The 72,089-nt window shown below is 35.9% G+C and overlaps 3 protein-coding genes across 6 annotated transcripts; 2 read left to right on the forward strand and 1 right to left on the reverse strand.

The window, feature by feature from the left end:
- Positions 1 to 15,463: 15,463 nt before the first annotated feature.
- LOC121254780 (transcription factor BHLH089) lies at positions 15,464 to 19,087 on the forward strand. 3 transcript variants are annotated; one of them, XM_041154929.1, is made up of 6 exons: positions 15,464 to 16,322; positions 16,877 to 17,074; positions 17,339 to 17,404; positions 17,612 to 17,680; positions 17,785 to 17,856; positions 18,504 to 19,087. In XM_041154929.1, exons 1-6 carry the CDS (start codon positions 16,017 to 16,019, stop codon positions 18,615 to 18,617), a joined length of 825 nt encoding a protein of 274 aa, XP_041010863.1. In that variant the 5' UTR covers positions 15,464 to 16,016; the 3' UTR covers positions 18,618 to 19,087. The 3 variants fall into 3 exon arrangements, with proteins under 3 accessions (XP_041010863.1, XP_041010862.1, XP_041010864.1); XM_041154928.1 differs by having other exon boundaries at positions 15,495 to 16,322; positions 18,574 to 19,087; XM_041154930.1 differs by lacking the exon at positions 18,504 to 19,087 and adding an exon at positions 18,335 to 18,479 and having other exon boundaries at positions 15,496 to 16,322.
- Positions 19,088 to 19,879: 792 nt separating this feature from the next.
- LOC121254779 (disease resistance protein RPV1-like) lies at positions 19,880 to 27,864 on the reverse strand. Of its 2 annotated transcripts, XR_005938714.1 has the most exons (6): positions 27,258 to 27,864; positions 24,949 to 26,053; positions 23,195 to 23,608; positions 21,428 to 23,044; positions 20,492 to 21,279; positions 19,880 to 20,255 (listed from the first exon to the last, which is right to left on the reverse strand). XR_005938714.1 is itself a non-coding variant. In XM_041154927.1 (5 exons), exons 1-5 carry the CDS (start codon positions 27,734 to 27,736, stop codon positions 20,635 to 20,637), a joined length of 4,260 nt encoding a protein of 1,419 aa, XP_041010861.1. In that variant the 5' UTR covers positions 27,737 to 27,864; the 3' UTR covers positions 20,308 to 20,634. The 2 variants fall into 2 exon arrangements, 1 of the variants encoding a protein (XP_041010861.1); XM_041154927.1 differs by lacking the exon at positions 19,880 to 20,255 and having other exon boundaries at positions 20,308 to 21,279.
- A 10,431-nt stretch (positions 27,865 to 38,295) lies between these two features.
- On the forward strand, positions 38,296 to 45,556 carry LOC121254781 (disease resistance protein RPV1-like). Its single transcript, XM_041154931.1, has 5 exons — positions 38,296 to 38,791; positions 41,268 to 42,375; positions 42,579 to 42,992; positions 43,140 to 44,756; positions 44,904 to 45,556. Exons 1-5 carry the CDS (start codon positions 38,316 to 38,318, stop codon positions 45,531 to 45,533), a joined length of 4,245 nt encoding a protein of 1,414 aa, XP_041010865.1. The 5' UTR covers positions 38,296 to 38,315; the 3' UTR covers positions 45,534 to 45,556.
- Positions 45,557 to 72,089: the final 26,533 nt, after the last annotated feature.

The following is a 72,089-nucleotide window of genomic DNA, read 5'->3' on the forward strand; positions in this document are numbered from 1 at the left end:
CGAAGGCATTGGGGCTTAATGAGCTCAATTTGGCTGGGCTTGTTGGCTGGTGGCCATTTACAAATTAATGTTGATGTTAGTGTTGATTTGGGCCATGACCCATATTAGGATTATATGAGTTGTTCTTATTTTAGTGTTTGGTTAAGATTGGCCTTGGGCCTATTAGTTAGTAAGAGCAGATGAGTATTTGTAGTGGTGTTGGATTCATTGTGAAAAATCATCCCGAACCTTAATGAGAATATTTTCCTATTTTGCTTTCTCTCTCTTTTCTTTTTCTCCTGGAGGCTAGATCAATCTCGAATGTGACATATTTTCTTGCATTTTTTCTTATATTTTCTAGTCATGCAAACACCCACCATCAAGCGTGTTACACTAGCTTATGATACGCAAGACAGGCTCTTTTGAAGAAAAGTAGCACAAGATGGACTCCCAAATATTCACTCTGATGTTGTCATTGATTTTCCTTCTGTACTAATAATAATTTATTTGTTTTGAGAGTATTCTATGCAAAATACTCTATACTCCTTATTTCTTACAAATTTCACACCCATGAGATGCGACCCCTTAAGCATAATGTGAGATGCGATTTTGTGGCAAACAATTTTACTTTATATTTTTGTGCAAAAAGTAGACTATTGTGACTGGTTCACATTTTACGGGAAAAAAACACTTTTTTTTGGGTGAGTTATTATGGACAAGTTTGCAACTATAGCAAACACGACCTATTGTGACAGGAAATTGACTTTTTGTGGCGACATGCTCTCGCAGCACAAAAGTAATTATGTTGTAGTGCCATCATCTTCTTCGGCTCTTTACCAAGAGGAGGAAAATTGTGTTAATGGGTTATGCTCGTGTCGTATCAAGTTATGTACATTATATTATATGAATCAACGCGAACACGACCTATTAAGTTAAACGGGTCAAACTTTCAAATCCTAATACGACCCATTAAAATAATTAGTTGACATGACATGACCCGTTTTGACTTGTTATTAATTACTTAGAACTGGGTCGACACAATCCGACCCGTTTTGACATGTTTCAACCCGGTTGATGTAAATAGGCTGAACTGATTCAAATAACATATTTGACCCAGTTAACATAATTTCATATTAAAATTAAAATCACAATGTCTCCAAAAAATATAAATCTAACTAACAATAAAAAATATCAATTTTTAGATTTCAAAATATAATAAAATAAATATTAAAAATCTAATATTACAGTTAGAGTTAGGTTATTTTAGTTTTTAAGTTTTAAAGAGGATATAACTGTAATTTTTAAAAAAAATCTTAACGGATCACTAACGGATTAAGCGGGTTGACCCATTAGTGATCCGTTTTTAAGTAATATCTTAACAGGTCAACCTGTTTTGATCCTAATCTGTTAACTTCAAACTTAAACTCGTTAATTTTGTATTGTGTTCGTATTGAGTTAATGAGATATGTTATATATTGACATCTCTATTTACCACCTTCCAAAAGCATGCACGCACAATTGAGTGCTAACTTCAACCCAACACTAGGAAAAAAAACTTGAGATACTATCCAAAATGATCATTTTGAGTTATTTATTAAACTAAGTAATAAAGGCATAGCTGTCTCATTTTTTTTTTTTTTTTTTTTTTTCAATCTTGATATCTAAACAAACCCTACTTTTTCGAGTTTGATGTGCGCATTCAGAAAAAGAGGTCAGATATGTGTGTTTTCAAAACAAGCAAAATATTAAATAAAGTAGAACAGAAATGCCAACTAATGAAACGAAAGGGTGAAAGTAGAGTAATCACATTAATAATATAGACATGGATGCATGACCCCATGCATTTGAAGTTTAAAACCGTCGACTGTACAAGCTGCTAAGGGTCACAATCTAGTGATCAATAACTTATCATATATGTTCCCTCATGTCTATGTCCTTTGAACAAGCTGGCAAAGCCTCTCTCTCTATATAAATTTCTGCCTTATCTTCCAAGTAAACAGTATTCACTGTTCTCAAAATTAAATAGCCTTTTAATATTGGCCCTGAGATCACCTTAAAGTTTGATGATTGGTACGACCGTACAAGAGCTCTCTCATATCTTCAAATTATTGGTTTTGAGGGTCCGTATATAGCAACTCCTCTGCCTTGCAGCTGGCTGCAGCTTGTCTCATTAATTCTTTTGCAGACATATTGCATACCAACAGGGTAAAGCCAGCATTAGCTTTTTCATTTAGAAAGTATGCAATAAATTAGCTAGGGAATTAGAATATTCCCTACAATCCCAAGATCAGTTAGGTACTTGTGAATTCTACAAATATTATATATATATATATATATATATATATATATGAATTGTAGAAAGTATTTGAGTTAAAAAATCACAAGAAATCTCAATTGATCTTTAACCCGAATCATTGTAGACGACGACCTTGTTTAATATATGCATGAACGAATTCTAGCTGATCAAAATTTAAACCAATAATAGATTTCATTGCTTGCTAGCTAGCTAGCTCGATCGCCATCCATGAAGAGGGACCCAAACACCTCAGCCAGATTGGACTGAGGAGCTGTATGCCTCTATACATGATGTATATTAGCATAAACACAACATTTAACACTGGGACCCGACATCTTACACATATAATTGTCAATCACTAGTACTGTACAATCCCAACCATGCATTCACGCCATATTATATATGTATATATATATATATTAAAATTAAAAATATGCATATTATATAGTTGTAAATACTAGCTAGCTAGCTATATATTGATTAATTAGGCGTTAAATTACCTCCCAATATTAACGAAGACTGCCAACCAAAAGTGGTATTCATTGCTTCACACCCAAAATACAAATTACAAATTGGTGAAACTGATCCGATCCATCGATCACGCAGGTAAATGCATGAAACTAAATATTGTTCGGTGTGGATTCTTGTAGGCCGTTACCATTTTAATAAGTAACTTTCCCACACGACATCGATCTGCATGCATTGTGATCATAACACGACCATGACCATGATCTTGATGTAACAGTGAAACTGCCACGCACGTCGATCGATACTGTGTTTCTGCACATGATGCATGCTTTTTTACCGCGAATGAAACCATAATATCTATGATATTCTATGTCGCATGCACTGCATTCGAAATGGACGTATCGATGGATGGTGTGAAATCATTATCATTTGTCCCAAAAGTTGTAAAGGTAGATTTTATTATTTATTTTATATCTTAATACTCTTCATCAAGTGTAGGCTAGACTCTCACTTAATGGATAATCCAACACATGGAATATTTGATTAAATGTGGACATAGAGTGTAGAGTCAAGTTTCGAACTCAAGATCTCTACTATATATGATATCATGTGAAATCATAAATTGTCTCAAAAATTTAAACTGATGAAAATATGTGAATTTTATTATTTATTTTATATTTTAACAGATGAAATTAATGGGATTGGATCATATATTTCCATTCATGACATGATCGTGATGGGTAGATTATAATTTGTAGATGTAAAAGTTTAGTTAAGACTAAATGACTAAGTTAATAAGTTTGTATATGATTAGGTGACTAAAATGATAGAGTTTATTCTATTATTAAGTTGGTAATTTTGGATGAATGTAAATTATTTATTGACTTTATCTATAACAATATTAAGTTTATTTAAGAAGTATTAGAGATTGTTTAGATAAGTCATAAGTTGGAAAATCGAGTCCCAGTGGTGGGTCTCTATTTTGCTTCTAAGTCCCAGGGGGACTCTATCGAGTAACCCATGCACGGTAATAGTCACTTAAGTGACTCTTAAGTGTTTTAGTCCCACACGAGTACATGCCCAGGACTTACCCGCGATATTATTTCCTTTTCACTTGCGGGAACTCAGCCAGATACACGGCACTCTCCATTCTCAAGGCCTAGCCATATCTCACTTCACACTTATCGGTTTCGTGCTTCTCGTGATTAAGATACAGAACAAATACTTCTAATCTACATTTCTTCATCACATTAAGGTTTCTATCTCAATCAAATCCTTCTCCTTCTCAAAGTCTAGGATTCGACGCATATTTATGGAGATTAGGTTGTTGATTTTAGTTATGTAAAGTTGGGTCTTGGATTTTGGTTGGGTTGAGAAGACATTTACAAATATGATTACATGGATCTATATTATGCATATATTGATGATACTTTTTGGTGGGTTATGAGATTATTCATGTCGATTTTAAACTAATGCCCACCAAGTGTTTGTTTTTATGTCTCAACCAAGTTACTTCATTCATTTTGTCATGATTTTACTTGCATTCATGCTCATACATCAGGTGCATTTAATCCATGAAAAATTGAGACACATGAGAGTTGTTCATCATGTCTTTCTTAGTGTTTTCATCTCAGCTGACATAAGTGGTATTTATTATCTTATGAGTCTTGTCAGATTAGTGACAAAATGGAGAGATTAAAATGTGTTGTTGAGGGGGAATTGAACGAGCTGAACGAGAGTTGAATGAGTAAGTGAAGTAAGTGTATTATTGAAAAAAAAAATGAGAGATTGAGGGGGAGTAGCATAATATTGAGGGGGAGAACTATATACTTGAGGGAGAGCAGCAAAATATTGAGGGGGAGAACTAAGTACTAAACATGGTAATTGATGATGATTAGAACACTATTTTAGTAGGTTTAGATTACGTCTAACCTTTGATTTTGTTGAGATTATTTTCAAAGAGTGTTCTATGTCATTTCTTCTCATTACTGTATTAAGATTTTCTTCACGGGATCTTGGTCTGTTGGTTGTTTTTTGTCTCAGGTACACTCTACATTCATTAAGTTGGTTTTGTCACCAATCCGCTAAAGGGAGAGATTGTAGATGCAAGACATTCCTCAAGTTGACTTTGTCACAAATCCGCCAAAGGGGGAGATTGTAGATGTAAAAGTTTGGGTAGGACTATGTGACTAAGTTGATAAATTTGTATAGGATTATGTGACTAAAATAATAGAGTTTATCCTATCATTAAGTTGATAATTTTGGATGAATGTAAATTATTTATTGACTTTATCTATAACAATATTAAGTTTATCTAAGAGGTATTAGAGATTGTTTAGATAAGTCATAAGTGAAAAAATCGAGTTCCAAGAAATCTGCACTTATCCAGAGAAGAGGCTGATCTGAAATCTGTTATTGCAATGAAGAGTTATCATGGGTGTCAACATGATTACGTCAAGAGACGTCTTCGCGATAGACTCGCCCCGTTAGCAGAGTCATTCTGAAACTAAAACTGCTTTCAGATTGTTTATATAAAGGATTCTACTGTATATAATCTGTAGAGATTTTGATTCAGATCCAGATATTTTCTAGAGCACTTCAAGTGCATATTTTAGTGAGAAAATTCCTTAGAGAATTTTTATATTGTTTCTTTCAAAGAGTGTGATCGTGCTCCATATTAAAGAATTGATTGGTCGAGTTTTAGCCACTGGAGTTCTTGGAGAAAAGTTAATGTTAGAAGATCGTCAAAGGTTCTGACTGCTACTACAGTAGAAGATAAATGAGTCATTTGTTTAGTCAAGTAAGAGTGTTAATTGACAAAAGTTTTGTAATTGAGCTTTACTTATAATTGATTTTCAAATAATAAAATTGATTTTTTTTGGGTTTGGCTGTCCAGTGGGATTTTACCTTTAAAGAGTTATTTAAAGGGTTTCCCTTCAATACCAATTTTAGTATTATGCAATTTATTTATTTTACGTTATTATTTAATTATTAAATTAATTGCATGCTTGAAGACTAACCAATTTGTTGAGTAAATTGGTAAATATTTTCGCTGCATTACAGGGGTATTTGGAAAATTTCATAATTAATCAACAGGAGTCGATTTTATGGGTGTACGTAATATACATATATATATATATATATATATATATATATATATATGATACGTACTTAAATGTTGATAACTGAAATGGCAAGGTGCGTGGGCATGCACGTATATATGACTTAATTTGCCTAATTCAAGTTTCTGATCATCCGTTTATGATTGTATCTAGAAAAAGGGTCTCTTTTTCTATCAAAAAAGAAAAGAAGAAGGGTCTCTTCCATTTCTCACCTGCACCAAACTTTAGATCAGGCGTTAATCTGTTTTGACCCCCTTTTCAAAATGGAGCATCAGCCAAAACTATTTGAAGTTAAGGTGCTATAATGAGATACTCTAACATTAATCCTTCCTATGTAGGATCTGCAGCGTGCGTACGTTCTACTTCTAAACACATGAGATTATTATATATTGGTGGTACTAGATTTTTACTTGGTAATCAACAGTGGTCGGATACCCCGAAGACGTTGGTGATATATATTGGAGTCGCGTAACCATAACTATGATCAGAAAAATAACGATAAATAGAACAAAATAAATGAGACGGACATTTATGTAATTTGACACTGTGACCTACTTCTGCACGTATATATTTTTTATTCGGATAAATCATCCATTATAAAAATATACAAAGTACAAAACTCTTATACCTTATATTCTCTATAGAGAAGAAAAATAAGTATTTGTGATGGCCGATTATTTGCGATAATAACGATTATTTGAGATAAAATATATTCATTTTGACAAAAAATAATAATTTTTGTTGTAAATAATTGGTTACAAATAAACAGTTTTCTTATAGTTAGTTATGTTACAAGATTAAAGAGAAAAAACAAGTGGTCAAATGGTGAATTGAGACTTGAGTAGCTAGCTGTTAGCTGGGTCGTTTTACAAAACTTAAAATACAAATTAAAATTTTGCAAATTGAGGTTAAAAATTAAATAAAAAAAGTCGTCATATATATATATATATATATATTGCTATATATATATATAGCACATAAGTGGTAAATGGTTGCATGTTACTATTACTTCATTATTCTTCCAAAAAGTAAAGCTTGCAACATTGATGAAGCTATCCATTAAAGTGATTATGAAATTCTCCCTTTTTCTATATAAAATAGATGAGTGTATATATATAGGCTAAAGTGGTTTTGTGTACCAATCCCAACTTTTTCAATATATGCTTAATTCATATAGAGTCCAACATCAAGTCACATCGCCACATAAATGATGATCATATTTTGAACTTGGAACAACTCTAAAGTTCTTCTAAATAAATAAGCTGATCATGGTGTCACCCTTTTTAATTGAGGCGTACACGACTCATATATTTAGATGACCTAATACAGATCATGCACGTGACCTTATATATATATATGTATATATATAAATATATATATATAATTTTGTGCAACATTTGTCTGATCGAATTCTCTGTTGGGATGTTGATTGAGATATATATATCCATGGAACATGCGTGCAGGCAATTATACGTATGAGCAAGCAATATCCAAGCGAGCGAAGATCAGCTGCAGTTTCCTGTACAAATCTTCAAGCACGTGAGATTAATTTGGGTCTCAATCATTGCTTGGTGCAAGGTAGAAACCGCGCGCTGTCCAGTCTGCAGTTTCCTGTGCTGAACTGCAGTTTCCTGTACTTGTTCAGCTAGCTAGCTAGCGGACGCTGCATACATTATGTGCATGGAATGGGAATCTTATTTTTCACAAAAAGAAGGTTGTCTGCCTATTCATGCAATGTACGTAGTACTGCATATTTTGCACGTGGGAGATCATGATCGATCGATCAACTCCGAGCTTTGTGATCATGCAATAAAATCAGTGCCATGGTTTTTTTCCTTGGAAGTATAAAAAGCCAAATGTGTGATGAGTGATGACTTTCTGTTATGATTCTCTGGGGAAAAGCTCATACCGTACGTGTAGTATTTGGTGTACGTGTAACACCCTTGATCGATCATATAATATGCGCATATATGGTAGTGAAACGAATATTTATTTCGTTAATGCATGGTTGATGTGATAAAGTATGATTACAATATCAATGACCATGTTGTTAAGGTCATTTTAGAGGTAAAATTTATTTGAGACAATATATTTGTATCGAATCATTCAAATTTATTTAGGTAAATCGGATTTAAATCATCAATGAGTTAATGATCTTAACCCGACCGAAATAATTAAATGTGTCATCAGGTTGGAGTATTATATTTCAAGTTTTGATTTTGGTGGTTCTTCACTTTTGTGGGGGTTATAGCAACCTAACAAAACCGTGTATGATGAGAAGTAATGTATCAAATAAATAGGTGTATATATAATAGGAAAATGTCACTACATGGGAAATCACTTTTACCGGCGATTCATTTTCGTTGGCAAAACCAATAAAATCGCTGCCATTGACCTTTCCCAAGCGATTTAAAACTCGCTGCATGTTCGCCGGTATTATTCCCCCGCTACTGATCAACCCCAATGGAAGCCAAAAATCACTACTAAAAAGGTTATCTTTTCCGGCGATTTTATTTCTCCGCAAATCTGAAATAAAACGCTGTAAATACCTGTTTCGTTTGTCTATTAAATCGCCGGGAAATATTTTTGCGGCGAATTATAGTCGTCGCTAAAAGTTAATTAATCACTGCTAATAATGAACTCTATTCCAACAACCAATTTAAATCGCTGGTAAAACTATTTGTGGCGACTATTAATCGTCGCAAATAATATAAAAAGCGACGGTAAAAAGTATTTACGGCGAATTTTACTCGTTGGAAAATATATTTCACAAAATAAAAAAAAAAAATCCACAAAATTATCCCTGATGAACTATACCCAAGTTATACTTTATATTAGAGACCCTTATATATAATATAATACACATCTAAATTATATTCACTATGAAATTTCTGGATGGCCACACAAAGCTCAAGCTAATTGCAATTTAATATTTATATCAAACAATAATGTGAACTACTAAATAAAAAAAAAAAAAACACCCAAACAAGCACTAACATCAAGCAACAACTTTGACTCAAAATCCAGGTGCTCAAGCCTTTCGACCAAATTGCCACCTGAACCTCTGCATTCCACCAGTCTCTTTGGACAATGGTCCACCAGACTTACCAAGTACCTCTTTGCCCACTAGTCAATAGAATCAGTTCTACATCTTCTAATACTAACATATGGCAATATAAACCTAGGATGAGTGATTATGCTCTCTCTCCAGGAATCGCTTTAAAATCTTGACAACATGTACTATCAAACTTTAAACGATTTGGCTGACAACTGATTCATTTTTATAGGTTATAAAGGGTGATCCCTCTTGTTAAACCAGTTCATTGCCAACGATAAACAATGAGCAAATTAAGCTACCAATATAAATGTAACACATAGTTCCGCTTCTCATGCATTTAATGCATGGAGCATGTCCTCAGAGTCTTTCATATCATTATAAATCTCTTTCCCTCTTTTTTTTATTAACTTAACTTACATATTTGATCACTAATCTTTCTCCAACTGTCCAAGTTGTCATTTTAATCTTTTTTGCATTAGCACTGGTTAATTTATTTTTTGATTCATGTAATGTTGAGTTACAAGATAAAAGAGAAAATAGAAAGCCAGAAGTGAAGAGGGAAGACTAACCTTTGATAATGCATTGCAGCCTAAGAGGACAAAGGGCATGGAGGCAAGAAAATCTGTTCAAAACCTTGCTGAAACAATTCATTCTCTACTAGGACTAAAAGCCCATTTTACCTCCAGCTGGGTCAAATCGGTTTGTGATATAATAAGACACTTGCCATCCGAAGGACCATCCAATGACTTGAAAGCAGAAAATTCTAAAACAAGTGTTTCTTTTGGCAACAAAGAAGATGATTTGGCCAGTGCAATCTCAAAAATCAAAAGTAAATCCTTTGTTTTCAAGTACGAAAATGTATCTGTGGGCACAGGAAAATTTCACTCTCTCAATTTCCTCCTTACGCTAATGCCAAAACTTTTCTTTTCCCATGAACAGATGAACTTGCAGCCTTAACTGTAAACATAAATCAATTAAATATTCAAAGAAGGTAGGTCCTCAATGATTTTCTAGACTTGAAAGGTTAGTCTTATTTGGCTGAAATTATTATTCTGTACATCTAAGTATGATATTTCGACTAACTTTTTGTGAAAGATCAGTATTCGCTTGCTTCAACTCATAAAATTTGAGTGGCCACCTTAGAAGGGTTCGATTCATTAGATAATAGGGGTCATCTTTAATGGGAAAAATCTATGTAAATTCTTTACTGAGACACACTAATATATGTTGTAGTAATATGCTCATCATACTTGCACTGCAGGGAACATTCATGTATTTTGTCGCATAAGACCCATCGCATTGGGGGAGAACTTTGGCAATTTTAAACCTATTGTAGCTATGGATTCAAGTTATGTTCTTCTAAGGCTTTCAGATAATAAGAGTAGATGTTACAGTTTTGACAAGGTTTTCCTACTAGGTTCATCACAGTTTCGATAAAGTGAGAAAGGGATACCATTAAAGTCAGTACCTTCTTAAGAACATTTTAAAAACAACAAAAGTAAGGATGTTCCCATTTTCCGGCAAAAGCAAGAACTTTCAACCTGTGAGCTGCCAAACACAAGCTACTAATTTAAGTTAAAGTCTAATGTACAGGCAACCAATTAACTAACTAACTAAGTACTGTATATTAAAAACATGCAAGCATTAAAAGCAGTTCATAGGAGCTTGTCCCAGATGCAAGGTATGCCATTCAGTTCAGCAGCAAACAACTTGCTGGAATGCTAGCCTAATCCGCGACCAATTTCACATGCTTATATTTGGAATCAAGTCTGAGCTTTGGAACTACTTAGTTTAAGCCTTAAAATCAAATTGAGACCTGAACAGCTAACATTACCGGACATTAACCAACATAGAGATTCACAACTGTATGTGTTTACAAAGTGTCTTACAAAAAAAATAAAAGCATGTAAATCTCTTAAACAAAAAATCAAAGCATTTTAAAAGTGATATTGAGCCTCAAATAAACAAAAAATAATTTGAATTGGTTGCATAGAAAATATTCTCAAGGAAAAAGAATCCATTTCTATAGTAACTTATTCATGGGATCCCAAGATAGGTATCCTTCAAATGTTTCAATCTTCAATTTGAACAAAGACCTTAGTAAAAGCTGCAAAAAAAAAAAAAAAAAAAAAAAAAAAAAAAAAAAAAAAAAAAAAAAAAAAAACAACAACAACAACAAAAAAAAAAATGATGAGAAAACAACGCATCCCTAAACGAGAACCCACAACTTTTTCAGAGACATTACATACAAAAATCTATGGGAAGAAAAAACAAAAGAAAAGAAGAATCGAAACTCACAAGAGAGTGGCAGATCAGTAGCAAACCGTGTAGGGGCCATAGTTTGCGAATAGAGCAAGGGAGAGACGGAGGGCCTCGGGCTGCTGGGCTAGGCGTAGAGGAGAAGGGGGCTCCGACGGAGGACTGGCGATGGCGTCTACGTGTGAATGGTGGCGAAGGGTGCCCCTAGCGGTGACGACATAGAGAAATCCGAGAGAGAGAGAGAGGTCGAGGCCAAATTCGGGGGAAAGGATATTCCCGCCGTGGGGGCTGGGAGAGAAGGAGGGGGTGGCCGTCGAGGTGAGGTGGTGGTGGCGTGGTGGGGTCGCTGGTGATGGACTGTGTGCGGCAGCGTGGGTTGAGGGAGAAGAGGGATTGGGGAGGCAGAGTGGGAGAGGGAAAGAAATTAGGGGAAAATATAAAACGGATGGTTTAAATTTAATTTCACTTTCCGGCGATTTGGATTTGCCGCTAATAACATTTAATTTACTTAGATATGCTCTTGCGGTGAAAATACAGTGAATATTTTCGCGGCAAATAGTATCTGTTGCTTGATTTCTCTAATCCATGGAAATGTTTGCCGCTTACTCAATTTGCGACGAAATTAAAATCGCTGCAAAAAGTAAAAGTAATTATTTCTCCACCAGCTCAAATTCGAGATGGAAAGCAAGCGGTGACTTAGAAATCGCCAGAAATAATGTTTATTAGTGGTATTTTTTGTTACGATGATATTAAAATCGTTGGGAAAGGCCTATTTTTATAAAAGGTTATTTCCAGCGTTTTTTATTCGCTGCAAACTAACGATTATGGTGATTTTTCCATTCGCCGCAATTAAAGTACTGCTACAGTTTCTAATATTATTTGTGGCGATTTTATCTCGCCGCAAAAGATCAAATAGTCGCCGCAAATGAGTGAACAGTAATTTCTCATCAGATTTTCGTCTACATGGCTTTGGATTTCAGCGGCAATAAGAAAATCGCCGCAAATAAGGGTTAATTGCAGCGATTTTTATTGTGGCGGTAATAAAATCGCTGGAAAAGAAGTTTTTTCTTGTAGTGTATTAGTTTGCCTATTCACTTTGACCACTTGTGTATTTAATTTTTTTTACTTAAAGATTAAAGAAGTGACTTTAATATATTGGTATATTTTTTATTTTTAAAAAAATATTTAAATATGTTAAAAATATGAAAAAAATAAAAAAATAAAAAGAAAAATTTTTGCTAGGCAACGCGCCCAATAGTCAAAGCGATTCATGTCGTATTGATAAGTACTTGAGTCAAATTAAACTCGATTCTAACCTTACCATTTCGTGTCGAGTTTGTGGATGGTGTGAAGATTTGTTATAAGCCCTGTTAAAATTCTTATTTTGAGGTATAAATATGGTATATTGTGCTGAAACAAAATATATATTTTTCTTATGTTTTATCTACTCGTTGAAATGAAGTTCAATGTACGGTATTATTTGCTTTTACTAGATGATTGAAATTATAAAATTTTATTGTGAAAATCCTTTGTGAAAGAGGGAAAAATGCTTCAAAGTTAGGAAGAAGTTTCTTTTTCGTCGAAGACAATTGAAGTTGAGTTTAATTGATGGTACATAGGTCTTTTGAGGCTCATATTGATTTTATAAATAATTTTATAAATAATAATGAAATATTTGTGAATGGTTTTGAAATAGTTTGAGTTAATATATTTTATTAGATTCTAGAAAAGGAGATAGAGATAAAAAAAGTTGAATAAAAATATTATAAAGTTAAAATATTGTTAGAATATAATTTTTTAATATTATTCTTGTTTTAAAATTTGAAAAAGTTGTATTATTTTTTATACTTTATTTAGAAATTTAAAAATGTTGTAATAATTAAGTAATGATTAAATAAAAAAGTTAAAAGTTAAAAATTAAAAAGTGCTTGTGTTTTTAAAGTATGATGTTCGAAAAAGAAATTATGAGAAATCTTGAGATGAGATATAATCATATCACTTTCCAAACAAGCAATCCAATCGAACGATCATCAACCGGAATCAAAATAAGAGCATTTCATGTGTTCAAGCTAAAAATGCAATACATTATAATTTTTCTTTATTTTGGTTAAGAGCATAATGCTCTTTAGTTGCATATTTCTGAACAAGGAATTGGCTAAAAAATAGTTTGCAAAACTGATGTGATCACTTGAAAATCAACCCAACTAAAATTTACACGATCTTTTTTAAAAAATAAATATTGGAAGGGTTCGGCGTATTGGGATATTTTGCACACTATAAACTCTACAAAATCAGGAATTCAATTTTAGAAAACAAAATGTTTGGTAGTGTAGAACGACTTTTGGAATGTATAGTGTATAAGTGTCACGCAATATTTTTAAAAAAGTGGATAAATACGAAATCTATATAAAAAAATTAATTTTTTTTATAATGAACCACAGTACTACTTTTTGAAAAGATTGTACAATACTTATACACTCCACAACTATCTAACATTACTCTAGGTAAAATGACCAAACCATTAAAAGATATGTTTGAAAAGAAAAACTATATGATATTGATTTCTTTTATATCTCATGTGAAATGATTGGCGTTGATCAAAGTAAAAAAGAAAAAAAAAAGAAAAAAAAAGCGAAAGTGCTTTTGTTTTTTCTTTCATAATAATTACTTTGATTCATTTAAAATATTAATGAAAGTGTTGGGAGGTCAAAAATTAGTTTGAGATTTGTATCACGTTTACATTAAAAGTATGAAAAATGTTAGGAAATAAGAAGAATAAATTAAGGAAATTTGTAGTCAAAACACGAGGAAAGATTAATAAAAGTAATAATAAGCGCACGACTTTTTTATAATTATTTTTATAACAAAAAAAACTTTAATCACAAAAAATTATAATAAAGTAAATTTATAAAATGACGTAATTTAATGTGATACATTAGATTGTGAAATTATATTTATTATAAAATAGTCATAATAGATTATATGAAGCCACATTAATTTATACATTTATTTTGTATAATTTATTTACATTTATATCATTTCTCTAATTAAGAAAAAGTATGAAATGTGGTGTGTAAAGATGATGAATATAAATTTTCTAAAATATTATATATATATATATATATCGCCATCACAACAATCATTAATAATGCCCAACACTAATGATAGGGTTATTACCATATTACTACTCACTTACTATTCTTTTTGTATTTGATTTTTTTAATTTTACTTAATGATTAAGGAAGTGACTATTAGAAAAATTATATATTTTTTTAATTTTTTCTTAATGATTAAGGATGTTAAAAAAATACTTAAAAAATGATAAAAAAATACAAAAAACTTGAAACACAAAATTTTCAACTGATCTCAGTTCATTTTATCTTATCTTTTTTTTCAAACAAAATTCAAATACAAAATTTTTAAACTAATCATTACAATTTTCTCAAACTAATTTTTATAATTTTTTCAAACTTTCCAATAAAAAATAAAAAACAATTCTAATTTTTTTCCAATAAAAATAATATTATAAAACTATATTCTTACAGTACTTTAACTTTATAATATTTTTATTTAACTTTTTTTCTCTCATTTCTCAAAACTCAAAAAATACTCAACTAAAACTATCTCACTATTATTCACAAAATTTTCATCTTATTTCAATTTCCAAACCACTACAATTCCTTAAAAATATATAAATAAAAAAATATATATGATTGAATTTTGTACAAAGATGTCAGGGTCGTTTCTAGAGCACTCTCATTGGATTAGCTAAAGTTAAAGTACATTTTTTATGAATGGAAGATGAATTTAACTTTTAGCTATTCCATTCACATAAATCTCTATATTGGAATAATCATTTTTTCATTATATGATAATAAAATAATAAAAGATGAATTTGACTTTAGCTATTCACATTAAATATCTAAATTGGATTATCCATTTATTTATGAGTAAATAATAATTTCAAAAATATTTTATTTTTTTAACTATGAAATTATTTATTTTATCATATTTTACTATTTATAATACTATATATTAATTAGTAATCATATTCTAATTAATTTATTCATTAAAAATAGAAACTATAGAGACATTGATAGAGACCTTAGGAGAGATAAACAAATAATATAAAATAGATTTGATAAATAAATAGTGTCTTTCAAATTTAGAAATTATTTTAAAAATTACTGTAAGTATAGATATTTTAATGTGGTATATTTTATGATTCAATAGCTAAATTTTCGTTAGATTTAATTTTAGCTAATCGAATGAGTGCTCTTAGAGTACGTTCTCCGTGACACCATTATTGTCGATGAAGGAGAATCTGGGATTGAGGAGGAGTTTATGTGGATCGGACGGTGGAGAAGTGAGGTGAAGATGCACGTGAGAAAGAGAGATGAAGAGCCGAGAGAGAGGGGTTGAAAGGCTGGGTGGAGAAGTGGGAGTTTAGTTAGTTTGAGAGTCCCGAGGTCTGCGTCTGTGAACAGTAAGAGGTGGTGGTCAGAGAAAAGAGAGACACTGTGCGCACCAGCCTCCACTCTCTAAGGAGATCGCACACTCACACACACAGCTTCTAGTCTTCAACATCACTCTCTCTTTCTCTCTCTGCCTCTTCCATTTCCAGCTTCAAATGCGCCCTCTCTTTTTCGGATTCTTTTTCGAATCTACAGCTTAGAAAGCCCCCCGCCCTTCTCTCGCCTTGTGTCCATGTCTGTGTGTTCGGCTTGCAACAAGTTGAACTGCTGGCTCGGAGTTACTACCGAGATTATTTAAGATTGTAAATGTCTTTTGATTCCGAATACGAATTCGGATCGGGCTTTGTTGTGCTTGTATAATGGATCCGCCGGCGCTGATGAACGAGGGGTCTTTTTCCAACGCCAATGCTGCGTCGTACAACCTTTTGGACGTCTGGCAGTTCCCGGTGAATGGCGGTGGGGGCGTTGGGGAATTCGTAGGTGGATTGGGGCTGAGGAGGGCCCGGTTCGGGGATCTTAATGGTTCCAATCGGGATGATCCCGGCAACGATCCAATGAATTTGGACCAGGGACCAAATCATGATGTTGGTGGCGGTGCGAGAAAGCGGCGTGACCAAGGGGACGATTCCGCTAAAGGTGTCTCCACCAGCAACGGCAATGGCGCGGTATTTGCTCAAGATTCTTTCTAATTTATATATTATCTTTTTGTCTTACCAAGTACATGGATAAATCTAGAATTGACTGAATGATATTGAATTTGACAATTTGAGTGAATCAACTTGTAATTTATGTTTGGAAAATGCTAGTTAAACTTATAAAAGTGAGCTATAAAAGAAAAGCGATCGATTGACTCTTTTATTTTAATTTTTAATTTTTAATTCTTTTTACTAAGAAAGTGAATATTAATGAATTAATATTATTTTTTCTATTTTTTAAAAATATTTAAAGATATATAAAAAATGATTAAAAAAAATACAAAAATATAAAAGTGTATTTGCACTTATCGGTCTGAATTCGTCGGTTGATTATCGGTCCTTGTAGCGATACCCTTTACTTCCTAACTTTGATCTCTTATAATTTGCGTATCTGTAATTCAATACCACATTGATTTCAGAGAGTGAAACTGAGCATTCGTGAATGTTTAGCTCAAATAATTTAATGAGCCCAGATATTAGTTGGGATGTTTGTGATTATGGGTTTTATGCACTGAGTTATGCAGTACGATTGCGACGGAAAGCGGCTCAGAACATCAGGAAGTCGGAATGAAAATCTTGATTCAAAAACTGAAGCAGAACCCAGTTCAGGCAAGCGTGTGGAGCAGAGTACTCAACCGCCGCCCGAGACGCCCAAGCAAGACTACATCCACGTTCGAGCAAGAAGGGGCCAAGCCACTGATAGCCACAGTCTAGCAGAAAGAGTAATTTCCCACTCCAGTGCTCTTGAAACCTTGTTATTTTACTTTGTTGAAGACACTTTAATGATGAAAATATTGAACGACCTGGCTTTAGATCAGGTTACGTATGACACAATCTTTTCTTTTTGTTTGGCAAATATGACACAATCTGTTCTTTATAATACGTATTCTACCGCAATCATGGTAGAGTAGTGGAAATTGAGTCTCAGTGGCTTGTACTGAAAGCAATTGAATGAGTTTTGCTGATTGGAGCCATTTGGTGGACAGGCTAGAAGAGAAAAAATAAGTGAAAGGATGAAAATTCTCCAGGATTTGGTCCCTGGTTGTAGCAAGGTATGATACACGGTGAACTTAATCTCGTTTCATTTAGTTTATTTATTTGTATGTGCAGAAATAAATAACCTAATCAGTGATGCAGTTGAATCTTTTTCCTGTATATTCTACCTAAGTTATTTTGGGATTTACTTTTATTACTTTAGTTCCCTTTTGACATTGTATTTTTTTAGAATTACTGTTTACGGGCTAGGCTTTTAAATTCAGGTTATTGGCAAAGCACTGGTCCTTGATGAGATAATAAATTACATCCAATCACTTCAACGTCAGGTTGAGGTATAAATCGTGTAACTGATTTAGATTGTTTTTCCATTCTTCTGTCTTTTCTATCACTTACTAAATCTGAAATTGAGCCTTATGAAATTTTATGGATTTTGCAGTTCTTGTCAATGAAGCTTGAAGCAGTTAATTCAAGAATGAACCCGGGTATTGAAGCGTTTCCGTCTAAAGACGTAAGTCATAACTTATTTTTTTTAATAAGCATTAGGACTTGCGTCTTTAGAGGGAAACACTAAAGATGTAAGTCCTAACTATATGTATAGAAACTGAAACTAGGTGGTCTTCTGTACAGTAGTTTTCTATTTGGACTCTAACATAGGTATTTCCTTGATCTCTTGCATATTTTTCTCTTTTATTGATTTTGATATTTTCGATTGTGCATTGTAGTTGCTCCTTTTCCTTTAGCCTCTGAATTACACCTAATTTAGCACAAAAAGAATAAAGTGTGTTCTTTAGATGAACCACGTACCAAACATATCTGCCTCAATGGACATTACAGATTTTCTGGTTTTGCAAATTCCTGGTGGAATGTCAGCCTGCTTTTTCAAGGAATTTTTTTTTTTAATTTTTTTTCTAGATTAACTGTAGTAGTGGGTTAATTGAGCGCAATGTATTTGTTTAATTGAGTATGAGTTTCATTGTTGATAATAGATTTAAGCATGGCAGAGGATGGATGGAGTTTAAGATAAAGGCTTGCCTTTAAGGTTAGGGGGAAAAAGAGGAAGGGAAAAAAATCCAAGAGACTGCTAGAATTATCATATTTTTCTAAGAAAGGAGTTTCTTATAACAAAATGATTTGGTGTTTTTGTTTGGTAAACAGACATTTGATACAGCTGGCATGACATTTGGCTCACAAGCCACAAGGGAATATGGCCGTGGTTCCTCACCAGATTGGTTGCACATGCAGGTTGGTGGTGGTTTTGAAAGAACATAATCTATGGAGTCAGACAACATACCCCAGTCCTCACGTCCCCCCAAAAAGTCTGTTAATCAGTAATATTGGTAATAAAAGCATAGAGGCAATGACAATGCTTGCTTCTCCATTGGTTGTCAAAGGATATACCCAATATAACCTCGATATGTGAAACGAACATTAAACAAGGGACACATCAAGCATGGAGCTATGGTTGCTGTCTATAAGACTGCTCTTACTACATGAACAACTCCCATCTGTTTGTGAGTTGAAATATGAGTTATTGTGCTTCATATATCTTATAGCAAGCTTGGTCGTTGTCTCTGTACTAATATACCCAAACATAACTTCCTAGAATGAGTATTATTCTTGTGAAAGAATGTCTTTCAGAATGTCTAAAGCACCTTGCTTGAACCTTGGTTTAAACTCATGTTTGTTAAGAAGATGAAGCATGTAATAAATTAAGCTAGTCTACTGCTATTCATTTTGGAGATCATGACTGTAGACAAAGGAATTTTCTCACTGCTGAACATAATCCTTTTTGGTTTTTTCCCAGATATATGACTTTGTGAGGTCTAATCACTTTTGATAGGGGTAGGATTGATATTTGGAAGTTGCATCTAGGCAGAGTCTCCCTTATGAAACCTATAATCTGTAACGTCCTTAGTATATTTGGGGTCAAGTTTAAGTAAAATGACCTTTTAAACTGCAAGTCTCCAACCCGATTTTCTTTTCGGATAGTCACTGCTGAAATCGGAAATGAAAATTAATTTTGGGTAGAGAAACAAATATATCACTGAGGTTGGCTAATCAAGCGAGGCAAGAACTACCCTTCAACAGACCAAGAAAGAAAGAAACAATCCATAACATAAGCTTCAATCCATTTTAAACAGAGTACAATAAGTACATGAACCATTTATAGTGAACAAATCAAGTAGCATGTAGTTTGCCAAAGAAAAAATCTGATTAGAATACATGTGACCTATTTTTTTTAATATATAGATATATATATATATATATATATATATAAATGAAGTTATCTATAGTTAAAGAGTGGGGCTACTATGCCTCCCCACTCTTACCGCTGGGCGTACTGTCCAGTGGTTTTATCTTTTTCTTTTTTTTTTTGATATTTTTTTAATATATTTAAATATTTTTTAAAAATAAAAAAATATACCAATGCACTTAAAATCACTTTTTTAATTACTAAGTAAAAAAATAAATAAATAAATAAATTTTGACCAGCGGTCAAATAAAGCGGTCAAAGTGGAGAGGCAAAGTAGTTTTATTCATAGTTAAAAATCTCCCCAAAATGTACCTGTCCACGCTAGAACTCCTGCCAATGCAGAAAAGAAGTGCCGGCCTGCTGCATGGCGTGCCATGAAGACAAACTTCCTTCTCTTAGAAGGAACTCGTGAAATCCTATCCTCAACGCCAATTTTGGAGTCTGGATCAAACCCATGAGTTTGTTCCATTGGGAAAAGAAAAGGAAAGCTGGTTTTATTAGTTATGGATGTGCAACCCAGTGTGAAGCGGCTTGACCTTGACCATTCTTGGGACTTTGAAAAATTGGAGAAAATGTGGTTCAGTCCTGTCCAGCAGACTCCATTTTCGATTGCAACTATGCCACAGAGGAGATGCTTCCAAAGACAGACGAACCTGGGGAATAGGAGAACAAATGAGAGGAATTTTAATGGTTTGCACTCTTGGATAGCAAATCAACTCCTTAATACTCTACTCTACCACTCAAATTATTCAAATGTCTTTTCTTTCGAGGAAACAACCACCCCACCCCTTTAACGCTATGCTTGGGAGCTTGGGGGAAAGGAGGATGGCATAGAATGGTTATGCATCAGATTAAATATATAAATCTGATGCATAAGCTTACTGCCTACCTTATTTTATGAGCAGTAATTTCTACGGTTTGTTTCTCCCTCCCTCCCTCTGTTTTTTTTCTAATTTATAACATTCTCATCAAACAATGCAGACGCTGGGAAAATGAAGACTACAAAGTAGCTGCAGCAGCTGCTGCTTCTTCTTAAAAACAAAAGCATCCTCGAACAAGCCGCGTAAAGCCAAACCAAAAGGGCTTTCTTTCTCTTTCTTCTTGTTCCTCAATCTCTTGCGCTTGGCTTTCCACTTCACGACCAGATTCAGAGACGTGATCTTCCTCTCCAAGAGAGCTGAAAAACTTTGCTAGCTTTTCTGAAATGGATAGTTGGCTTTCACGCAATGATTCCTCATCTCCTTCATAATCATCCTCACCTTCAAAAATCAAATAAATCCCACACTTTTTCATCTCAACCCCCTTGATGTATGGCGGGTCTTGCTGTGTCACTTGTATCTTATAACCATCCTTCAACTGAGTTACTAAAGGGCGATAATCGTGAAAACGACACAAGTAAAGATGATCTTCGTCCACCTTTGGGATTCCCTTTAACTCCAGCATTGTACTGAATATAGGTTGATTCAGTTTGGTAATATGTGCTCGTATACCTGCTATCAAAGGGAGTCGATCTCTTAACTCATCTTGTATTTGATTGTTGACAGAGACAACAACACCTATTATCACACCTTTGATCGCACGGTTCTTGCGTTCTGAAAATGTAACCACCTCTCCAGAAAACCAATCTGGAATTTTGCTTCCCGGCATACTCAGAGAGCGTAAATTCCTCAAACAAACCTGCAATAAGATTTCCCATTAGAAATAAAACCTTTGTTTTTTTTAAGAATTGCTTCAATTATTTGTAAAATGAAGGGGGATAATAAAAGGAGCAACATCTGCTAGAGACAACAATGGCTTGAGTGCACAAATACAGAGGAGAAAGAACCTTAGAAAGCCTTTTTCTTACTGCGGACGAGCATGTTCTGCAACCAGTCATGAACAACCTTCTCAAGGACTTCAAGCCTTCAAGGCCCGGAATATCCACCACCTTGTCACAGTTCGTAAGGTTCAGCTCCCACAAGCTTTCCAGGTTGGAAAGATCAGACACCGTTTCTAATGCTGTACAGTCTGCAACATTCACCGTCACCAAGCTCGAGGGAAGTGGAGGAAGAGACGTGAGCTCTTTGCAGTCGGGCAATAAAAGCTCTTTGAGTAGCGAGAGGCCCCTTAAGCTCGATGGAAGGCTGAAGAAATCATTGTGGCCTAGATTCAAATTCTGCAATGACGACAACTTTTCAAAATCATCAGGGATTCTACCACGTAGCTTCCAAGCGCGAGCATCTAGTTCTTGTAGTGAGCATAAATTGGAAAAAGAAGCCGGAAGTCTGACTGGATTAGGTTCCCCTTGTGCAGTTGCAGTTACAAGCTCCTCAGGAATTCTGTTTCTAGCTAACTCCTGACGAGGGTCCTTGCCCATTTCTAATCTCTTTAAACTTGAGAGCATCCCAAAGCTTTCAGGTAGTTCTGTCACAGCAGTTTCTGCCATCATCAAGGAGTGCAAAGACTTCAAATTTCCTATTGAAGCAGGAAGTTCATGGAGCTGGGTGCATTTAGTCAATCTTAATGAAACAAGATTTTCCAGCATCCCTATGGATACTGGCAATTCAGAAATGTTGGCATTGTATATGTTCAAAGTAGTAAGGGCCAACATGTTTCCCAGTGATTTTGGTAAAGATATAAGATCTTTGCAGTTACTCATCTCAAGCTTCCTTAGCATTTTCAAGGCACCTATCTGATCTGGCAAATTTTTTATTGATGTCTTATCCAATTGAAGTTCAACCATAGAAGCCAGTCCTTCAATTGAATCAGGCAATATACTCAGAAACCGACAGTTTCCAACTAATAAGTCCTTCAAATATGACAATGAACCAATGGAATCAGGCAGTTTATGGATTGCACAACCATTAAGGAGAAGTTCTGACAACGATATGAGATTGCCAACAGAATCTGGAATTGAAGTGACTGATTTACAACCCGTTAAACCTAGTTTCTCAAGGTTTAATAAATCTCCAACAGACTCGGGTATTTCTTCTACTGCAGAATGATTAAGTGAGAGTTCTTTCAGGGAAGAAAGCTTTCCAATGCAGTTGGGTAGTCTTCTTAAGAACCGACAACCTTTTAGACTAAGGTTTTCGAGTTTAGCAAGGCAAGAAATGGATTCAGGTAGCTCTGCTATAGCGGTGTCATCAGCGAGAAGTTCTTTTAGAGATCTCATGCTGCCTATGTCCATTGGTAATTGTTTCAATTTTGAACAATCAGAGAGGATGAAAGTCTCTAATTTTTTCAGTCCAGAGACTTCAGCAGGAAACTCAGTAAGGTTCGAACAATATCTTAGGTTTAAATGAAGTAATGTACTCACATTTCCTATTGATTCATGAATATTAGTTAGACTCTGGCAATGCTCAAGATCAAGCTTTTCCAATGTTTGATGGCCAGATAAATCAGGAATAGCAGCAAGATTATGGCAACCGTGGAAATTCATGACCATCAACTTCTCAGCAACCTGGCAAACAAGAAGTTTTTTTCAGTTATAAAAAACGAGACAAGCAGAAAGAATTGATATAAAATTTGCAAGCGTTACAAATCAATCTGGGCCATCAACATCCTGGTATTGTTTAATTGATAACCAATGCACCTGATAAGTGAAGCATACCTTATTACTATACGAGCCCCACACTTGTTCAATTTTGCTGTCTGAGAGGTCAAGGACAGCAAGTTCCCGTGGAGAAAAATCAGAAGGAATACTTTTGAAAGGACACCCTTTCCACTGTAGCCACTTCAGTTCTGCAGGAAGATATTTATACTTTCCTACCATTCTTGTATAATTGATTTGCAGAAGTCTTAGGTTAACCATAGATTCAAAGGACTTCGTGCGTAGTATTATCTCCCTCTCTCTTTCTGCTTTAGTTTCAAGAAACTTCTTATACCTTTCTTCCATGTATGTCAATGCAGAGGTGAAACTGGGCGACCTCTTAAAATTTTCCCAAGCAGTTCTGTCACCGCTTTTATCCTGCACAAGGGGCATGCTTTGAAAGTCTAGGACGATCCCTTCTATAGATCCTGTTCCCTATTATCAATAATATGGGAGATCCTTAAAAAAATGGAATGGAGCCAGTAAGACTAATGACAGATAATTAGCAATTAAAGCTTAGAGAAGACAATTGGATACACAGAGAATGGTACCTACATTTGGGAATTTAGGACATCAAAGAAGAATGGCGCTGAAAAATTTTCAATTGGGAACATATTCAGGAAATCTTTTTTAATTTTTGTTTAAAAATATCATGTTTTTCCCTAAAGACTTTAGTTCCACCAGCATATGAACGTAATTGCCGCTACTGATCGAATCGTTTCTTGCATATTTGCAAAAAAATTCTATACACAGAAAGAGTGCATGCAGCAACAAGATGGATCAGTTGAGTCTGTATCTATATACTGCTAGTTGAAAAGTTCTGCTAAAACTTGCTATCCAACAAAAGAGGAATTGGAAAAGCCATTAGAAGTTATATGTGTTGGGTTGCATGTGGACGCTGGTCTCTGAGCAGGAAATCAAGAAACAGAGAGTTTGCTTGACTTTGCTTGACATGGCGCTCGAGCGAAGCTCAACTAGTGAGTTCGCTCAAGTCTTGCGCAACAGTGGACTCGAGCGAGACACAAACCCTAATGTTCGCTCGAGCTGCGCTTGACACACAGCTCGAGCGAGACACAATCGTTTCTTGCATATTTGCAAAAAAAAAAAATCTATACACAGAAAGAGTGCATGCAGCAACAAGATGGATCAATTGAGTCTGTATCTATATCTGCTAGTTGAAAAGTTCTGCTAAAACTTGCCATCCGACAAAAAAGGAATTGGAAAAGCCATTAGAAGTTATATGTGTTGGGTTGCATGTGGACGCTGGTCTCTGAGCAGGAAATCAAGAAATAGAGAGTTCGCTTGACTTTGCTCGACATGACATTCGAGTGAAGCTCAACCAATGAGTTCGCTCGAGTCTTGCGCAACAGTGGGCTCGAGCGAGACACAAATCTTAATGTTCGCTCGAGTTGCACTTGACACACAGCTCAAGCAAAGGACGTATTTTTGCCAGAATTAGAATTTCCAATGCCGTTTATTATAAATATGTAATCTTTGACTTATGATGTATGATTTTCAGCATATTTTGAGAGTGAACAATTGTCAAGTGAGTGCCATATTTTGTGAGAGAACAAAAAGTCCTAGAGAGTATAAGTTGAGATTGAATGATTGTAATCTCCTCTGAATTAATAAAATTTCTGCAGCTCTGTGGACATAGATAAGTTGCCGAACCACGTAAATTGTGTATCGTGTGTGTTTGATCGTGTGCTTGCTTTTACTTTATTTGCCATCATTAGTATGTGTTTTGCACAACAATATGTTACTGTTAATCCTACCTTCTCATCCTTCAAGATAGTCATGATCTCATCACGATCCCACAGTCTGCTTCGCATGCCAGGATTCACAGGGCTATCCTCTAGAACAATTTGTTTTCCCATGTCTCTAACTTGATCATGCATCCACAAGGCGTTTTCCTGGGTGACCTTGATGAGTGATTTTGCTATGAGTTCTCTGACTGCTATCTCGGCCCCAAATCCGCAACCTTTTAACACGTCAATAACATCCTTTCTCTTCATTTTCATTTTAATGAATAAACATGCAATATCAAGGAATATGCACTTCTCTTGTGAATCTAGCCCATCAAAACTTATCTTCAAAACATCCTGAAGATGGCGGGGACGAATCTCTTTCAACTTTTGTAGAGCAACTTCCCATTCCTCTACTCTCCTCTTATCGAACAAGAACGAACCAAATACTTCCAAAGCTAATGGTAGACCCCCTGTAAGGGACACGATTTGCTTGGACAGACTTAAATATTTTTCTGTGGGTCTTTTTCTCCTTTGTGAATGGTAGCTAAAAAGCTCTAAGGCTTCAGAGTCTCTCAATTCTGTGACCTCGTAAAACTCATTCACAAGATGTTCAGGTAAAACTTCTCTGTCTCTTGTGGTTACCACGATTCTACTTCCTTCATGAAACCATTCTATTCTCCCAATTAATGCACCAAACTTACTTATCATGTCAACATCATCCAAAACAACAAGAACTCGCTTCTCTTGAAGTACTTCCTTGATTGCAGGGGTAGAATATACAGTTGACTTACCCGAAGAAAGGTCGCGGATAAGTTTGTTCTGTAGGGATACTAAATCAGCATCGTTCGCAGAGTTTTCTCTTACTTTGGAAATGAAACTGAGGCAGTCAAAGTGGGCAACAAGTTTGTTACAAAGAGCCTTGGCAAGGGTTGTCTTTCCAACCCCACCCATCCCATATAATACAAGAACTCGAATGCCTTTGGAATTTAAATCCAACCCACTCATCAATTTTTTAATCCGAGAATCAAGTCCAACTGTATATGCAGCAACATCCACTGGAGTAATGGCCAGTTCAGACAACACCCTCTGGACTAAAGATTCAATCAACTGCGCTTGCACCTCATCGCCGCCACTAAGAATAAACATGAGTAACAAGGATGTCAATTATAACACTTCAATAGTCACTCCTATGTGCATACTTTAATATCACGTCCAAATTCTTCCAACTCCATGGCTAGGAATGATGAACCAGAATTCTATATATACTAGCTCACCCGTAAAGAAAATTGTTAAGGTTCTGAATTAATCTATTTTTAATTTTTTAACTTAGGCCTCGTTACATAAGAGAGGAGATGAGATGAGAAATTTATGAATAATAGTTATATAATTTGTAAACGAAATAAAAAATTATAAAATTAAAAGGGAGTTAGAATATAATTTTTTAATATAATTTTTATTTTGAGATTTTAAAAAAATTGAATTTTTTTATTTAAAAGATGTTTGGACATTGAGATAAGATGCGATGAGATAAAATGATTTTAAAGAAACCAAACCAAGCCTAAGTATGGATGTTTGGGAATGAGATGAGATGAGATGAGAATTTTATAAATAATAGTAAGATAGTTTATGAATAATAGTGAAATAATTTGAATTAAATATTTATTAAATTTTGAAAAACAACGGCTAGTTGCTCGAGGGAGTGGGACCCACAAACCTCTTCCGAATTACATAAATCCGGGCAGGTATTGCTTAGGATCTGTCTTTTCCTATAAGGTAACCAGCCCTCAAGGAGAGAAACAAAAGGATGGTCCCAGCGTCCATTATTTACATTATTTTTTTAATTATTATATTTTCATGTTTTTAAGCCCAATGCACCTCACCAATTCGATCATCAGCCCAAAACCCAGCAAGTCTAAGCTGGATCGATGCATGTAAAGGTTTTGGTATTATTTATGAGCAAAGCTACGTACAACATCCAAATGTAACTGCATTGCAAAAGCCTAATTAATTTTGTTTTTAATTTTTTTTAAAATTATAATAATATCTTTATTAAAATAAAATTTCTCATTATTTATTTATCTGTTAACAGTTTCTTCATAATCACAGTAGAAGAAAAAACTAGAATTGTACTGAAGAAACCAAAATATTGAGAATATATTCATATAAAAGATTAATAAGAACAAAGTTGAACTTTTATCCATCATTTTAATCAAATGTTATTATTTCTTAAATTTCTTTGAATTTTATTTAATTTTGATTTAAAACTAATAATAATTTACTAAGAAATCTTTAGTAAAAATTGCAAATTAGTTATCTTGTCCCTAATTATATATCACCTGTCGTCGAAAACCCAACCAGAGATTCCACCAGCCTTTTTCATGGCTGTCCTCCACTTAGTAACCGTGGTCATTCCAAACCTCTCTTCATGGTGTCTAATATGTTGTTCGAACGGTCCACGCTGGTGCCGTACGTCCGACGGCGTGACTCGGTAGAACACGGGGAGAAGGCGCCTCCTACACTCGCATATCTTCGAAAGCTCCCCTAGGCGCTGAGAGGACGACGCGTAGTTCGGGGAGAAGATGGCGATGGAAGCAGCCGAGTCCTCGATGGCCTCGAGCAGAGACGGCGAGATCTCTTCCCCACCCTGCTGCCCGTGGTCTTGGAAGAAGACTCGGACGCGGTGTTTCTCGAGCGAGTCGCAGAGGTTGTAAGTAAAGCTAGGGCGGGGTTCTTCGCCTATGAAGCTCAGGAACACGTCACACCGGTGCCTAAAAGCGGGAGCCAATGAAACGGAAGTGGCGTGGTCGTCTTCCATCTCTTTTTGCAGTGCTCGATCTCCAGATGACCAGTTCTGTACAAAGGGATCATGAGGCTATGCAGAAATGTTTTAAGGCAGTACACAATAGTAGATATAATGGTGCCAAGGTTCGTCCTCCTGTCGGTATCCTTTATTCGCTTCTTTACTTCACCAATTCAGAAACTTTCTTTTGCTTGGTTCGGTTGTATAATTAGCATCTCCAAGGTACAATCGTGTAGTGTTTAAATATAATAAAATCTTTTCTAAAAAAGCAAATAAATAAAAAATTTAAATAAAAATAATAATTTTTTTAATAATAAACTACATTATTTTAAAAAAAATTATATAATGCTTACAATTTTCATAACTATATTTAATATTACTCTAAATAAATTAGAAATATCATCTTTCTTCCTTAAAATAAAAGTTAAATCAATGCCGAAAATTGGGGTGTACATTTAGATGATTGTTTAAGGGTTAAGAAAATTGAGTAACGATACAATACAACTTTTTTACAACTCATTTTGACTCAATCAATATATATATAATCATGTCACTATTAAAAACTTGAGTCATGATACATAACTATTTTCACAACTTTTTATACAATACTATTTTAAAATTGAAGTAGTTTTATAAAATGATATTATTTTTATAAGTTATTTTATATAAAGTAACATCATTCTATAAAAACGTATATAAGTTAAAATATGATTGCATAAAAAGTTATATGTAAATCATTTTCCTCGTAACATTTCTTTTTTCTCATCGGTCTCTATTTTAAATACATTCCTTTATGTCTTGAATCGTATTTGTAAAGTGATAACTTTATAATTTCTTACAATTATTTTACAACTTTATTTAAGTTTTTTCTTTTTTTCTTTTCTTCTTCTTCTTCCTTCTAAGCAAGCAAACTTCATGAAAATAAAAGATTATACATGCTAGGAGTGTGGTTCCCCAACAAATATCCCAATACAACAATCACAATGCAAAAATGGTGATAAAAAAAAAGAAAATAAAACGGAGTTTGAGTACGAAGAGGGTATTGTCTTAAAAGACGTTCAAAAGGCAAGCCACTGTTAGAAACGGTGTAAGCGGGTGCACTGTAGTCCGTTGACTTGAGATATTTTTTGGAGAGATCCTTAGTCCATTTTACAAGATCATCGGTTAAGAAAAACGATAATCCGGATAGATCGACATCGGAAGAGTAAATCTACGAAGGGAAAGTAAACCCGTGCCTCTAGAGTGGTGCTTGAAAGCCACACGCCGGTGGTATGGAGGTGGGGTCTAGTTGATTTGAAGGATCAGAGGGTGGAGAATATGCTAGTGCGGCGTGTGTAGCCGGTGGAGATGTTGGAGGGTGGCGGCGCGTGAAGACCACGCGCGGAAACAAGCCGCATGCAGACATTTTGGGTGCGGTTCTAAGTCATCCTAGCAGATCGGCAGCAGGGGAACTTCATGGTGGGGCACGTGTCGACTTTCCATGGCCGGAGTGCAACAGATTTGAGAAAATTTGAGTCGGGAAAGAAAAACTACCATATAAACATATTCACGTATAGGTAGTGGAAAAGGAAAGGAAAAATAAAAGAAGATGGAGAGGAAGGTAGAGCCGAGACTCACACCTTCCTCTCCAGCAACACTGAATGAAAAGATGGGTTTTTTCCTAGAGAGAAGTGAGAGAGAGAGAGAGAGAGGGAGAGAGAGGATAAGACAGAGAGTTATATAATATCAAATTTATTTTTAATGAAGTGGTACAATTACATTAATTGGATGTCAAATAAATTGTAAAATAGTTATAAAATAGTTGTAGAGATATATCATTATCTCAAATATAAATAGAGAAAATCTATTTATCATTTATTTTTTCATTATTCTCTCATTATTTCATGATGTCGCATTAGATGATAAATAGTTTACAATCATCTATTGCTATATCATGAGATAATGATATATGTAAGTCTCAAACGTGCAAGCCTTTTATAAAAAAATGAACCCCACGATAGAAAAGTGTGAAAAACTTTTTTTTTCTTGATGAAGCCCATATTTTTACAATAGATTTGTACAATATTTGTACATTTGAGATTTGTACTTAACATTACTCTAACTAAAATAAATTTTGTAAATTTTGTGAGTGTAAGTAGTCTTTTTATGATCTAATTCTCAATGGGTTTAAACGTGCACACGCACTCACATGTACATTATTTGCAAGTGACTTTTTTTTTTTCAACCCTTGAAAAGAAGTAAGCTACTTCTCTTTGGTTTTATAAAGAGTAGTCGAGTTGACTCACCTAACATTGCATTATATATTTAGATAGATAATAAAAATTTTAAGAAATACGTAACTTATTATTTTTATTCTTAAGAAAAGTAAATGTTTATTTTAATATTTTAGAAATTATAAGATTTCAAGTTGTCATAAATTCGCATTAGACATTTCAATCAATTTTAAAGAGTAGTCGAGTTGACTCACCTAACATTGCATTATATATTTAGATAGATAATAAAAATTTTAAGAAATACGTAACTTATTATTTTTATTCTTAAGAAAAGTAAATGTTTATTTTAATATTTTAGAAATTATAAGATTTCAAGTTGTCATAAATTCGCATTAGACATTTCAATCAATTTTTTAAAATAATGATTTGATCTGTTGAAAGATTCCTCTCCTTATCAATAATTATTGATTTATCTTCATATATATGGCCGTTAACAGATACTCACGTTATTAGGAATAATAATTTGTACAAGTCCCAATTATAAAAAGGCGGGTCTCACCATGAAAGAGATGTAAAAAAATCACCTTTCCTCACGATGAAATCTATTTTTTTACAATGGATCTAGGCGTATGCCTTTTCTACTTATGCATGTAGCATTATCCTATTATTATTAGTCTGCTAATTAATATATATTATATACCGGAAAGTGAAAACAACACTGCCTCAACGACAGAAATAAAAAAAAAAAAAATCCTCAATCTTAGAAGTTCTTTTTTTTTTTTCAAGAAAAATCATCTTCACTTTTGAGCAATGCTACACAACCTCCTAATCTCCACACACTACATTTTTTTAAAAATTTTTAATATATATATATATTTTTGAGTTTATTATTTTTAAACTAATTCAATTCTTCTATTCATTATTCATATATTAAATATTTGATAAAAAAATAATAAAAATTAAAAAAAAATGTGGTGTATGGAAGTTGTGTGAATAATAAGAGGTTGTGTAGATTTTTTCTGATATCATTTATGGTGATATCAACTGTCACAGGAAAAATTCTCTCCAGACTCTGGATGATGATGATGATAATGATGATGATAATAATAATAATAATAATAATAATAATAATAATAAAAGCTTGTTGGTATTCCTAAGGAAACTAATTTAAGCATTGGAGGCTTCCCAGACAACCTCAAGTCCATTTTCTTATTTATATTTGCTGGTAACGATCCCAACCTCAAGTTGTGAGACCCTTGTCCAAGCGTACGAAATACGACATTAATAGTGATATCGTTTATGAGATCTTTTCTATAGAGATAACTTGTCATTTGTATGCCGGTGACAACTCGTTCTTAGACAACTCGAGGACCATAAACCTTATTAGAAGATATAGAATCACGCTTAGCGGAAATGGAACAACTAGTGAAGACGTTGACAACACAAGTAGAAACACTCCAGATGGAGAATGGAGCTCTACAGGTAGACACTTCCAAGTTGGGTGCCTGCCCCCTTTGATGGGTGGGAATCATCCCACCCTTTGCTATGGTGTCCCCTCTTTGCTTTGTATGTAGTTTTGGATTGTGCTGATGTCCAGTTGTTCTTGTTAGCCTACTCTAGCTCTGTCTTTCTTGGTGTTGTCAACGCTCAAAGTGTCTTCAACATTTATGAACTCGTCGGCTTGGTCCATGACTTCTCGTAGTGTGGTTTTTTTTTTTTTGGGGGGGGGGGGGGGGGGGGGGGGGGCTTCCTAGCCAATTCAGCCATGAATGGGTTTTGGGGCCATACGCCGCCTTAGAGGGCAGCGAGTGTAATCTTCTCATATTGATCGTCAGTGGCCATGCGCTCTTTGTTGAATCTAGACAGATAAGCCTTCGAGCTCTTGTCCTCTCACTGCTTAATGATAAGAAGGTAAGGCGCTAGACTTCTTCTCCTCCTACTGGCCATAAACTACGTAATGAATAGACGGAGAGGAAGAAAGGAGAATGAGAGCGTAAATACCTCCTTGACACCACGACAACCGTTGGGAGGATAGGGAGTGAAGACGAGAAAGACTTGCCAGGAGAAAAAGAAGTGAGAGCCCAAGGAGGCAGGCGGAACACGAGCCCTAGCGAAACTGCCTCCGAACGCCACCTCGCGACAATGCCCCTTTGGGTGAGATTTAGCCCATAGCTGGGGGTTCGTGGGAGGTGGCCCCACTTCTTCCAGCAGAAAGGCTTACGCCAAAAGAGCCCTTTTTGAGGAGGTATATTGGGTTGAACAGTGCCCAACGAAGCAAAGGAGGGGAGAGCCCACACCCATGGTCACCTTCGGGGAAAGTGATGAAGATGGGTCCTCTATTCCCACGATGACGCTCTGGTAGTGACAATGCAGGTGGCCAACTTCACCACTAGAAGAGTCTTGATCAAGAACGATAGTTTTGCCGACATTCTCTTTTGGGATGCCTTCTCACGAATGGGGATTGACCCTGATCGCTTGTGACCAGCGCCCATGCCGCTAAAAGGGCTCACAAGGGACTTGGTTCAGCTTGTAGGAACCATCACTCTCTTAGTCTTGGCCGTGACGACCCCCCCACACAGCTTCCACAATGATTGATTTCATAGTGGCAAAATCCCCTTCCTCATACAACGCCATACTAGGGTGGCCATACTCAACCATTTGAAGGCGATAACCTCAACTTACCACCTGAAGATGAAGTTTCCAACCCCCATAGAAGTGGGCGAGATCCGTGGTGAATAGGTCCTGGTCTGGGAGTGTTATGTACAATAATTGAAGCTTGCGAAAGGCGGGGGTCAACATGATAGAGCCCCGGTGTGATGACTATATCCCGCCACCACTCAGCTTCATCGTAGGAGAGGAAGAGATCCGAGACGAGCAGACTCTCTTGTAGGTAGAGCCAAATAAGCCGGTAGAGGTTGCTCCCTATACTCGAAATGCCCTGGGTTTGTGGCCAGATTCGGCAATGGGATGACACCCAGCATGCGGTAAGCCATGATGCAACTCCTAACAAAGCACTAGGATGTATTTGTATAGAGCCACCAAGACATGCCGGGAATCAATCCAGACATCATCCAACACCACCCTTGTGTGGACCCCGAGGCCAGAAAAGTCAGATAGAGGAGGTGGAGCTTTAGTGTGGAAAAATCCTTTGCCATCACGAAAGAGGTTGATTGCCTCCTAGCAGCAGGGTTCATACCCGCACATTACCCAGACTGGTTGTCTAACGTTGTGCTCATAAAAAAAGTCAGTGGCAAGTGGAGGATGTGTGTTGACTTCATGGACTTAAATAAGGCCTGCTCAAAGAATAGCTTCCCTCTTCCCTATATCGACTTGATCGTGGATTCCACAGTCGGACATAGCATGCTCGGTTTCATGGATGTGTACTTGGGATACAACTAGATCCGCATGAACCCCGACGATGAGGAGAAGACCTCGTTCATCACAAATATGGGGTTGTATTGCTACACAACCATGCCTTTTGGCCTAAAAAATACATGGGCCACCTACTAACGGTTGGTCAACCGTATGTTCAAAGAGCAGATAGGGCGGAGTATGAAAGTTTATGTGGAAGACCTGCTTGTGAAGAGCAAGACCTCTGACAACACTTAACCGACTTGCGTGAGGCCTTCATGGTACTAAGGCGATACCGAATGAAACTTAACTTGGAGAAATGCACATTTGGTGAAGAGTCTAGGAAATTCTTGGTCTACATGGTCTTGGAACGGGATATAGAGGCTAACTGGGAGAAGGTGTAAGTCATAATCAACATGACCCTATCCTGAAGTATCAACAATGTGCAAAGACTCATTGACCGAGTGGCAGCCCTTAACCGGTTTGTGTCCAGATCAATAGACAAATGCTTGCCATTTTTCAAAGTAATACGAAAGTTGCAGACTTGGAATTAGGACTGTGACCAGGCGTTTGAGAACCTGAAATAGTACCTTTCCAGTCCTTCGTTACTTGGTCAAGTTGACGAGGGAGATACCCTGAGCCTCTACCTGTCCGCTTCCCTATACGCCGCCTTGGCAGCTCTGGTGCGAGATTTGGAAGGCTCCCAGAAACTGGTATACTACATCAGTCATGCCTTCTAGTATGAATGCGATGCTCGGCCCTCCTTGCGAAAGTAAGGGCCAACGAAACAAGTCCAGCTTGAACGCACTGCTCGACCTCCTCTAAAGATTTAGGGTAAGTCCAGTCTGAATGCGCTACTTGACCCCCCTTGCAAAAGCAAGGTCCAAAGAGGTGAGTCCAAACAGAATGCACTTCTCGACCTCCTTCATAGATTTAGGGTAGGTCCAGCCTAAATGCGCTGCTCAATCCCTTTTGCAAAAGTAAGGGCCAATGAGGCGAGTCCAGCTTGAATGTGCTGCTTGACCCCCCTTGTGAAAGTAAGGGTTAACGAGGCAAGTCCAGCCTGAACGCGCTGCTTGACCTCTTCCAAAGATTTAGGGTGAGTCCAGCCTGAATGCGCTGTTCGGCCCCCCTTAAGAAAGCATGGGTTAACGAGGCGGGTCTAGCTTGAACACGCTACTCGACCTACTCCAAAGATTTAGGGTGAGTCCAACCTAACTGCGCTGCTCAGCCCCTCTTGAGAAAGCTAGGGCCAACGAGGCAAGTGCAGCCTGAACGAGCGTTCGACCTCTTCTAAAGATTTAGGGCGAGTCTGGCCTAAATGCGTTGCTCGGCCCCCTTACAAAAGCAAGGGCCAAAAAGGTGAGTCCACCCTGAACGCATTGTTGACCTCCTCTAAAGACTTAAAGACTTAAAGATTTAGGGCGATTCCAACCCGAATGCATTGCTCGGCCCCCTCATTGGAAATGCAAGGGCCAATTAGGCGAGTCCAGCCTAAATCCGCTGCTCGACCTTCTTTAAAGATTTAAATACAAAGATTTAGGGCGTGTCCAAAGTGAATGCACTGCTCGACCACCCTTGCGAAAGCAAGCGTCAACAAGGTCGGTTCAACTTGAATGCACTGCTTGACCTCCTCCAAAGATTTAGGGCGAGTCCAGCCTGAATGCGCTGCTTAGTCCCCTTAAGGAAGCAGGGGCCAACGAGGCAAGTCTAGCCTGAACGCGATGCTGAACCTCCTCCAAAGATTTCAGACTCTCCTTCAATGAGGCGAGTCTAGCCTGAATGCGCTACTCAACCCTCCTTGCGAAAGTAGGGGCCAACGAGGCGAGTCCAGCCTGAATGTGTTGATCGACCACCTTTACGAAAGCAAGGTCCAACGAGGAGGGTGCAACGAGAAAAGTCCAACAAGAATAAGCTGCTTGATTTCTTCTAAATACTTAAAGACAAAGATTTTGGGTGAGTTCAGCTTGAATGTGTTGCTCGGGCCCCCTTGCGAAGGCAAGGGCCAATGAGGCGAGTTCAGTCTGAACGTGCTGCTCGACCTCTTCCAAAAACTTAGGGCGAGTCTTGCTTGAACGCGCTACTCAACCTCCTCCAAAGATTTAGGCAAGTCCAGCCTGAATGGGCTGCTCGGCCCCCTTGCGAAAGCAAGGGTCAAGCATAAAGAGAGCTGGGTGTATTTTAAAGATTGGCAAGGCGAAGCCACCAAGTTTGTGAGTCCTACAAACGGCTCAAGTCTCGCTAAGATAAACGTCAAGCTCACAAGTTTTACGAAGTCACAAGTTTTGTGGTTTTTATTAACCACTCTACCTCCCTGATGCTTTGTTATCTCACGTCTATAGTTAGGTTATTTGTGAGGGTTAATCAGAGTTATTGGCATGACAAGAAAATGAAGGGCGTGAAACAAGGAGCTAAAAGTATCATTAACATACATAGCGCAAGAATTGCGGGCAAGTACATAACCTAAATACACACAAAGGAATAAAAAAACATCTATGGTACTGTAGGGCTGATAGTGCTTCTGGAATCCATTCAGGAACGATAAAGGCGCCATGCTCGAACTCCAGTGGGTCTGGGGCCAGATCCACTAGGTTAAGAGACCTCAGGTCACTCTATGGGTTCTCTAGTACATGATCTCACATCATTTTCAAGCTCTCACTATAGCCGTGCGACCGAGCCTTATCCCTTACGAACGACGCTTGCTTTAGTTGGGCGTTCAGACGAGGGACCAAGTCATTCATGTCCCACTTCACTCTGTAACTCCCTAACAATGACCTGGCTGGCAGCTTGTTGACACTCCAAGTCCTTCACCTGCTACGACTTGGATTTCAACTACCCAGTCTTGCTCATCAAAGAATTGGAGAGGGAGTCAAACTCCTTTTTTAGCTCAAAATTGCATTCCTCCCATAGGCCCTTCAGCTCCACCGTCCGGGCTTCCAACGAATCCTATAGGATGGCTCGTGCCGCCCCCTGAAGCACAATATTGAGCCTGTTCTACTTGCCTCCTCCCTAAACTTGGTGAGATTAGCTTTGAGCGTGGCCTTCTATCGACGAAGTTGAGCCATCCTTTTGTGGTCCCGAAGAAGGTTCAACTCCGCCTTGATGAGGGCTTCCTAGCCTTTCCTGCTCCTCCCTCTCACACCTGTCGTGGCGTAAGGCTACACTCACCATAGAATAGAGTGTCCGGTTTTCCTCTTCTAGAGCTCCCTGGCCATCTACTATGAAGGTCGCTAGCTAATCTGCCACCTGTCACCAAAGCAAAACAAAGTTAGAGCAATTGGAGCAAATCCAAGGAAAGGGAAACGAAGAAGAGGAAGATACGATAACACTAACCCCGAAGAAGAGATCTCTCAGCGACCCGGCCATCTCCCGGATGGAGTCCTCATATGCCCTCCTCGACCCGATTGACTTGGAAGTGGAGGGAAACTCGAGACCAGATCCACCTGCTCCTCGAAACCATTGTGCTCAGGTCATTGGACTAGTCCACGACCTCCATGGATCTCAGCTCTTCACATGCATGTCTTCCCCTGGGAGCGTTTGAGGGTTTCTGCCGCCCCTATGTTGCCCGCCTGCACTGGAGGGGATTGCAGGGGATTTGTGGTAAGAGGAATTTTGAGTCATTTCGAGGGTTGCTGGAGCTTCTCGAACTATCTTGGTGGGGTAAGAAGTGGCGCCGCCGTAGAAATAGAGGATGATGGGACAACGACAATGACCCTCGGAATAGGTATTGAGGGTTTGGGCGACAAATTACAATGGGCAGGGAAGATTCCCTAGGAGGGGGGCAGTGGAGCAGAATCTCCACTACTATTTGCTTTCTCTTGCATTCAAGCCTTTTTCCCATTTCCTTCCACCAGCGGACTAGGGGCTTGCTTCTGATTTTGATGAGCGCCACCCCGCATGGGAATGGTACGGTCATCATAGCGGGTATGCAATAGGGGGCCAAGTATCTCCTTATGTTAGCCTCGATCAGCAAGGCCTTTGGTTTTATTTCTTTATCTAGCGGCACGACCCCTCATATAGCCCCACAGGATAGTCCTTTCGTGCAGTTTGCCTGGCAGGGTACTCTCATCCCTTGCCAGAAACAAAAAAAAAATAAAAAATAAAATTGCTAGTTTCAATCTTTGCTCCAGTTGTACTGCGCCTCTAGAAACTCCCAGGCGGTGAGATCTGGACACTCGGGGTCAACCTCCACAAATTGAGCTTATATAATTGGGATTATACAAATTATTATTGATAATAATGTGAGTATCCGTTAATGGGCATATGAAGAAACTATATCAATAATTATTGATACGGAGAGGAATCTTTCAACAAATCAAATCATTAATTTAAAAAATTGATTTAAATGTCTAATGCGAATTTATGACAACTTGAAATCTTATAATTTCTAAAATAATAAAATAAACTTTTACTTTTGTTAAGAATAAAAATAATAAGTTACTTATTCCTTAAAATATTTTTTATCGATCTAAATATATAATGCAATGTTAGGTGAGAAAACTTGGCAACTGGTCTTTATTAAACAAAAGAGAAGTAGCTTTTCAAGGGTTGAAAAAAAAGAGCCACTTGCAAATAATGTACATGTATGATGTAAGTGCGTGCTTCGTCAAGAAAAATGTGTGGTTCACTTTTTTTAAAATGTGTGTTTCATCGAGAAAAAAAAAAAATATACTTTTCTATAAATGACTTATATATTTAACTTGCATGTATCAAGTTTAGGATATTAATGTTGTGTTTAGGCAGTGAAGTGATTTTAGATATTTTATGAATAATAATAATAAAAAAATAAAAAAATATTAAATAATAATAAAAAATAAAAATAATAATTAAAAAAATAAAAAAATAAAAAATAATAGTGAAATAACAATAAAATAATAATAATACTTCACCACCAAACCTAGCCTAACATTACCCATACATGATTTGCTTGCTGTTCCAACCTCTTTTCCAAAAGCTAGAGAGTGCATATCAATTGGAAGCTGCAACCTTTCTGAAACGAAAAAAGTCTTGATCACGAATACTGCAAAGAAATGGACGAAGACGCCGTTTCCGTCTCATCAACTTCAACTTTCAGACTCCGGTGGGACGTGTTCCTGAGCTTCAGAGGCGAAGACACCCGCAACACCTTCACTAATACCCTCTACAAGTCGCTCGAGGAACGCGGCGTTCGAGTCTTCCTAGACGACGAGGGGATGCGCGGCGGGGACGAGATCAAGCCATGTCTTTTAGAGGCCATCGAGGACTCGGCCGCTTCCATTGCCATCATATCCCCGAACTACGCGTCGTCGCACTGGTGCCTGGAGGAACTTTCCAAGATATGCGAGTACCGGAGGCTCCTTCTTCCCGTCTTCTACCGAGTCAACCCGTCGGACGTTCGGCGACAGAGGGGAACTTTCGAAGAACACTTTAGAAACCATGAAAAGACGTATGGGGAGGACAAGGTTAGGTGCTGGAGGAGAGCTATGGAAAAAGCTGGTGCAATTGTTGGCTGGCCCTTCGAGAAGAGGTGGTGTATATATATAACTATCCTTTTTGCATTGTCTTTTCACAATTTTGGAACTCAATATTGGCTTTGTTCTTGCTAGTAAAAAATCTACATGATAAAAAGATCTCCCAAATATTCATGAGTTAAAAAAAAAAAAAAAATACAATATTCCTTTCGTTTTCAATTGTTGATTGGATCGGAGACCAGTGTTCTAACAACTTAACAATTGAATCGGAGACGAGCGTCATTAAAATTAAAGGCTTTTATTTCTTCAAGAGCTTTTCCCTTTTATCTTTTCTCCCTTGGAGAGGAGAGGGATGTTAGAATATAGTATGTTTATGCGTATTTATAAGATGATCTGCAGGGCTCTCTAATGTTAATTATTTTGAGCTCCATTAATGTATATATGTTTTCTGGGATTTTCTTGGGATTGATATAAAACTTATTACCAATACCTGAGATTCTAGTACTGTTGAATTCCACAAGTTGGGGGTTTTTTAATTTCTTATAAAATGAAAGTTGTGATCTATAGCAATTTCCATTTGTTCTACCTCACTATCTCTTTCATTAGGTGTGCGTTAAGCTTAATTTTAAAGAATCAATCCTTTTATCCGAAACTATATGAGAGGTTTAGATAGAAAGTTGAGATGAGATGAGATAGAAAATTGAATAAAATAATTTTAGAATATAATTTTTTAATATTAATTTTGTTTTGTAATTTTAAAAAATTGAATTGTTGATTATATTTTGTTTGAAAGTTTATAAAATTGTAATGATTAGATGGATGTGATGAGATGAAATGAGATAAGCTGAGAGTAAGGGTGTAAAAAAAAAAACTGAAAAACTGGTTGGACTAGACCTAATCGGTGAGTTCGGTCCATTTTTAAGCTATCTAGTACAGTACCGGTTTTTAAAAATCAAAATTAGTCCTAAATCGATAGGGGTGTAGAATCGAGCTGGATTTTTTTCGGGCCTGGTCCAGAACTCGAAAATTCGGATGAATTTGAGCGGTTATCCGCTTGGATTAGACCTAGGTGGATAAAAAATTTTTGTATCCACCTAGATCCGTAACTTAACCCAATTTTCCATAACTAGTTTTTTTCTTGTTCTTTTATTTTTCCTTTCTAAAGACATTTTTTTTGTTGCAAATTTGATAATACAAGCTGTTTGATCAGTACTTGTACAAAAAATATTCAACAATGTTATTTAGTTTGTATTGTTATGTATTAGTTTGTTAGTTATGATGTATTATTATTTATTTTATTTTATAAATCTTTTAAAAAGTGTTTAAATTATTTTAAAAAAAAATCTGGACAATTTAAGCATGATATCATAATATATATTTTTTAAACAATTGTATAAAAACTTTTTTTTAAGTTTTAAAGTCTTCTTTTAAAAAAAAAATATTAAAAATCCAGATTAAATCGGGTTTTAAAAGGAAGTGAAAAATCAGATTGAATGAGATTATCCGCTTGGATTTTAGTATCCGGCTCCAGTTATGGCCAGATTTTAGTGACATTTTTTCCATTAACCATATTGTACGTCTCTTTGTATCAAAATAAGAAAGTTCATTTTATCTTCTAAATTATTTATATTTGGGATAATGATACACTTACACAACTCTTTTATAATTATTTTTAATCTCATTTTACATTTAATTAATGTAATTGTACCACTTCATTAAACACAAATTCGATATTGTATAACTATTATCAATTTAAATAAAGCTGTAAAATAATTGTAAGAAATTGTAAAGTCATCACTTTATAAATACGATTCAAAGACAAAGAATGTGTTTAAAGTAAAAATTGATATTCGAAATTATTCGAATACTTCCATTTTATGTTGCAAAAAACAGAGCTATTCGAAATTATATTGCAAAAATACTTCTATTTTAAAAGATTTATGATACATAGTCACTTTTGCATATTTTTTGCGTATCTCATTGATATAATTGGCTAAATCAGTTATTTTATATTAAAAAAATGATGCCGCCAATCACATTGGTAGAGTGCACAAAGAGTACATAAAAGTGACTGCACATAAATTTTTTATTTTAAAATATGATTGTGTAAAATGTTGTAAAAATTGTTGTATATCAATATCATTACTCAAGCTTTTAGTGGAGTAACATGACTATATTAACTGATTCAAAATAAGTTATGAAAGAGTTGTAGCGTATCATTACTCAATTTTCTTAACCCCTAAGCAATCATCTAATTTTCGGCATCGATTTGACCTTCATTTGAATAGTTAATTTTGGAATTTGTCACCCTACTACGAAACTTCAAAAGCAATGTGCACCGTTTTATCAGCTGTGGCCGTTAAAAATGATCTCTTGCCGCACAAATGCATTTTTAGGTGTTAAACATCAAAGTACCGATCATATCTGTTGTTACTTTCTTACTGTTTGAAATAAGAACAATTTGATGATTAAAGACTTAAAATTTAATGTTTAATTGACATCCTTAGTTTCTCATTTCTCATTTCTTATTAGTGAAATCGATGCTGAGGCGAAAGAGCGGTTGATTGAATCTTTAGTCAAAAGGGTGTTGACTGAACTTGCCAATACTCCAGTGGGTCTGGCTACATATACAGTTGGACTTGGTTCTCGTCTTGAAAAACTTATGAGTGTGTTGGATGTTAAATCCAATGGCGTTCGAGTTCTTGGATTATATGGGACGGGTGGGGTTGGTAAGACAACCCTTGCTAAGGCTCTTTGTAATAAAATTGTTGGTCGTTTTGACTGCCTTAGTTTCATTTCAAAAGTAAGAGAGAATTCTGCAAAAGATGCAGATTTAGTATCCCTTCAGAACAAACTTATCCATGACCTTTCCTCGGGTAAGTCTCCTGTGTATTCTATCGCTGCAATCAAAGAGGTACTTCAGGAGAAGCGAGTTCTTGTTGTTTTGGATGATGTTGGCAATGTAAGTCAGCTTGAAGCACTCATTGGAAGAAGAGAATGGTTTTCTGAAGGAAGCAGAATCATAATTACCACAAGAGACACACAAGTTCTACCCGAGCATATTGTCACTGCGTTTTATGAGGTCAGAGAGTTGGATTCCTCTGACGCACTAAAACTTTTTAGCTACCATGCACTGAGAAGAGAGAAACCCATTGACGGATTTTTTAGTCTGTCCAAGGAGATTGTGTCATTTGCCGGAGGTCTGCCATTGGCTCTGGAAGTATTTGGTTCTTATTTGGTGGATAAGAGGAGAAAAGAGGAATGGGAAGATGCTCTGCAAAAGTTGAAACGGATTCGTCCAAGCCATCTGCAGGATGTATTGAAGATCAGTTTTGATGGGTTGGATGCAGAAGAGAAGCGTATATTCCTTGATATTTCGTGTTTACTCATAAAGATGGAAATGAAGAGAGAGGATGCAATTGATGTATTGAAAGGTTGCGGTTTTAGGGCTGAGATAGCGGTCAGAGTCTTCATAACAAGGTCGCTCATCAAGATTACAGAGGAAAACACTTTGTGGATGCATGATCAAGTTAGAGAAATGGGAAGACAGATTGTTCTAGATGCTAACCCCCTATATCCCAATATTCCAAGTAGACTGTGGGATCGTGATGAAATCATGACCGTCTTGAAGGCTGGGAAGGTGGGGCCTCTTCTTAATGATTTTTTTTTTTTTTTTTTCCATTTCCTCTGTTATTGTATATAACATTTTAGCTGAATGTTTTAAGTGGAAGATATAGATCTAACTAAATACTCGCATGTGCCACAAGTTATTCGATGTTGTCAGTTTTCTGTCTTTCTGTTGAGTCCATTCCATTGTTTAAAGAAGTTTCCTTTTGATTACAGGGAACAGGATGTATAGAAGGGATCGTGCTAGACTTCAAAATGAGGCCCTTTGTAAAGGATCCAAGCGGTGACAGAATTTCTTGGGAAAATTTTAAAAGGTCGCCCAATTTTACCTCTGCGTTGACATACTTGGAAGAAAGGCATAAGAAGTGTCTTGAAACTAAAGCAGAGAGAGAGAGGGAGGTAATACTATACACCAAGTCTTTTGAATCTATGTCTAATCTAAGACTTCTGCAAATCAATTATACAAGATTGGTAGGAAGGTATATGTATATTCCTGCACAACTGAAGTGGCTACAATGGAAAGGATGTCCTCTTAAAAGTCTTCCTAAAGATTTTTGTCCTCGGGAACTTGCTGTCCTTGACCTCTCAGAAAGTAAAATTGAACAAGTGTGGCGCAGGTTCACTAACCAGGTATGCTTCACTTGTCTGCTGCACAAATTGGTTTTCAAGCAAGACTTGGATGTTCATGAGATAGATTAATACGTTTAGGGTGTTTTGTGCTTGCACTTTTTGTCATAGTTCTTTGTGATGGTCACTTTTATACTTCTTGTTGGCCAGGTGGCTGAGAAATTGATGGTTATGAATCTCCGTGGCTGCCATAATCTTGTTGCTACTCCAGATTTCTCTGGACATAAAAAATTGGAAAAGCTTGATCTTGAGCATTGTCACAGCCTAATTAAGATTCATGAATCAATTGGAAACGTGAGTACGTTACTTCATTTGAACCTGAGCAGTTGCTGGAACCTTGTTGAATTTCCTGCTGAAGTCTCTGGCCTAAAAAATCTAGAGAACCTTATCCTCTCCGGCTGCTCAAAATTGAAAAAGTTACCAATGGACATAGGTGACATGAGATCTCTGAAAGAACTTCTTGTTGATAACACTGCTATACAAGAGCTACCTGAATCAATTTTCCACCTTACAAAGCTTGAAAAGCTTAAACTAAACGGTTGCCGGTTCGTAACGAAACTTCCCAACTGCATTGGAAAGCTGTCTTCCCTGAAGGAACTCTCTCTTAATAATACTGCTGTAGAAGAAATACCTGATTCTGTTGGATCTTTGCTAAACCTTGAGATACTAAGTCTAATTTGGTGTGAATCACTCACTTCAATTCCAGATTCTGTTGGCAATCTTATATCATTGGCAAAATTTCTAATACATGGTAGTGCAATCAAAGAATTGCCTGCTTCTATTGGTTCCTTGCAATATTTGAAGGACTTGTCAGCTGGGAGCTGTCCGTCTTTGAGCAAGTTGCCTGATTCAATTGAAGGATTAGCTTCTGTTGTTGAGCTTCAGTTAGACCAGACACCAATTACAAATCTGCCGGATCAGGTAGGTGCCCTGAAAATGCTGAGGAAGCTTGAGATGAGGAATTGTAAAGGTCTTAAATCTTTACCAGAATCAATTGGATGCATGTTCGCTCTTACTTCTCTGAACATATCTGAGTCCAGTATTTCTGAATTGCCGGAATCAATTGGGAAGCTGGAAAATCTTACAATGTTCAGGTTGAATAAATGTACACAGCTCCGTAAACTTCCCGATTCAATAGGAAATTTGAAGTCTTTGCACCACTTGCTGATGGAAGAAACTGCAGTCACAGAGTTGCCTAAAAGTTTTGGGATGCTTTCAAGCTTAATGATTTTAAAAATGGCTAAGAAGCCTCATTTCCTGTCAGCTGGAAACAGGGTACCTAAAGAGGATTTGGGTGCAGCTGAACAAGAGAAACATAATCCTTTCACACTTCCAACTTCTTTCTCCAATTTATGCTCGCTTGAAGAACTGGATGCTCGAGCTTGGAATCTGTGTGGTAAAATTCCCGATGATTTTGAAAGGCTGTCGTCCTTGGAGATTTTGAATCTAAGTCATAATAATTTTGTCAGCCTTCCGTCCAGCTTGAGGGGTCTTCCGTTTCTGAAAACGCTTTTTTTACACTACTGCGAGCAGCTGAAATCTCTTCCTCCACTTCCCTCAAGTTTGGTGGAGGTGAATGTTGCAAACTGTACTGCATTGGAAAGGGTGTCTGATATCTCAAAGTTGGAAAGCTTGCGCGAGCTGAACCTCGCAAACTGTGAGAAGGTGGAGGATATTCCGGGCCTCGAATGCTTGAAGTCGTTGACAAGGTTGTTTATGAGTGGTTGCAAAGCATGCTCATCTGTGGTAAAAAGAAGGCTTTCTAAGGTTTTCTTCGTCTCCCTCCTGTATATGTTTAAGCGCATGGACAATCCTGAATTAAGAAGTTGCTCTTTTTACATTATTCTTCATTCTAGGAACTATCGTGGATCAATAAGCTTGCTGCTTTTTTTTTTTTTTTTTTTTTTTTTTCAGGTTTTTTTGAGGAATTTCAGGTCTCTTAGTATGCCTGGAAACAAGATTCCAGCTTGGTTTTCTCAAGAGGTTAGATTCTCAGAACGCAAAAATCATGATATCAAAGGTGTGATAATAGGCGTTGTCGTCTCCCTCAACCCTCAAATACCTGATGACTTAAGAGATCAACTTCCTGCACTACCATGTGTAGGAGCAAAAATTGTCAAACTGAATGAAGTATTGTTCAGTACAATGCCGGAGTTGAAGGGAGTTCCAAAGACTAATGAAGATCACATTTACTTGTTTCGATATCCAGATTGTCATCCGTTAGTTTCAAAGTTGAGAGATAGTTATGACATAAAGGTGAGAGAGCAAGACCCACCGTTCATCAAGGGAATTGAGGTGAAAAAGTTTGGGCTCTATTTGATCTTCGATGGTGACGATGATTATGAGGGAGACGAAGAATTGTTGGACAAGAGCGAGTTATCCGTTTCTGAAAAACTAGCAAAGTTTTTCAGCTCTCCTGAGGATGAAGATCACACCTCTGAATCTGGTATTGAAGTCGAAAGCCAGATCATCATGCAAGAGATTGAGGAAGAAGAAGTGTGGGGAGGCTTTTTGAGGCTTGTTCGGGGTTGCTTCTGTTTTTAGAAAAGAAGGTACCTGCAATGTAACGACACTTACCTGAGTTCATTTTTGTTTCCTCTGTGATTTTCTTTTACTCTCTTTATGTTCGTATGTCCTGCAATGCAACACCCTACACACACACACAAACATATATGTGCGTGTGTGTGTGTATATATATATATATATATATATATATATATATATTAGGGCAAAGTTTGAGAAAAAGGTTCGATTCAAGCCGATTCAATTTAAATCGACTTAGGCCAATTCAGATCGATTCTTGCCCATTTTAGATCGATTTGAGCTGATTCCAACTGATTCAAAGCTGTATTTGAGTTCTTTTTTTTCTTTTTTTAATTTTGAGTACAAAAACATGATAGAATTAAGAGGGGCGCTTTGGACTAGCCCAGTTGCCGTTGGAGGAAAAATAGCCCACCAACGGGCTGGCTGCACGTAAGCTTATGGAGATTGTTTACAATAGAGTGGGGTGCAGCTGATTAGTTCCCTTCTCCTTTCCCTTTTCCGTTCCAGCCCTTCCCCTTCCACTACATCGAATCTTCTCGTCGCGATAAAATAAAAAATAAGCCTTCTGATGCAAAAACCATGGGCAAGAAAATGACCCTGAAAGTGAGTACCTAGATAGGGTAGGAAAACTTAAACTTCTAGATTTTCCCATCAAGCAGTGAACCAAACGCCACCACCCAATCTTTTAGCTTCATCAATAAAATCAAAAGACTCATCGAAGCTAAACAAGGTTCAGAACAATGATAAGTATCAAACTTCAACAAGAGCTTTTTCTCGCAACAGTGTCTAAGAACTGAACCACGAAAGCTGCAGAGATTGTAATGGTAATACTATTTTTGTGAAATATCAAATATTTTTGCCAATGAATTGGGGGATGATATTTGGCGCCGTCAAGAGGCAGTTGCACCGGTTCTCTGCTATCGGGGATGGGTGGGGTGCCGTTGAATTTGAGTTGGGATGGAGTGGGTGCCGTCGCGTTTAGGTTGGGATGGACTGGGGTGCCCGTCGGGTGGTGGGTTCGAATAGGAAGAGGGGAATTGAATGTTCTTGTTCCGGTGTAGTGGGATGCATGGTAATGATTATAAGCAGCTGACGTGTCGCATTTTGATTGGTGGGCTGATTTTATGAGATAAACAGATGGACTGTCCCCCAAGTTTTCTCTAGAATTAAACATATATTAACTTTTTTTTCATTATACTTGGTAAGAATCGTAGAAAAATTGATAGATACAACATGTATTGTTTTATTTTCTCTAGTTGAACAAAAAATTAAGAGACGAATGAGTATTTTATATGAAATTTGTGGTTGGGCATTATTCTACGTTTGTCATGTGCTTATAGCTTAATGGCATTTATCTTATTCGTATATGGGGAAAAAATGTCTACAATTGAGGCTTAATATATAAATTATATGTTTATTGAAACTATTTAAATTCATATAATTTTTATTGAAACTAGTTAATAAATTTATATTTCATACTTTTTATTAATATTGAAATAACCGATTGAAAATTGTCATGAATTGGTGGAGGGAAATTGTGTGGATATTTTTTAACACGCCCTGTAAGCACAAATTATGTAGCAAGCTTTACTAATCTCGGCAGGCCTGAGGGCTAAGAGTGCAGCACCCCTCCCAAATGCAATAGAGGTCAGTCAATTATTCATCTGAATCTAAGTAATATTGATAACAATTTCAAAAGCATCATGGTTCCATTTAAAATTATAAATCCCAAAACAACTTATGTGTTCAAATTCTCCAAAATACAATAGGGTTTTAAAACCATATCCCTCCGATAATCATTTTCTTTCTAAGGTTTCTCTTTCTTAAGCCTACTTTGTTTCATCCTTGTTGATAATTTTCTTTTTCAAATCTCCGAAAATCTTCAATACTTCACTTATGAAGCGGTTGGCCGCTTTAAGCCTAACTTCTATGGATGGCTCTGCTGAGCGCTCAACACTCTTTGGGGCCTTCTTCACGAGTGGGGGATCCACTCTCTTGCATTTTTCTATAGTCTGTATCTACAGTTGTCACAACTTCTACAATTTCGAGTTGAGATTTGTAGTGGAAACTACTATAGTGAGATTTTGAGAAATCTCTGCAAGTAAGTAAACAAGATACAAACATACAAAATTAGCATATAAAGGTAAACCATGAGATGAATACATGGACATGGACATGTACTTAACTTGTAACTTAACTCTCGTGCAATTTTGACTTTTCAGAAACATATGACAGAGATCTTTTGAAATTTTGATAAAACATCTTTTTTTTTTTTTTTTGGTTTTCACATTGAACAGTTCATTATACATATTTTACTTATTGACTTTCCACTTTTTCTAACATATGATAGGATAATTCACGGCTCCCCTATGCATCGTGAGCTCTCCGCTAGTTACCGCATCACCTAATCACTCCACTTGACCAAAGTGATTACATCAGAGTCCTTTTCTTATATAGTAGTTCACCTCTTTCGCATTCACCACATATAACACATATGGCACCCACTAGATTTTGGTTCGTAGTCGGAGTCAGAGTTTTTTTAACCAAAAAAGTTAGAGTCTGAGTCAGAGTCGGAGGTAGTGATTTACCGACTCCGAATCCGACTCAAATATTGTACATATTTTATAAAAATATATGTATTTTTTATATATTAATCATATATATTTTATATAAATATAACTTATATAGTTAATTAAATTCAATAATATACTAGTATGAGAAAATTATTATAAAATAATATGCTTATACTATAATATAAATAAACTAAATTCACTAATAATAGTTTAGTATATGTAAACAATATACTATTAACTATTATTACCATGTAACAACAATGTATAATAACAATTAATGTATAAACACTAATGTATACTAACATGTAATACTAATTGTAACGCTCCATATCCGAATGGGTCGGAGAATTACTACCTATCATTTATAAACATGTCTCCCAACATATCTAAGATCTCCAAAGATTTCATAAATAGTAAATAATCTCATATTTTCCAAATAAACACATTCAAAACTCCACAAAATCATCACTACAATAATAATAAATCCAATGGTCCACAATCTCCCAGTAGTCACAACATAATAAACTGAAAAATCCTTAAGTCCTACTGAACCAAATATATAATTAAATCTAAATGATATCAGAAATCCTTCTTTTAACCATAGTACCCTAGGTACTCGACACCTTATCCTTAGCTTAGCCGTGCCCACATTTCCTATTCCTGGTCCTAAGTTGAAATCTCCACACCATCTGAAAATATTATGAAGATAAGGGGCTAGTTATCAACAACTAAGTAGGCAAGGAACATATACTAGCGTGCAAACATGAGTATTTACAAAGTACAGTATGCAGAAAAAAATATCATGCAGAACAAAACATGTTTTCAAACGTAACAGAGCGATAGTTTTAAGAACACATAAAGCCCAGAGTACTTTAGTATAATATAACTTGGGCATCATCACATAAAAAAAAAAAAAAGCATCTCACAAAGAAGAGACCATGTTTTTTACCCACGTAGTAGGATTGTACTATCCCCAGTGGCCAAACCGAGCAGAGCCAGATGTGAAATTTTTCCTTTGTGTGCACATATGAAAGACCACATAAAAACTACTTTGTTTCTAAAGTGGGTGTACTCAGAGATAGAGAAATTGGTACCAACCCTAGCAGAGCATAATAGAGTAGAGCAGAGACAGAGTCAGATACAAAATTAGTACACCATGCCAAAAGTTTTCAGATACCATATCAAAACAAAACAGAGTATCGAAACATATTCAAATCATTTTCAAATACTGAAAACAAAAGTCGGAACATTTTTCTAAATCAATGCACAATTTTTCAGACTTTCAATATCACTATTTTTTTTTTTCAGATTTTAGAGACAGCATGACAACATATAGCTCATGCCTACACAATGCATGTCAGAAACATTTTCTTTTTTTCATACAAATTTCATGAGTAATGCAAATAAACGACCGAGGTTGTTTTTCCCAAGTTCTTATTTCATAACAAAACATGCATAATTTTCAGAAAGTCAACCTTAGTCTAAAAATTCGTGTAAATGCTAATATAGGAACCTCGCTTACCTGACTCCTGTAACGTATTATCTATGCCTTAAATTCGACTTCTATGACTCTTGTCACTTATTCATAAAAAAATATTATACACTAAGTGTTAATGACCAATAACACAACTTTGATAAAAAAATTAAAATCCATAATTCCAAACCATATTTCAGCAAATTAACTCAACTCAAACAACCATATAATAATCTAGACAACCCGCACTTCAACTCAAAATACCATATATCAATTTCAATATTGACCTATACACTCACCAAAGCCAAAGCCAACGTCAAATTCAAATAACCCCGAGTATCCATTTAATTCACTGCACGTCTAACCCAATTAATCCAAACTCAAGACCATTCCAACACAAAGTATTTGCTTACACAAAATGCCCAAATACTCACGGACTACACATTTTGAAATCATATCCCAAAAATTTCATTGGAATGAAATAAAATTACTTGAAATGAATGTGTGTGTGTGTGTGTGAGAAATAGAGAATGAGAATCGCCTACCGGCGAACAATAGTGTCTCCAATGATGGGTTTTGATGGTTACAAAACTTCGGGGACCCAAAAAACGCAGCACCAAAAAGCACAAAGCAAAAATCTGCAAGTGGTGAGAAAGAGAGGGTCAATTGTAAAGGGCTAAAGTTCCGAGTCAAAGTGTAAAATGAGAGGGAGAGAGAGAGATACCTATAGATAGATGAATATCGTGCGAGAAAACTATGGATTTGAGTAGAAAAACCAACCACAATGAGCAATGAACTGCCGAGAGATATAATAGAATTAGGAGAGAAGTTTTCGGCAAAACAAAGGAGAGAAAAGAAATGGGGTAACCGCCGGGGGGTGGGAAAAGAAAAGAAAGGAGATGACTAACCTGCTAAACGGCGTTGTTTTAGGGGTCTTCGGGCTGGGCTTCTACTATCTGGGCCACGGGTCTGGGCTTCACACTAATTATATCATAACTAATGTATAATATCATTTAATACTAATGCATTGTGTATAAACACAAATATATAAATTTATAATAACATGTAATACTAATATATAATAACTAAAGTATAATAACATGTACTAATAATGTGTAATAATTAATGTATAATAACGTGTAATACTAATGTATAAACATTAACATATAATAACATGTATAATAACAATAATTAGTCCAATGTTTTTTTTTTTTTCAATTTTGGTTATGTTTTAATAAAATTGAAATTGAAAAAATATTTTTTAAAAAAAACTGAAATCTGGAAGCCCAAATCTGAAAGAGCTCAAGATTGTCAAATTGAAATTTCAAATGGGCTAAGAAAAAAATCCAATAAAAAAGCACAAATCCAACACTGTTCCGACTCCACTCCGACAAGTCAAAGTAGGAGGTAGGGCACTCCGACCCCGACATTGTCGCTGCTCAGTCCAATCCACCATGAAATTCCCTCATCCTAGCATTTGAGGTCGTGATAAATGTGTACTGGCTCTTTGTTTTAAAAAAAATAGCATACAACCTGAAATGCGCGTGACATGAATTTGTAACTCTTTTGCTTTTCGTGGACTGTATGAACATGCAATGACTATGACTATGTAATCATTTGACAACACATTGAACAATTCATGTTATGGCTTGAAAATAAAATTTTAGAACATGCCGTGCACTTAATATGAAAGCATAGGCAATAGCATTCAACACATTCCAAGGGAGTAGGGAATTTTCTTAAACCTAATAACTACTCAGCCGATTTATCAAGATCATAGAAAAATTTTCAACATCATGCCATAACCGATTATACAACATGATACACAAGAATACAATCTCTCGATGTTTATGTCTAAGTATGACCGAATCATTCAAGAACACATAAGCATGATTCATAGGAAACGATTTTTGAATCTTTATCTATAAGCATGTCCGAAATTATCAAGAACACATAAGTATGGAAATTCATCATGTAAACTGATTACAAGACATCATATGGTAAGGGATTTTCAACCAACAAAACTAATTCATAAGGTAACATACAATAATGCAAAGTTTACACGGCAAATACAAATATTATTCGGTGGTAGGTTGAGAGTCCACTTACAAAAATCCAAAGCAATATAACATGATCAAGCAAGCTGTAAAAAAGTCCGTTTAACTAATTAAAAACAAGAAAACATAATCCTAATCCAACGTGTGTGAAGGTGCTAGGGTTTTTCTTGCTCATGAAGGCACTTCAAACATTCGGCCTAGAGGCCCTAGGTCGAAAGGTGGCCGTGTTTTCCCTTGACCTTGGTTAGGTCTTGGGCATGTGAGTGTGTGCATGGCATAGATGTGATGTGCATGTCGTGCATTCAAATCACACTTATGTTTTCGTGATCTTTGCATAATTTTTGTCATGATTGATATTAGGGGTGTAACTGGTCCGATTTGGTTTGATTTTGGACAAAATTTGGGACTGAACCGGTATGCACTGGTTTTGCATTTTCAAAAACCAATTAAGCATCAGTTATCTTCCTAAATTGGTACCTCCGGTTTTATCAATTTCGGTCTGGTTTGGCCCAGTTTTCCAGTTTTAATAGTATTAATATATATATTAGTATTTGTTATAGTGATTTTAATCTATTATAACTATATCATTGATAGTGATAGTATTAGTATACTAATACTAATAGTATTAATATTACTACATTATTATTTCATATATAATTATTTAGTATAGTGATTTATATAGTAATTTTTATATAGATTTAAAGTATATTACTAATAGTAATATAGTATTAGACTTTAGTATTAGGCTATAAATGTAAATTGTAATTAATATACATCATATACTAATGTATATTAGTATTATTAATTTACTAATCCACTTATCGAAAAGAATATATTGAGAATTTATTAGGTCATAAAATGTTATTAATATATATATATATATATTTTATTTTAAAGCATATAATCAAATAAATTTTCATGTTTAATATTCAAATTTTATTTTATAAATTATAATAACATTATCTTGTATATAATTATAATTTATATTATTATATATAAATATTATATATAATATTAAAAAAATAATTTAAAATATATAATATAGTGAACCGGTCCTGTTCGGTCCTAAAAAGCATAGGGCCAGTTTTGGAACTAAGGGACTCAGTCCTAGACCAGACCGGTCCAAAACTGGACAAGTTTGGGTCGGTCCGGTCTGATTTTCTAATTTTTTTGATTAATTTTTACACCCCTAATTGATACAAAATTTGAATTCTTTTTGTAAGATTAATTTTATATGAGAAATATATTAATCATAAAGAGATTTTTACAAAAATAAATTTACAAACTGACGTGATTTGATGTAATTTGTCTGATTGTAAAATTATTTTTATTATAAAGTAAATTCAATGTATTATATAACGTCTTATCAGTTTGAATTTATTTTTATAAAATGTATCTGTATGCATATCACTTATCTTTTTACATTTATCGTCCATGGAGTGAAAGTGAGTCAGTATAGATGATTGGTCTTAACAAATTATATATTTATATATATATATATACATATATATACACATCAGTAGTGGACTAACGTGCAAGGCACATTTACCTTGTTAGAAGGAAAAATATAAAAGCCATTGTAAAAGTAGATAACAATACAAATTGATTAAGAAATGTGTTCATTACATACAACACAAAGGTATTGGTAAAGCTGAAATAGTTTATAACAGAACAAATGATTTTGTGCATAATTATTTCAAGTCTATCTTTTTACATCCAATATGAAATACTTATGTGTTCACCATATGGTAAACATCGTATAATTCTCTACATGTGACATTAGCTTCTTTCTTATTCCTACTATACTCACAAGAGATAACTTACACTCATTGAAAGTATGCTGCATTTGCTGGATCAAAGAAGGGCCAAGGTGCCTAATAGAGACTTTGATTCCAAAACCTTGACAACTAGAACATTTTATTGAAGCACCAAACTTGGAGCCTTTACTGCAAAACGTTACACAAATTCTATATGGGAAGGATGAAGATAAAGCACTTAACATGCCAAAATATGTAAAAATACAGTACTAACCCCTTGCACTTGGAGCATATTGCATTACAAGAGGGACAACTTCTTGGATGTTCCATTGTGAGGTCCTCCAAAGAAACCTTGACGGGATGGATTACATCCTCTCCCCTCCTTTGCTTTCAACCTCTACTACTTCCACCACCTGGACATGGAACACAATTAATATACTCACAAACTTAAATCCATCTTCCATTAAAATTCAATACACAACAATTAACACAACCATGAAATGCAATAAAACCACTTTCAACACAATCTATCCAATTGTTAATATCAACCTGCAAATGTTTTTTCAAACTTCGTACATACCAACAACAATCCCAACCAACATATCACTTCAATATTTAGTAGCAATTCACATCACTCCACTTCAGACTCCTATATACATAACTCAAACTGTAAGCCATATCAACATGCTTGCTGCCAATGTAATCCAGCTTAACACAAATGTACATATATTATCCATCTAACACTTGAGTTCAACACAATAAATAACACAGCCGTATAATCATAAACCAAATTCACATATCACAAAATTTGAAAATGCTCTTGAAATCGATACACATACTCATACGCAATCCATATATCACTTGAGCTCAACCCAATTCCATCAAACAACCTATAACGCTCATCCTCGTGGTGAGACTTTAAAAAATAATTTTAGAAAACGAGACGAGAATTATTGAACTTTTTAAAATATTTTCTCTTTCCTTCCCAGGATATAAAAGATTCTATATTTTCAAATTAAAATATTCTCTACAAATTAAAAGAGAGTTTACAGCGAAAATCATTAAATTAAATTAAAAGTACTTTTACAAAATTTTACTTTCATACAATACATAAAACATGTCTAGACTTCTGTCACTTTTCCCTTGGACCATGTCTGTCCTGATAGTTTTTACTCATTTTATTCCTGGGAGGAGGGGACATACGCCATATTAGGGTTATGTTTTCTACTTTCTAATTAGTTAAACAAACATTTTTACAGCTTGTTTGATTGTGTTATATTGTTTTGGATTTTTGTAAGTGGACTCTCAACATACCCTCGGATGATATTCATATCTATCGTGTAAACTTTGTATTATTGTATGTTAACGTGTGAATAAGTTTTGTCGGTTGAAAATCTCTTACCATATGATGTCTTGTAATCGGTTTCACATGATGAATTGTCATTCTAATGTGTTCTTGAATGATTTTGCCATACTTAGACATAGACATTGAGAGATTGTATTCTTGTGTATCATGGTATGTAATCGGTTTTGGCATGATGTTGGGCATGTTTATATGATCTTGATAAATAGGTTATGAGTAGTTATTGGGTTTAAGAAAATGCCTCCTGCCTTGGTATGCTGAATGCTATTGACTATGCTTTTGTATTAAGTGAACTGCATGTTCTAATATTTTCAAGCAATAACGTGAAATATTCAGAGTGTTGTCGCATGATTACATAGTCCTTGGCATTGCATGTTCATACGGTCCATGAAAAGAAAAAGAGTTACAAGTTCAGGTCACATATATTTCGGGTTGTGTGCTATTTTTTCAAAAAAAAAAAGTTTGTACACGTTTTATCATGACCCCAAATGCTAGGATGGGGGAATGTCCTGGTGAAACTTCCCTGTCCACTCTTGAGTACATAAATTGGAGTGGAAACTCCTGGGTTGATGAAGTACAATTGATGAACTTTGAATGGACCAAAGTGTTCCAGAGCGGGGTAGCACGCAAAGCTAGTGGGTGCCATGTGTTATATCCGATGAAGACGAAAAAGGCGAACTGCCACATAAGAAAAAGACTCTGACGTAGTCACCCCAACCAAGTGGGCCGGTTAGGCAATGCGGTTACTAGCAGGGAGCCCACAGTACATAGGATAGTAGGGCTGAAAACCGAACTGACATATATTTTTCACATGATGGAAACTAACCGAACCGGCCGATCATAGGGAGGGAGCCGGTGGTCGGCCGGTTATCGGTCACTCCATCGGCCTAGCTATCAGTTTGGGCTTTTTTGGGCCTATTTGTTATACACTATTTCTAATATACTTTGAGCCTTTTTGGGATTATTTTAAACTCTTAATTTACTTTAAACTATTTCTAGATCATTATTTCTACATTTTAGATTCATTTTTATTTTAATATTTTTTTATTTGTAATGTTATGTATAAAAATAAATAAATAAATAAATTACTAAATTAGCAATAGATGTTACTTACTGTAACTATAAATTTATAATACTAATACTACAATCTAAACTAAAAATTATGATACTAATATTAACTATATAACTTACTACTTATTACATAATTAAAAAAAATAAACATAACTAAACTAGATGTTTAGTATTACATATTACAAAAAAAGACATTGTCTTAAACATAGCAACAAATAACAATGAAAAAAAAAAACATAACATAGATAAATGACAACAAACTGGGAATGATCTTCAATCTTCATGTTTGCTGTTATATGCCTTCAACCTTCAATCTTCAATAGTTGCCACGTTTGATTGTGCGTCCAACTCTATATACAAACATTAATAAATATTAAATAATTACTAATAAGAATTAAGAATAAAACATCAAATGTTGGTGAATTTTGATTATGAAAAATACTAAAATTAAATTACAATGAAAACATAGAAAACATTACTTGATTCTACTATGAAAGGATAACAACAACTAATTTGCAACATGAAAAACATCACAAGTCTAAGACTCTAATCTAGATTTTAGTTCATCCATCTTTCCTCAATTTATATCAAAATATTTTTACAACATAATTAGAATATCATAAACAATCATAGGCTCACAGAAACTCAGATTTTGCAAACAACAACAATCATAGCAACAAAATGTCACAAGACACTTAAATGCATCACTGATCACATCAACTCATTAGATTCTAATAAATTGAAAAATCTAGAAGCTAGGCGAACATGAACCGATAGAAAAATCTGAACCGACATCACAAACAATTTCATTTTCATCAGATAATTTCATCACAGCAAGTCAACAACATAGGGATCGGACAATGCAAAAAAAAAAAATATATATATATATATATATATATATATATATACTTAAATGATAATTTTTCAATTATCATTCACCTGGGCAAAAAAAAATAGGCCACTACTCACCGAAGATGTCGCGCGACATGAGATATGGAGGGGAGGGAAAGAGATGAGAGAGTTTGAGAAATGAGAGTTTGAGAGAGGAGAGAGGCATTGGTGACGTGGGGCGTGGGGGTTTGTCAGCAAAAGAGTCTGAGAAAGGAGAAGGATGTGACTTGTAACGCCCCAATGGAAGGCTCAAATTCCATGATCTATACTTCAAAAGGACTAGTTAATGATACAATTGGAGACTCATTGAAACCTTATAAAGAGCAAAAACTTCTCCTTCCCAAGCAACATGAGATCTCATACACCACCTATCCTTATCCTTATCATATGGGGTGTCACAATCTCCCCTCCCTTAAATTCTCGACATTCTCGTCGGGCCAATCCATCGTAGTTGACATGGCTCAAGTCCGATATTTCTGGTTGAGATATGCTCTAATACCATTTGTAACACCCCAATGGAAGGCCCAAACCACATGACCTATACTCCAAATGACTAGTCAATGATACAATTGGAGACTCATTAAAACCTTATAAAGAGCAATAACTTATTCTTCCCAAGTGATGTGGGATCCCATCTACCCTTATCCTTATAGGGTAGAGAGAGTCCAAGAGAGGTGTACACGGCGGTGGAGGAAAAGAAGAAGGGGGGTCATTCAATTCTTAACCCTTGCCTAGAACAATGCCGTTTGGTTGAGACGATGTCGTTTGGTCTCAACCAAAAGGCATTGTTCCTTTTTTTTTTTTTTTTTTTTAACGTTTTAAAGTGAAACAGTGTCGTTTTGTACCATATATATATATATATTTAAAATATATAATAATAACATTGGCCGGTCCGATGGTTCGGACCGGGACCGAACTGGCCGACATTAGTTCAGAGTATTTTCTACCGCCGGCTAACCAATTCTCCACCGGTTTCGGGTGGTTCCTAACTCCGACGGCTGGTCTTCGCCAGGGACAGTTGGTCCTGCCAGTTCCTGTCCACCTCTATAGGGGAACCATAAGTTATTCGATCATATGTTACAAGAAGTGGAAAGGCAATAAGTAAAAGATGTATAATGAACTATTCAATGTGAAAAAAAAAGGATGTTTTATCGAAATGTCAAAAGATCTGTGTCATATGTTTATGAAAAGTCAAAACTGCATGAGTTAAGTTTTGAGTCTAGTACATGTCCATGCATTCATCTCATGGTTTGCCTTTATATGCTAATGTTGTCTGTTTGTATATTGTTTGTTTACTTACTGAAATTTTTCGAAATTTCACCATTGTAGTTTCCACTATCATTCTCAACTCGGAATGTAGAAGTTGTGACAACTGTAGATACAGACCATGAAAAAATGCAAGAGAGTAGACCCCCACCAACGAAGGAGGCCTTGAAGAGCCCTGAGTGTTTGGCAGAGCCATCCATAGAAGTTAGGCTCGAAGCAACCGACCGCTTCATAAGTGAAGTATTGAAACTTTTTTGAGGATTTGAAGAAAGTGATCAATAAGGACGAAACAATGTAAGCTCAGGAAAGATAAACCCTAGAAAGAAAACAATTATCGGAGGGATATGGTTTTAAAACCCTAATGTATTTTGGGTAATTTGAACACATAAATTGTTTTGGGATTTATAGTTTTAAATGGTACCATGATACTTTTGAAATTGCTATCCATCTTACATAGATTCATATGAATTTCCGCTGTGATATATTGCATATTGCTAGAAATATTCTAGGAGCATGCATTTTAATTGTCATATACGGGAGTATTTTGTCTTGAGTTACATGTCCTGATGCTTCAGTCACTGTCCAATCCCAAGCAGGGTTTGGGGGCGTCACAATTAAGAAAAGGAGAATTGGATCATAAAAAATGTAACTTGCAAATAATGTACATGTGAGTGGGTGTGCACGTCTAAACCAATGAGGACTGGATCATAAAAAGAATACCTCCACTCATAAAATTTACAAAATTTACTCTACACACTAACAATTAGAGTAGTGCTGGGTCTAAGTTCCAAATGTACAAATCTTTAAGTTCAAGCATATGGAGGGGGGGAGGGAAATTGTAGAAGCTTCCCATCAACAATAAAATGCACTTTCAGGTAATTTCACAATCATAATCACAAAAACCTGATGATTCATATAACTTGAATTAATTTCAATTAACTTAAATAAGTGAAATGAAAAAAAATAATGGAGAAAAATTACTGTGAGGAATTGAAGATAGAGAGACTTGAGGTGAGGTCGTAAGTCCGAGAGGGGAGGTTTGATGACAACAGTGATTCTGTGAGCTCATGGTATGTGAGACGACTGGTGAGGGGAGGTAGAGTGACGGAGAGTGAGGTAGAGAGACGGAGACGAGAGGGCAAAGTAGAGGCAGAGATGAGAGACGAGAGTGAGGAAAGGCCGTAAATTTGTGAGGGGAGGTTCAACGCCGACAGTTATGCCGTGAGCTCACGATATGTGCGACGGCCGGTGAGGGGAGGTAGAGAGACGGAGATGAGAGGGAGACTAGAGAGGCGGAGACGAGAGTGAGGAGAAGGGCGCCGTTTGAAATTGTTTTAGGGTTTATAATATAAACTGAAATTGTGAGAGGAAACGACGCTGTTTCCTTTGGTTTCAACTTTCAAATGTTTTGTTCTTTTTTTTTTTTTTAAATGATCATTAATTTTTTTTTATGGTTTGGGAAATTGATCATTATAATTTATATATATTTGTAATACATTTAATACATAGTTAATAGTTATAGACTATAGTGATTTGGTTATAGTGATTAATAGTGATTTAGTTATAGTGATTACTGATTAGTATAACTATAGTTTATATTAGACTATTAGTATTAGTTAGACTAGATAATAGTATTAATATTAGACTATTTGTATAACTATATATTAGTATTAATTATATATTAGTATATCTATATAATATAAGTATAACTATAGTCTATATTAGACTATAAGTATAAATATAGCTATAGTGAGTTTGTTAATTGTTATATTAGTATTTGTTAATTGTTATAGTGAGTTTAATTTATTATAACTATATTATTGATAGTATTATAGTGATAGTATTAGTATAGTAATTTAGTATTAGTATTATTATGTCATTATTTTATACGTGATTATTTAGATATATATATATATAATATATTAGTATTAGTTATATATTAGTATAGCTATATATAAAATGTTATTGATAATTTAATATATATATATATATATATATTGTGTTTAAAGCATATGATCAATTAAATTTTCATCTTTAAGATTAACATTTTATGTTATAATTTATAAATTATAAATTATAATATAAAATTATTTCATATATGATAATATATATTATATATAAAATTTATATATAAAAAAATATTTTGTATAATATTAATTTTGTATAAAACTTATATATATATATAATATTAATTTTTATATATTTTTTTCTCTAACCGAGCCGGTCCGATCTGGTTCGGTCCTAAAAACTATAGAATCGAGACGAGACCGGATATGGCCGGTTTGTATAAAATAAGAACCAATTCTTGAACCGGAATCGGACCTTTTCTGATTTCTGGTTTAAATTTACACCAGGCACTAACACGTTTTAAAATTATTTGTGCTTTACAAGAATAGCGAATGAAAATAAAAGAGGAATCTGAATATTTAGAGAGAAAAGGAGGGAAAAGAGATAGAGACTTAGCAGTGTTGATTGTAGAGACCTACCAGTGTTTATTGTGTGGGACAGGGATGGTGGCGTCGACAATGGAGCCCACGAACAGGGGCAGTGGTGTACGACGTGGTGGGGAAAATTGAGTGTGGTTACAAATCTGTGATGAGTGAGATGGTGAGTGAGTGAGAATCAGGCTGTATTTAAACGTTGAATTGTATTGAGTTGATATGATAAAATATTATTAAAATATTATTTTTTAATATTATTATTATTTTAGAATTTAAAAAAATTAAATTATTTATTACATTTTGTATATTAAAATTTAAAAAAATTATTGAGATGAGTTGAGATGAATTGAAGTGAGTTTAAAAACCAAACAAAACATAAATGTGTGCGTGGGTGAACAAGAACAGAGAGAAAGTGAGAGAGAAATTGTGGGCTTACAGGCGTTTCACACTTCTGGTGAGGAACTCGATGGAAACACCAAATCCAAAGGAAACCCACGCACCATAGCACCCACACTCAAAAATTCGTAGGAGAGGAAGAGAGGGCGATCTGCACTTAGAGAGAGATAGTGTCTATTAAGAGAGGGCTTGATGTGAGAAAATGGAGAGTGAATACGTGAGGGAAGTTGACATCGGGGTGGAGAGTATATCAGAGGGGAAAACTGAAAGGGAGAGCAGTAATCAAGGAAGGAAAACTGAAATGGGAGAGAAAAGCATACCTAACGACGTCGTTTGGTGCCCTCCGACTGAATCGGGCTCTACATGAGCCAGAGCCTGGGCTTGTGTTGGCCTGGGTATTACATCCCAACAATTCAAAAATATTGGAATTAGATATATTCAGAGAAGTAAGAGCGAACATGCTTTCGACCTTCGTTTATTTTTAAGAAACTTCTCAACTCATATCATTTCATTTTATTTAATTATTACAATTTTATCAAATTTTCATATAAAATAAAATAAACAATTTAATATTTTTAAATATTAAAATAAAAATAATATTAAAAAAAATATTATAACAATATTTTATTCAACTTTTAACTCTCATTTTAATTAATGTCATTTCACCTTAATCCAAACTTTTTGAAAACTCCCTTGATTTTCTTCTTCGGGAATAGTCACAACAAATGACAAAGTGTAGCATGGTGGCAGGGGAACTCCTTGGAAGAATTCTATGGCAGATTCCAATAGATCCATGCCAATTATATCCCAGCAGTGCACAAAAAAACTCGAAGCCATAGGCATCCGGACCGGGGCGGCTGTCCAATGGAAGACCAACTAGTGCCTCTCTAAGCTCTCCCAAGGATGGAAGACATGCAAAGTAATGTTTTGAATATCGTATTGGACGTCGTACTAGTTAAAATATTGAAATGAAATATTTCAATATCGGTATTGTTTTGTATACCGTTTAGAGATAGTCGATATATGAATAAATTATATATATAAATTATATTATAAAATAATAGTCAATATACGAATAAATTATATATAAATACATATATATAAATTATAAATAGTCTAATCTGAATTGAGGGTCAAAAAATGAGCTTGTAGTTTGAAAAAAAAAATAAAGACCGGAATAAAGCCGGTACTGACCTAAATATAGGCCGGCACGGCCGGTATTTAAGCCAATACGAAATATATATAATACTTGTAACAGACCAGAGGCCGGTACTGCATATTTCAGCTGTACTCATGGGTGATTAGATGCCAAACGAGGAGAAGGCGGCCTCTTGAAAATAATCAACAGCAGGATTATGAATAAGTTGTGGTGAGTCAAGTATCAGCCCACTTTCGAGGGTCATCCTGTTAATCATGGATTTGCTGAATAATAGAGTGGAAAAATTTAGACTTAGTCCTCTTCCTTCAACCATTTCTCTGGATTTTTGCTTTAATAAAATTTCCCGTTGAAGTAGGCACGGTTCCAGTTCAGCCTGCCTGGTTACTAGCTGACTCTCTAGCTGAGAAACTTGTCGGCAATACAACTTCAAGTGCGAGAATTTCATCTTCCAAGACCTGTAATCTTGTTTCTACTCTTCCAAACACGTATTTGTTCCCCTTACGTAGGATTGGCTCGAGTCTTTTCAGCTTGGCTGGCAGCAAATTTAACAAGACCCTCGGTCCCATGGGCTGGTTGAGTCCAACTTTCCCTCACTACCCTAGGGAATCTGAAGGGAGAAAGGCCATATGGGGGGGAAAAAGCATCATCTGAGTAAATTATCATAGGGCTATAATCCGAGCATACTCTTGGAAGATATTTCGATTTTAACTTGTTCGCAGCAACCATATCGAGGCTAGCAAGAATTCTGTATATATAGTCTCGCCCATATCCGAGCCGCCCCTTATCTACCATTACACCAAGAAAACTTTGACCCCTCAAAAAAGAGATCCAGCAATCCGCCATTTTGAATAAATTCATTAAAGTCACTTATAGCAACTCTAGGTTTCAGAATGCCCCCAATTTTTTTACCAGTCAGTTGTTGAAATCTCCACTAACTATCCAATTTCTGCCTGGGCTATGTAAATTAGACAACTCAGACCATAGCTCTCTCCTGTCCAAGTAGCGACATCTCGCATAAACAATTGATAACAAGAAAATCATTTTTCGGAAACCTCACACGCCCAGATATGGCTTGAGAAGAAACCTGCACCACATGAAAATCAATCTCTTCACTCCATAATACCCAAATCTTCCCTTGAGCATCCTCATTGGAGCAGTAAGCACCCATTTCTAATTTATTAGCAACACCTTTAATTTTCTTAAAGGAAATAAAAGGTTCCATAACAGCAATAAACATAGGTTTAAACTTCCTTGCTAACTTAAGTTTTCCTATAGAGGCAAGGTTTCCAATGGCTCTTATGTTCCAGACCGGTTATATGTACTTCAATTTCTTTTTCTTTCCTTTTCTTTTAAACATTACCATAGGCTGATCTGAATCTGAAGCAACGTCTTTGTGGGAGCTAAGTATAGCTTGGAATAGTCCCTTTTCATCCTCCAAGTCTGTAAGGATGCAAAGAGTTGCACAACAGGGTTTGTTGGTCGTGTTCCTCATCATCTTCAGAAATAGCCTTGAATTGGCCCTCCACCTTTTTTTTTTTTTTTTTTTTAATAAGAAATAGACATCATTTCATTTCATTCCATAAAGAAGTTACATATGTGACTTAAAATTACAAGCCAAACTAAATTCATGTTGCAAGCTCTCTGTACACAAATATCTTTGCGACGGTATTGTCTGAACTTTAAAAACTCTCAAAAGAGAGAGTATTAATCTCTGTATAAAACAGAGGTAGAACCAACCCATAACCAAAATCTATCCTTCAAAAGAGGAGAAATAAACACTACACCCATCCTCCTAACTGTAGGAGAGAGGAATCAACACTGCTATGGACATAAATCCAATAACCTATTTCATTTTATTTTTCTAAAAAAGCCAAAAACCAAACACCAACAAAAACACACCGACATAAAGTTGGAAACCACCAAACAACACCAACTAAACAGAGTCGGGAAACACAAAAGACAAGGCAGCTGGTAGCGCTTGCATGACACGCACGACACTGGGAAGGAGCTGATTGGTAGGTCAAGATGTTGCCAGAGTCACTGGGCCCTGAGCTGCCGCGCACGGTGTCGACGGAAGATGAATTGCGGTGGTTGAGGGACCCACATGTTTCCTTTAAAGCCGCGCATCAGCGTAACGCGCTGCTCTGAATGGCGCCCAATCTAGTCGACGACAAGATCGGCAGGTGAGGCTTCTCTCGGTGGTGTGCGTGTTGGTCATTGGTCACCAGAGAAGTTCGAGCCGACTACCCTCCCTTATTCGGCTAAAATCTGAAAAAACTAAAAAAATCAAAACAAAAACTAGGCGAGGAGAGGGAGGAGAGGAAAAGGAATAAGGAGCCGAAGCTCCCCTTCCCCCCAGCCAGATTCGAACTAGAGGGTCTGGATTTTTAGAGAGAGAGAATAGGGCCGGCCATAAGATAGTAACATTTGATTGAAAGGAGCTTAGCAATTTTGGTGCCTCAGGAGTAACATTTAAGTCTACCATTACCCCTTCGGCATTACAAATTGCCTCGTTGTAGTTCTTACTCATATTCTACATTGTATAGTTTTATTAATAACAATATAGTTTACCTTTTAGTGTTGTATGGATAGTTAAATGATAGTATAGTTTTCTTCCATCTGGCTTTAGGATTTTGGTTGTGATTTTTGTAATCCCACCTTCTTATCTTTGTACATGGTATTCTTTCACGTTGAAAGTGAGGACTATTAATAAATTTGGAGATATTGTCTTTCTTTCTTAAAATAAAAAATTGTAGCTGAAGGTAGTGATCAATTCAAACAAATCTTGTCTGCTCCCTCATCTCTCGAAGGCAGCATGGGGAAAAATTAAGATGGATTTAGCTGGTTTGCAAAGTTGAGGCATATAATTCGATTGCTTTGTTTTATCCTAGTCATGCTTTCGTTCTCTTGTGGTTTCATAATGCATGAAGAATTGTATATACAAGGTTATATAGTTTTTAATTACTAAAATCCTGGTTTTAGTGTTGGATGCAAAATGGGCTGCAAACCAAAAAATAGAAAGAGAAAAATTTACTTTAAGACTCGTTATAATGTTGCTTTCCTTAAGAAAATATTTGCTCTCACCAATAACAGTATGCATAAGGCCGGTTACAAACGAATTTACCTCCAAGATACAATGAAGTCTAGAATAAGTCTATTTGTCTAATTTAGTTATGCATAAAAGGAATTAGACTCCGAAAACCATCTAATTTTACTATTCAACCAAGATATTAGAATTTTGATTTCTGCATAGTGAACAGATTCTAATAACAAGTTTTGAAAAAATGAAAACTTTTGGGAGAGAGAATTTCGAAATTGCCTTCTATCATTCTGTGATTTAATTCGTAGGTCAATAGATTTATTTATAGATAACTAAAGAATGTGAATGAAAAATTATAACTTTTCAATTTTCTAAAATCTTATTTGAACAAGTATATTTATTGTACATGTTACCAAGTGAGACAAAAGTTGGACCTGGTCCAACGGTTACGCTGCTTCTCTACCAACAAATAAGTCGCACAGCTTCAAAACCCAAGAAGACTTTCGTATTTGGAAAAAACTACTATGCCGCTTAATCCTTACTGCTCCATTTGACCGCTCAGTGATTTTGTTTTGTTTTTATTTTTTTTTTGTTTTTGTTTTTTTTTTTTTTTTTTACTTAATGATGAAGGAATTGCTTTTAAATGAATTTGTGTATTTTTTTAATTTTTTAAAATATTTAAATATATTAAAGAAATGTGAATAGAAAAAAAAATTGCTTTTGCAACTAGCGGTATAAACGAGCAATGATACTTAGGCGGCAGAGTAGCACTGCTCTTTGTATTTTATTCGGTTGACCGCTTCAGGCCTATGCGTCATGCACCTCGTGCTGGTTGGGCCACACACGCCCAGGCCCATGTAGGGGGCCATCTTTTCTACAAATAATTAAAAATCCTTCCTTTTTATGAACCCTAGCAATTGAGAGACTTATGATATACACGTAAGGAGAATGATAGGATTATTACCATCTTACTACTCATTTACTACTCATTTTATATTTAATTTTTTTTAATTTTTAATTTTACTTAATGGTTAAGGAAGTGATTATTGGTAAAATTATATATTTTTTTAATTTTTTCTTAGTAGTTAAGGATGTTAAAAAAATATTTAAAAGAAAATGATAAAAAAATAAAAAAATTAGAAATGAACTATGAGTAGTAAATGGGTAGTAATAAGGTAGTAATCCTATCACTACCCTGCACGTAAACCCAAAATATTATAATTATAGCTTATAAACTTTCTATAATTTCTCTCTTTTCAAAATAATTCATAACTTCTAAAAATAAATCTAAAAATATTATAAGTAATATATATAATATACAATTTATTTTGGAAATATTTCCAACATTTAGGATTTATATAACTAGTTTTTATTTACTCCCACAAGGTTTTTCCTTATTTTGGTATTAGGAATTTTCTATCAATAAAATTGGGTGCTGTTCCTATTTAAAACTAACAGAGAGGAAACAAATATATAGGTATTTAAATAGAAACCAAGGTTTTTTTAATAAAATAGTGCTAAATTTATATTAAAGAAAATTAGAAAAAGAAACTTATAATTTAGCATGTCTTGATATAATATGATATTTATATTACTGAAAAAAGAACTTAATGCATCAAGCTACATCATATTATTAATTTACGCATCTTCTTTTCTAAAAACAAAAGAAACCCGACCAAGCCTCCAAAAGCCTCCCCAGTCTTTTTCTTCCTTCATCTCTTCTTGCACGATGATCTGGCTCTCGACTTCAATACCAGATTTAGAGGTGTGATCTTCATCCTCAGGAGAGCTGAAAAACTTTGCTAGTTTTTCAGAAATGGATAACTGGCTCTTGTCCAACGATTCTTCGTCTCCCTCGTAATCATCATCACCTTCGAATATCAAATAAAGCCCACACTTTTTCACCTCAATTCCCTTGATGTACGGTGGCTCTTGCTCTATCACGTTTATGTCATAACCATCTCTCAACTTTGAAATTAACGGACACTACAACACAATTTGTCTTTGCTGATAGAGGAAACCGTCACAAAAAATTACCAAAACGTCACTAAAGATATTTGGTGACGGTTTGAAACTGTCACCACGACCGTCACCTAATGTGCATCACAGAAAATAATTGGTGACGGTTTACTGTTGAACCGTCACTAAAATTATTTTTAGTGACATTCGAACGTCCCCTTTTTTTGTGACGTTTGAGAACCGTCACAGAATGTAATGTTTGAACGTCCAATTGAACATTTGAACGACAACCCGACCGAGTGGCATTCGAATGAGAGAAATTGACGTTCGTTGATTATAGTTCGAACGTATCATATTTACGTTCGAACTTTTATGCATCCGAAGGTAAATTATAATAAACGTTCAAATATCCATTCGAACGTTAACGGACCAATGCTCAAACGTTATGGGATTAACGTTCGGACATTATTTCAAATGTAAACGTCGAAGGAGCGTTCGAACACATGTGGTACATTCGGAGGTTTGTTTGAATGTTAATCATTTAATCATTCGAACGTTTTGCTCGTTTGAGGGTCAGTACGTTTGAACCTATATAACTACGTTCGAATGTTACTATACAATTTTATGTATTCACGTTCGGACGTTGGTTCAAATGGGAACCAATGTTCGAACGTTTTTACTTTACTTTCAAACGTACAGATCAGAAATACTAATTTTATAAATTTTTTTTTTTTTTTTTTTGATAACCAATGATTCATTTATTCATTTCAAATAATAAAGTCCTTACAAGACATTGTTTCTATCAAGCCATACAGATTGTGATACAAAAGAAGGACAAGAGCCCCACCACATTACAATATCCCCAACATTCCATGCATTTCTTGCTAATTGGTGAGCTGCTACATTACCCATCCGGTTGACATGTAAAATCTGAACTTCATGAAAAACCCTCATCATACAACGAATATCATTTATAAGAAATGCAAAATCTGTGAGAAAAGCAGTTTGGGATTGCAAAACATTTACAAGAAGCAAACAATCAGTTTCCAACACCAATTTTGGAACACCCCATTGAGCACAAAACTATAAACCCCTCAGCAAAGCACTTGCCTCAATAAATTCGGGAGAAACAACATCACCTTCTAACTTACTACAAGCAGCAACCACGTCTCCTTTTTCATCCCGAAGTATAATCCCAATACCTGCCCTATGTTGATAAGGAAATATAGCACCATCCACGTTTAATTTCAGGAAGCCCGGTGGGGGTGGGGACCAACTAAGCACCTTAGTTACTTGCTTACTAACCCCATCAAAAACTTGCACCTGTTTGTAAGCTGATTGCATAGAAAGGGCGTTATTGATCACAACTATACAAGGATGCACCACCTTTTCATACAAAAACTGGTTCCTTCGGTACCATAAAGCCCAGCAAATAACAAAAAATGTAGTAAGCATTTCAAGACCACCCTTATCTCTAATATGCAGCACCACATCCCAAAAGGATAAAGGGGAGTGTAAAGTTTGCAAGGAAGGTAAATACTGCATATACACATCATGAATTGTAGGACAGAAAAATAATACATGGGCTGTATCTTCAGAACACAGATTGCAAAAAACACATCTATCCTCATCTTTTATCTTCCTTTGTCTCAAATTCTGGAAAGTAGGCAAGTAATCGTGGCATGCCCTCCATGCAAAAATCTTCATTTTATGGGGAATCTTCAATTGCCATAAGGACTTCCAGCACTTCAAAATTTGTTCACCTTTGGACCCCTCACCTAGAATCTGATAGGCTTCCCATTGTAAGACCTTATAACCCCTCTTAACGGAGTAAGAACCACTCCGTTCCGGAGTCCAAAACCAAGAGTCTTCTTCAGATAAACATATATTAATTTTCAGAATCAGATTTGCCAACCTTGGATCAAAGAGAGCTCTAACCACATCAATCTTCCACCAACCTGTTCTTTCCTCAATTAATTCATGAACCAGCAAAGTATCATTATTTAGTTGCTCCATAGCTCCCTGGACCTCATCACGGCCACAACCCGGGATCCAAGAGTCGAGAGCAACTCTAATACTTCGACCATTTCCCACTCTCCACATACAACCAGATTTTAACAAAGGCAAAGCACTAAAAATACCCTTCCAAACATAAGAAGCATTAATATCAATCTTGGCCTCAAACAAACTACAATTTGGAAAGTACCTTACTTTAAACACTCGATAGAGGAGAGAATTCTGTTGTGTAAGAAGCCGCCAACCTTGTTTAGCAAGTAGAGCCAAGTTGAAATCACTCATTTTCTTGAAACCCAAACCACCCCGAAATTTAGGAGCACAAAGTTTCTCCCAACTAGCCCAATGAATTTTCTTGCCTTGAGTTTGGTTACCCCACCAAAACCGAGCCATCATCATCTCTAACTCATGACACAAAGATATGGGAAATAAAAAGCAACTCATAGCATAAGTTGGTAGTGACATATCTACTGCTTTGACCAAAACTTCTCTACCTCCTTGGGAAATCAGATTCCTTTTCCACACTTGAAGTTTTTGCCACAACCGATGTTTAATACCAGAAAAAGCCCGCTATTTTGATCGTCCAACCATGGGTGGTAGCCCCAAATATTTTTCATACTGCTGTGTAGAACTTCCACCCCAAAGCTGCATAATTTCTGTTTTCAAGCCCTCATCCACATTTTTGCTAAAAACCATAGAAGTCTTCCCTTTATTGATACACTGCCCTGAGGCCTTCTCATAGTCATCCAAGAGAAGCTGGATCTTTTCATTAGTACCAATATCAGCTCTACAAAAGATAATACTGTCATCCGCAAATAACAAATGATTGACTCTTGGTCCCCCTCTACAAATTCTAACCCCCTCAACCATACCTGGACCATCATGTCTCTTTAGCAAACTAATCAAACCTTCAGTACATAGAAGAAAAAGATAGGGAGACAATGGATCGCCCTGTCTAAGCCCTCGACTCGGAATAATATTCCCTGTTGGACTCCCATTCACAAGAACTGAAAAAGAAACAGTGGAGACACATTTCATTATAAGATCTATCACTTTTTGTGCAAAACCAAGAGCCCCCATGAGTCTTTCTAAATAACACCACTCCACCCTATCATACGCCTTGCTCATATCAAGTTTTATGTACATAAAATCCTTTTTTCCAATTCTCTTGTTCCGAAGATAATGCAATAGTTCATAAGCCACTAAAACATTGTCCGTAATCTGCCTACTGGGGACAAAAGCACATTGGGATTCCGAAATAACCAAAGGCAGAATTTGTTTTAGTCTATTCGCAATAACTTTAGACATGATCTTATAAAGAACATTGCAAAGGCTAATAGGACGGAAATCAGCAACTTTAATAGAGTCGGGCTTCTTAGGAATCAAAGTAATAAAAGTGTGATTTACCTCTCTTGGAAAACTTCCAGAATTTAAAGCATTCAGCATAGCTTCAATTACTGATTTACCCATCACCCTCCAATATTTTTGGAAAAAAATAGGGGACATTCCATCGAGGCCCGGAGCCTTGGAAGGGTGCATTTGCTTAATAGCAGCCTCCACTTCAGCTGCCTCATAAGGTTTAGTTAAGTCATCATTCATTAGACCAGTAACTTTGCACTCCACCCCTGATAAAACAACATCTACTTCAATCTGATCTGCAGTTGTGAATAGCCTCTGAAAGTACTCCACGATCAGTTCAGTCATCTGCTCACCACTCTTCCAAACACCCCTACCATCTTGTAGCTGTAAAATTTTATTCTTCCTTCTTCTTGTTGTGGCTTTAGAATGAAAATATCGGGAATTACTATCCCCTTCCTTAAGCCACAAGACTCGGGAGCGTTGTTTCCACATAAGCTCGTCCCTCTCCAACCACTTTTGAACATCATCACGTGCAGCTTTATGGAGTGACATCGACTGACAAGTTGGATCCGCTTCTTCAATATTCTATAATCTCAATTTTGCACTAGCAAGCTCTCTTTGAACATGACCAAAAGATCTTTGATTCCATCTTTTCAATTCAGTAGCACACTTTGAAATACAACCCATTACTTGATGTATAGACTTAGGAACAGCTCCCTCTTCTCCCCTCCACTCCCTTTCAATGATGGCAGCACAATCCTTTTCACCCACCCACATAGCCTCAAACCGAAAAGGTTTAACTCCACCCCTTCTATTTAAGCCTCCCCGAGTATCTAACCAAATGGGGACATGATCCGAATAAGCTGCTCCTCCATGTTGGACTATTAAATTCGGAAAAACAGAGCACCATCCCGAATTGGCTAGAAAACGATCCAACCTTTCACTAATAACACCTTCACCCTCACTTCTATTACACCAAGTAAACGGAACACCAACAAAACCCAAATCTCTGAGATGCCCCTCCTCTAAGACTGATCTGAATCCACGCATCAAACTCTCATTTCTCAATCTCCCCCCACATTTCTCTTCATGATTAAGGATCTCATTAAAATCACCAAACACCAACCAAGGACTCACAATCCGGTGGCCCAAAGATTTTATCAGAGCCCACACTGCCTCCCTTCTACTCGAATCCGGATGCCCATACACACCCGTACAAAAATAAGGACTCCCATCCACAATAGAATTTTGAATTTCAAAATGAATATGATGCATAGAGAAATTAATAACAGACAAACATAAATCTTCTTTCCAAAGCAAAGCTAACCCACCACTACGACCCAAACAATCAACTACAAAGCAATTGGAAAAACCAAGCTTAAACTTACAATAGTCCCATTGCCGAGAGGTTAAGCGGGTTTCTTGTAAGAAAATTACATCGGGATCTTCCTTCGTAAGCATATCATGAAGAGTACGAATACCTCGTGGGTTCCCAAGCCCAAGAGGATTCCAGCTCAGGATTTTCATGGTGTCCGGCGGGGCTGTGCAACAGCTGCCGCCGATATCGCAAGGGGAGAATCGGATACATGTACCTTTTTGTGCGGGCGTCCTGCATCCACTTTGATAGAGGGCAACTTCCGTTTACGGGCACCAACTACTGCTTTCTTCGGAGAGAAACTCAATGGCCGATTGGAAATTCCACCAGCTGCTGCAAGTTCTCCAACAGCTTCGTCGAAG

This window comes from Juglans microcarpa x Juglans regia, chromosome 3D (genome assembly GCF_004785595.1).
Source record: "Juglans microcarpa x Juglans regia isolate MS1-56 chromosome 3D, Jm3101_v1.0, whole genome shotgun sequence".
Taxonomy (NCBI): Eukaryota; Viridiplantae; Streptophyta; class Magnoliopsida; order Fagales; family Juglandaceae; genus Juglans; species Juglans microcarpa x Juglans regia.

Bases quoted from the DNA above. Each gene is read 5' to 3' on its own strand.
- LOC121254780 (XM_041154928.1), top strand. From the start codon at position 16,017: ATGGATCCGCCGGCGCTGATGAACGAGGGGTCTTTTTCCAACGCCAAT. The intron at 16,323-16,876 runs GTATTTGCTCAA...TGAGTTATGCAG, and splicing joins CCAGCAACGGCAATGGCGCG to TACGATTGCGACGGAAAGCG. The intron at 17,857-18,573 runs GTAAGTCATAAC...GTTCCTCACCAG, and splicing joins AAGCGTTTCCGTCTAAAGAC to ATTGGTTGCACATGCAGGTT.
- LOC121254779 (XM_041154927.1), bottom strand. From the start codon at position 27,736: ATGGAAGACGACCACGCCACTTCCGTTTCATTGGCTCCCGCTTTTAGG. The intron at 23,609-24,948 runs GTAGGATTAACA...TATTGATAATAG, and splicing joins CTATCTTGAAGGATGAGAAG to GGAACAGGATCTATAGAAGG. The intron at 21,280-21,427 runs GTTCTTTCTCCT...ATCTTATTGCAG, and splicing joins TAAGAAAAAGGCTTTCTAAG to GTTTGTTTGAGGAATTTACG.
- LOC121254781 (XM_041154931.1), top strand. From the start codon at position 38,316: ATGGACGAAGACGCCGTTTCCGTCTCATCAACTTCAACTTTCAGACTC. The intron at 38,792-41,267 runs GTGGTGTATATA...ATTTCTTATTAG, and splicing joins GGCTGGCCCTTCGAGAAGAG to TGAAATCGATGCTGAGGCGA. The intron at 42,993-43,139 runs GTATGCTTCACT...CTTGTTGGCCAG, and splicing joins GGCGCAGGTTCACTAACCAG to GTGGCTGAGAAATTGATGGT.